Source organism: Oncorhynchus clarkii, chromosome 5, assembly GCF_045791955.1.
Source record: "Oncorhynchus clarkii lewisi isolate Uvic-CL-2024 chromosome 5, UVic_Ocla_1.0, whole genome shotgun sequence".
Classification (NCBI taxonomy): domain Eukaryota; kingdom Metazoa; phylum Chordata; class Actinopteri; order Salmoniformes; family Salmonidae; genus Oncorhynchus; species Oncorhynchus clarkii.
In genome coordinates this window covers 41046656-41118744 of record NC_092151.1, presented here as the reverse complement: position 1 = coordinate 41118744, position 72089 = coordinate 41046656, and the positions used below count along the sequence as shown (strand labels likewise).

At 44.9% G+C, this 72089-nt stretch overlaps 1 protein-coding gene across 1 annotated transcript; it reads left to right on the top strand.

The window, feature by feature from the left end:
- Nucleotides 1–23934: 23934 nt before the first annotated feature.
- Nucleotides 23935–66378, top strand: LOC139408850 (zinc finger, SWIM-type containing 6). The gene is made up of 14 exons (XM_071153235.1): nucleotides 23935–24786; nucleotides 53041–53397; nucleotides 53778–53926; nucleotides 54299–54449; nucleotides 59264–59434; nucleotides 60449–60640; nucleotides 60777–60923; nucleotides 61009–61155; nucleotides 63142–63402; nucleotides 63790–63925; nucleotides 64500–64657; nucleotides 64808–64971; nucleotides 65052–65133; nucleotides 65252–66378. The coding sequence occupies exons 1-14, from the start codon at nucleotides 24360–24362 to the stop codon at nucleotides 66112–66114; spliced, it is 3405 nt and encodes a 1134-aa protein (XP_071009336.1). The 5' UTR covers nucleotides 23935–24359; the 3' UTR covers nucleotides 66115–66378.
- The last annotated feature ends 5711 nt before the right edge of the window (nucleotides 66379–72089 follow it).

Sequence of the window (72089 nt, the reverse complement as noted above, 5' to 3'; positions counted from 1 at the left end):
GTTTTTATTCAGAACTATCAACACTATTTTAATTCAACTATCACAAAATAGTTGCCCTGCGTATCGGTAGCCCTGCGTTTTTATTATTATTAGCAGCTCGTCGTCTCTATTTTAATATCGAGGAATATTTCACTTTCTCTGGTCAGGAACAACATGAATTTGTGCATGAGGCGGATGCGGTGCAACTCGAGTTTCGCCATCAGGTGGAAGACCTCTGGCCAGTCTCACCTTAGGAAAGGAGGAGAGAGCAGGGACCATGAGAGGCGGACCCTCTGTCTGGCCAGTCTCACCTTAGGAAAGGAGGAGAGAGCAGGGACCATGAGAGGTGGACCCTCTGTCTGGCCAGTCTCACCAGAGGAAAGGAGGAGGGAGCAGGGACCATGAGAGGCGGACCCTCTGTCTGGCCAGTCTCACCAGAGGAAAGGAGGAGGGAGCAGGGACCATGAGAGATGGACCCTCTGCTGCTCTCTCCCTCTGAGACTAATGCCATGTTCAAAACAACTGGGAACTCGGACATCTCCGAGTTCCGACTTCAGTGGGTTCAAGACAACTGGGAACTCAGCCAAAAAAAACGGTCATCCAACTCGGAATTCCAAGTCTGAAACCTCAGGCAACTTTCTAGAGTTCCGACCTGAAGATCACCTGACATCATAATTGTATTTTTCTTCTTCTTCCGAGTTCCCAGTTGTCTTGAAAGCACCATGCCCATGAGCTGCAGGTACCATCAGTCCAGTAAAATAAAAAAGCAATTTATTTCAGTTTATGCTCAGCTCTGCCTCGCAAGTGCTACACCAACTGATCTGTTTTGTTATCAAAGCTCGAGTTTTGAAATAAAATAAAGAAGAAGAACAACATTGTCAGGCCAGGCATATAGCCAATATTCTGTGATAATGTATTATGCCTACTTCACAAGCCTCATTCCTACAGAACAGAATCAAGTTAATGTTCCATTGTTTAAGTCATGTTTAAAACAACTCTGAGCGGTAGATCTCTGCTTGTTTAAAACAACTCTGAGCGGTAGATCTCTGCTTGTTTAAAACAACTCTGAGCGGTAGATCTCTGCTTGTTTAAATCAACTCTGAGCGGTAGATCTCTGCTTGTTTAAAACAACTCTGAGCGGTAGATCTCTGCTTGTTTAAAACAACTCTGAGCGGTAGATCTCTGCTTGTTTAAAACAACTCTGAGCGGTAGATCTCTGCTTGTTTAAAACAACTCTGAGCGGTAGATCTCTGCTTGTTTAAAACAACTCTGAGCGGTAGATCTCTGCTTGTTTAAAACAACTCTGAGCGGTAGATCTCGGCTTGTTTAAAACAACTCTGAGCGGTAGATCTCTGCTTGTTTAAAACAACTCTGAGCGGTAGATCTCTGCTTGTTTAAAACAACTCTGAGCGGTAGATCTCTTGTTTAAAACAACTCTGAGCGGTAGATCTCTGCTTGTTTAAAACAACTCTGAGCGGTAGATCTCTGCTTGTTTAAAACAACTCTGTTTAAAACAACTCTGAGCGGTAGATCTCTGCTTGTTTAAAACAACTCTGAGCGGTAGATCTCTGCTTGTTTAAAACAACTCTGAGCGGTAGATCTCTTGTTTAAAACAACTCTGTTTAAAACAACTCTGAGCGGTAGATCTCTGCTTGTTTAAAACAACTCTGAGCGGTAGATCTCTTGCAACTCTGTAGATTAAAACAACTCTGAGCGGTAGATCTCGGCTTGTTTAAAACAACTCTGAGCGGTAGATCTCTGCTTGTTTAAAACAACTCTGAGCGGTAGATCTCTGCTTGTTTAAAACAACTCTGAGCGGTAGATCTCGGCTTGTTTAAAACAACTCTGAGCGGTAGATCTCTGGTTTAAAACTTGTTTAAAACAACTCTGAGCGGTAGATCTCTGGCTTGTTTAAAACAACTCTGAGCGGTAGATCTCTGCTTGTTTAAAACAACTCTGAGCGGTAGATCTCTGCTTGTTTAAAACAACTCTGAGCGGTAGATCTCTGCTTGTTTAAAACAACTCTGAGCGGTAGATCTCTGCTTGTTTAAAACAACTCTGAGCGGTAGATCTCTGCTTGTTTAAAACAACTCTGAGCGGTAGATCTCTGCTTGTTTAAAACAACTCTGAGCGGTAGATCTCTGCTTGTTTAAAACAACTCTGAGCGGTAGATCTCTGCTTGTTTAAAACAACTCTGAGCGGTAGATCTCTGCTTGTTTAAAACAACTCTGAGCGGTAGATCTCTGCTTGTTTAAAACAACTCTGAGCGGTAGATCTCTGCTTGTTTAAAACAACTCTGAGCGGTAGATCTCTGCTTGTTTAAAACAACTCTGAGCGGTAGATCTCTGCTTGTTTAAAACAACTCTGAGCGGTAGATCTCTGCTTGTTTAAAACAACTCTGAGCGGTAGATCTCTGCTTGTTTAAAACAACTCTGAGCGGTAGATCTCTGCTTGTTTAAAACAACTCTGAAAACAACTCTGCGGTAGATCTCTGCTTGTTTAAAACAACTCTGAGCGGTAGATCTCTGCTTGTTTAAAACAACTCTGAGCGGTAGATCTCTGCTTGTTTAAAACAACTCTGAGCGGTAGATCTCTGCTTGTTTAAAACAACTCTGAGCGGTAGATCTCTGCTTGTTTAAAACAACTCTGAGCGGTAGATCTCTGCTTGTTTAAAACAACTCTGAGCGGTAGATCTCTGCTTGTTTAAAACAACTCTGAGCGGTAGATCTCTTGTTTAAAACAACTCTGTAGATTCTGCTTGTTTAAAACAACTCTGAGCGGTAGATCTCTGCTTGTTTAAAACAACTCTGAGCGGTAGATCTCTGCTTGTTTAAAACAACTCTGAGCGGTAGATCTCTGCTTGTTTAAAACAACTCTGAGCGGTAGATCTCTGCTTGTTTAAAACAACTCTGAGCGGTAGATCTCTGCTTGTTTAAAACAACTCTGAGCGGTAGATCTCTGCTTGTTTAAAACAACTCTGAGCGGTAGATCTCTGCTTGTTTAAAACAACTCTGAGCGGTAGATCTCTGCTTGTTTAAAACAACTCTGAGCGGTAGATCTCGGCTTGTTTAAAACAACTCTGAGCGGTAGATCTCTGCTTGTTTAAAACAACTCTGAGCGGTAGATCTCTTGTTTAAAACAACTCTGTTTAAAACAACTCTGAGCGGTAGATCTCTGCTTGTTTAAAACAACTCTGAGCGGTAGATCTCTGCTTGTTTAAAACAACTCTGAGCGGTAGATCTCTGCTTGTTTAAAACAACTCTGAGCGGTAGATCTCTGCTTGTTTAAAACAACTCTGAGCGGTAGATCTCTGCTTGTTTAAAACAACTCTGAGCGGTAGATCTCTGCTTGTTTAAAACAACTCTGAGCGGTAGATCTCTGCTTGTTTAAAACAACTCTGAGCGGTAGATCTCTGCTTGTTTAAAACAACTCTGAGCGGTAGATCTCTGCTTGTTTAAAACAACTCTGAGCGGTAGATCTCTGCTTGTTTAAAACAACTCTGAGCGGTAGATCTCTGCTTGTTTAAAACAACTCTGAGCGGTAGATCTCTGCTTGTTTAAAACAACTCTGAGCGGTAGATCTCTGCTTGTTTAAAACAACTCTGAGCGGTAGATCTCTGCTTGTTTAAAACAACTCTGAGCGGTAGATCTCTGCTTGTTTAAAACAACTCTGAGCGGTAGATCTCTGCTTGTTTAAAACAACTCTGAGCGGTAGATCTCTGCTTGTTTAAAACAACTCTGAGCGGTAGATCTCTGCTTGTTTAAAACAACTCTGAGCGGTAGATCTCTGCTTGTTTAAAACAACTCTGAGCGGTAGATCTCTGCTTGTTTAAAACAACTCTGAGCGGTAGATCTCTGCTTGTTTAAAACAACTCTGAGCGGTAGATCTCTGCTTGTTTAAAACAACTCTGAGCGGTAGATCTCTGCTTGTTTAAAACAACTCTGAGCGGTAGATCTCTGCTTGTTTAAAACAACTCTGAGCGGTAGATCTCTGCTTGTTTAAAACAACTCTGAGCGGTAGATCTCAACTCTGGCAACTCTGAGCGGTAGATCTCTGCTTGTTTAAAACAACTCTGAGCGGTAGATCTCTGCTTGTTTAAAACAACTCTGAGCGGTAGATCTCTGCTTGTTTAAAACAACTCTGAGCGGTAGATCTCTGCTTGTTTAAAACAACTCTGAGCGGTAGATCTCTGCTTGTTTAAAACAACTCTGAGCGGTAGATCTCTGCTTGTTTAAAACAACTCTGAGCGGTAGATCTCGGCTTGTTTAAAACAACTCTGAGCGGTAGATCTCTGCTTGTTTAAAACAACTCTGAGCGGTAGATCTCTGCTTGTTTAAAACAACTCTGAGCGGTAGATCTCTGCTTGTTTAAAACAACTCTGAGCGGTAGATCTCTGCTTGTTTAAAACAACTCTGAGCGGTAGATCTCTGCTTGTTTAAAACAACTCTGAGCGGTAGATCTCTGCTTGTTTAAAACAACTCTGAGCGGTAGATCTCTGCTTGTTTAAAACAACTCTGAGCGGTAGATCTCGGCTTGTTTAAAACAACTCTGAGCGGTAGATCTCTGCTTGTTTAAAACAACTCTGAGCGGTAGATCTCTGCTTGTTTAAAACAACTCTGAGCGGTAGATCTCGGCTTGTTTAAAACAACTCTGAGCGGTAGATCTCTGCTTGTTTAAAACAACTCTGAGCGGTAGATCTCTGCTTGTTTAAAACAACTCTGAGCGGTAGATCTCTGCTTGTTTAAAACAACTCTGAGCGGTAGATCTCTGCTTGTTTAAAACAACTCTGAGCGGTAGATCTCGGCTTGTTTAAAACAACTCTGAGCGGTAGATCTCTGCTTGTTTAAAACAACTCTGAGCGGTAGATCTCTGCTTGTTTAAAACAACTCTGAGCGGTAGATCTCTGCTTGTTTAAAACAACTCTGAGCGGTAGATCTCTGCTTGTTTAAAACAACTCTGAGCGGTAGATCTCTGCTTGTTTAAAACAACTCTGAGCGGTAGATCTCGGCTTATTTAAAACAACTCTGAGCGGTAGATCTCGGCTTGTTTAAAACAACTCTGAGCGGTAGATCTCTGCTTGTTTAAAACAACTCTGAGCGGTAGATCTCTGCTTGTTTAAAACAACTCTGAGCGGTAGATCTCTGCTTGTTTAAAACAACTCTGAGCGGTAGATCTCTGCTTGTTTAAAACAACTCTGAGCGGTAGATCTCTGCTTGTTTAAAACAACTCTGAGCGGTAGATCTCTGCTTGTTTAAAACAACTCTGAGCGGTAGATCTCTGCTTGTTTAAAACAACTCTGAGCGGTAGATCTCTGCTTGTTTAAAACAACTCTGAGCGGTAGATCTCTGCTTGTTTAAAACAACTCTGAGCGGTAGATCTCTGCTTGTTTAAAACAACTCTGAGCGGTAGATCTCTGCTTGTTTAAAACAACTCTGAGCGGTAGATCTCTGCTTGTTTAAAACAACTCTGAGCAGTAGATCTCGGCTTGTTTAAAACAACTCTGAGCGGTAGATCTCTGCTTGTTTAAAACAACTCTGAGCGGTAGATCTCTGCTTGTTTAAAACAACTCTGAGCGGTAGATCTCGGCTTGTTTAAAACAACTCTGAGCGGTAGATCTCTGCTTGTTTAAAACAACTCTGAGCGGTAGATCTCGGCTTGTTTAAAACAACTCTGAGCGGTAGATCTCTGCTTGTTTAAAACAACTCTGAGCGGTAGATCTCTGCTTGTTTAAAACAACTCTGAGCGGTAGATCTCTGCTTGTTTAAAACAACTCTGAGCGGTAGATCTCTACTTGTTTAAAACAACTCTGAGCGGTAGATCTCGGCTTGTTTAAAACAACTCTGAGCGGTAGATCTCTGCTTGTTTAAAACAACTCTGAGCGGTAGATCTCGGCTTGCTTTTTGACTGTGAAAGTCGTCTGGACTCTTGAGAAAAGGTTGGTGACCACTGCTGTAGTAGAATATGGGTTGCACATTTAATGTATGAAAAGCCAAAACATTATCTATTGTTATGCTATGCCCAAAAATAAGATAACAGCTATGGATACAAGGATATGTATATATTTTTTTATAATAGATATGAGCCGGTTTGACAGAATATTTTTTCCTGATTTTAATTGTTACCTCAGTTCTCAGTCTTCTGCCAGATAATAGTACTGAAGGTTTGTTTTCCACATAACAACAGATGACTGACTGTCACCAAACACACACACACACACACACACACACACACACACACACACACACACACACACACACACACGCACACACACACACACACACACAGCTCCTCGCTCCTCTGCTCTGCCCCTGGTCATGTCTGAGAGGCCCCCTGTGATCTCCCTCTGCCTCTCCTTCTCCTGTGACCTTCCTCTCCTCTCCCACCCCCCCTTTGACCTTCCTCTCCCCCTCTTCCTTTCCCTCTCCCCCGTGACGTCCCTCTTCCTCTCCTCTCCCTCTCCCCCTGTGCCCTCCTACCTCTCCCCCTGGAACACTAGGGATCTTCCTCTCCCCCTGTGACCTCCTTCTGCCTCTCCCCCTGTGACCTCCCTCTGCCTCTCCTCTCCTCCTCCTGTGACCTTCCTCTCCTCTCCCACCCCCCCTTTGACCTTCCTCTCCCCCTCTTCCTTTCCCTCTCCCCCGTGACTTCCCTCTTCCTCTACCTCCCCCCTTTTGACATCCCTCTTTCTCTCCCTCTCCCCCGTGACATCCCTCTTCCTCCTCTCCCTCTCCCCCTGTGCCTTCTACCTCTTCCTCCCCCCTTTTGACCTTCCTCTCCTCTCCCCCTGTGACCTCCCTCTTCATCTCCTCTCCCCCTGTGACCTCCCTCTTCCTCTCCTCTCCCCCTGTGACCTCCCTCTTCCTCTCCTCTCCCCCTGTGACCTCCCTCTTCCTCTCCCTCTCCCTCTCCCTCTCCCTCTCACTCTACCTCTCCCCCTGTGACCTCCCTCTTCCTCTTCCTCTCCTCTCCCTCTCCCTCTCCCCGTGACCTCTTTCTACCTTTCCCTCTCCCCCTGTGACCTTCCTCTCCCTCTCCCCCTGTGACCTCCTTCTACCTTTCCCTCTCCCCCTGTGATCTCCCTCTTCCTTTCCCTCTCCCCCTGTGATCTTCCTCTCCCTCTCCCCCTGTGTCCTCCATCTACCCCTCCTTCTCCTCTTGTGACCTCCTTCTACCTCTTCCTTCCCCCCTTTTGACCTCCCTCTTCCTCTTCTCTCTCCCTATGATCTCCCTCTTCCTTTCCTCTCCCTCTCCCTGTGACCTCCCTCTTCCTTTCCCCCGCTCTCCCCCTTCGACCTCCTTCTACCTTGCCCTCTGCCTTTGTGACCTCCCTCTTTCTCCCCCTGTGTTTTCCCTCTTACTCTCCCTCCCCCCGTGACCTCCCTCTTCCTCTCCACTCTCCATGTGACCTCCCTCTTTCTCTCCCCTTGTGACCTCCTTCTACCTCTCCCTCTGCCCCTGTGACCTCCCTCGTTCTCTCCCCTCTGGTGTATCTTCCCCAAACTACTCCACTGTCATCACATCAGTGTGACAACTGAGAGAATACATAGTTATTCCACAGGTAAAGGCCACTGATATAGAGAATGAACTCACCATAGAGTGACGTTTTTAGAGTTTACCTCTGTAGTCATCAGACCTGGGTTCAAATACATGTGTTTTTGATGGTGTTTTATTTAAATACTGATTTTCTGTATATTTAAGTATTTTCAAATAATGTGGCCCAAATCAACTACTTCTATTGGAACTACTTGAAAGTATTTTTTCCCATAATATCCTATAAATAGCCTACTAAATACTACAAAAGAAACGTGCAAGCAGACCTGGGTTAAAATGCATGGCAGTATTTTAACACGATCTGTGTATTTGAGTACTATTGGAGGGGATTTCTCTATTTTACAAATACATTCCAAAACTCAACTACTTGTGCTTTCAAATCAAAATATCCAAATACTTACTTGTAAATGTCTTCATTCTTCTGCACCTGAAATCACGAGACTATTAGGTGAAAATGCATATAAAAGCTATAATTAGAATGTACTCATTTGTAATGATGTCTTTCTGCTTTCTTATTTCTTCTTAGAAATGCAGACCGGTGAGTACACTGGGTAGTAGGGAGGTTAGTAGGGAGGGTAGTAGGGAGGTTAGTAGGGAGGGTAGTAGGGAGGGTAGTAGGGAGGGTAGTTAGTAGGGAGGTTAGTAGGGAGGGTAGTAGGGAGGGTAGTAGGGAGGGTAGTAGGGAGGTTAGTAGGGAGGTTAGTAGGGAGGGTAGTAGGGAGGGTAGTAGGGAGGTTAGTAGGGAGGGTAGTAGGGAGGGTAGTAGGGAGGGTAGTAGGGAGGTTAGTAGGGAGGGTAGTAGGGAGGGTAGTAGGGAGGTTAGTAGGGAGGGTAGTAGGGAGGTTAGTAGGGAGGGTAGTAGGGAGGGTAGTAGGGAGGTTAGTAGGGAGGTTAGTAGGGAGGGTAGTAGGGAGGGTAGTAGGGAGGTTAGTAGGGAGGGTAGTAGGGAGGGTAGTAGGGAGGGTAGTAGGGAGGTTAGTAGGGAGGGTAGTAGGGAGGTTAATAGGGAGGGTAGTAGGGAGGTTAGTAGGGAGGGTAGTAGGGAGGTTAGTAGGGAGGTTAGTAGGGAGGGTAGTAGGGAGGGTAGTAGGGAGGTTAGTAGGGAGGGTAGTAGGGAGGGTAGTAGGGAGGTTAGTAGGGAGGGTAGTAGGGAGGGTAGTTAGTAGGGAGGGTAGTAGGGAGGTTAGTAGGGAGGGTAGTAGGGAGGTTAGTAGGGAGGTTAGTAGGGAGGTTGGTAGGGAGGGTAGTAGGGAGGTTAGTAGGGAGGGTAGTAGGGAGGGTAGTTAGTAGGGAGGGTAGTAGGGAGGGTAGTAGGGAGGTTAGTAGGGAAGGTAGTAGGGAAGGTAGTAGGGAGGGTAGTAGGGAGGGTAGTTAGTAGGGAGGGTAGTAGGGAGGGTAGTAGGGAGGGTAGTAGGGAGGTTAGTAGGGAAGGTAGTAGGGAAGGTAGTAGGGAGGGTAGTAGGGAGGGTAGTAGGGAGGTTAGTAGGGAGGTTAGTAGGGAGGGTAGTAGGGAGGGTAGTAGGGAGGTTAGTAGGGAAGGTAGTAGGGAGGGTAGTAGGGAGGGTAGTAGGGAGGTTAGTAGGGAGGTTAGTAGGGAGGGTAGTAGGGAGGTTTGTAGGGAGGGTAGTAGGGAGGTTAGTAGGGAGGGTAGTAGGGAATGTAGTAGGGAGGTTAGTAGGGAGGGTAGTAGGGAGGTTAGTAGGGAGGGTAGTAGGGAGGTTAGTAGGGAGGTTAGTAGGGAGGTTAGTAGGGAGGTTAGTAGGGAGGGTAGTAGGGAGGTTAGTAGGGAGGTTAGTAGGGAGGGTAGTAGGGAGGTTAGTAGGGAGGGTAGTAGGGAGGGTAGTAGGGAGGGTAGTAGGGAGGGTAGTTAGTAGGGAGGGTAGTAGGGAGGGTAGTAGGGAGGGTAGTAGGGAGGTTAGTAGGGAGGTTAGTAGGGAGGGTAGTAGGGAGGTTAGTAGGGAGGGTAGTAGGGAGGGTAGTAGGGAGGGTAGTAGGGAGGTTAGTAGGGAGGTTAGTAGGGAGGGTAGTAGGGAGGGTAGTAGGGAGGTTAGTAGGGAGGGTAGTAGGGAGGTTAGTAGGGAGGGTAGTAGGGAGGGTAGTAGGGAGGTTAGTAGGGAGGTTAGTAGGGAGGGTAGTAGGGAGGGTAGTAGGGAGGTTAGTAGGGAGGTAGGGAGGTTAGTAGTAGGGAGGGTAGTAGGGAGGTTAGTAGGGAGGATAGTAGGGAGGGTAGTAGGGAGGTTAGTAGGGAGGGTAGGGGAGGTTAGTTAGTAGGGAGGGTAGTAGGGAGGTTAGTAGGGAGGGTAGTAGGGAGGATAGTAGGGAGGGTAGTAGGGAGGTTAGTAGGGAGGGTAGTAGGGAGGTTAGTAGGGAGGGTAGTAGGTAGGGTAGTAGGGAGGGTAGTAGGGAGGTTAGTAGGGAGGGTAGTAGGGAGGGTAGTTAGTGGGGAGGGTAGTAGGGAGGTTAGTAGGGAGGGTAGTAGGGAGGTTAGTAGGGAGGTTAGTAGGGAGGTTAGTAGGGAGGGTAGTAGGGAGGTTAGTAGGGAGGGTAGTAGGGAGGGTAGTTAGTAGGGAGGGTAGTAGGGAGGGTAGTAGGGAGGTTAGTAGGGAAGGTAGTAGGGAAGGTAGTAGGGAGGGTAGTAGGGAGGGTAGTTAGTAGGGAGGGTAGTAGGGAGGGTAGTAGGGAGGGTAGTAGGGAGGTTAGTAGGGAAGGTAGTAGGGAAGGTAGTAGGGAGGGTAGTAGGGAGGGTAGTAGGGAGGTTAGTAGGGAGGTTAGTAGGGAGGGTAGTAGGGAGGGTAGTAGGGAGGTTAGTAGGGAGGGTAGTAGGGAGGGTAGTAGGGAGGGTAGTAGGGAGGTTAGTAGGGAGGTTAGTAGGGAGGGTAGTAGGGAGGTTTGTAGGGAGGGTAGTAGGGAGGTTAGTAGGGAGGGTAGTAGGGAATGTAGTAGGGAGGTTAGTAGGGAGGGTAGTAGGGAGGTTAGTAGGGAGGGTAGTAGGGAGGTTAGTAGGGAGGTTAGTAGGGAGGTTAGTAGGGAGGTTAGTAGGGAGGGTAGTAGGGAGGTTAGTAGGGAGGTTAGTAGGGAGGTTAGTAGGGAGGGTAGTAGGGAGGTTAGTAGGGAGGGTAGTAGGGAGGTTAGTAGGGAGGTTAGTAGGGAATGTAGTAGGGAGGTTAGTAGGGAGGGTAGTAGGGAGGGTAGTAGGGAGGGTAGTAGGGAGGTTAGTAGGGAGGTTAGTAGGGAGGGTAGTAGGGAGGTTAGTAGGGAGGTTAGTAGGGAGGTTAGTAGGGAGGGTAGTAGGGAGGGTAGTAGGGAGGTTGGTTCCTTTACAGAAAATAAAGATTTTGAACATTAATTGGGTACTTTCATCTAAATGTTTGAAAATCCTTTCTTTTGTTAACTGTCTGTGTCTGCCACTCAGTCCCACTTAAGAGCTGCGTTTTCATTTCTCTCAGAGACATTGTCAATGTAATGATTCACCTATTTTCAATCAGCGTTTAACGGTAATTGCATTTTGATTTAGGGCAATTAATCCCTATTTAAGGCTATTTGCATAAATGTGAAATATTAATGGGTTCTTTTGGAAGAGTGGAGAGATGAGGATTTGGCCACCGAGCACCCTCTGCTGCCCTCCAGGCATATCCAGTCCCATTAGCATGGGTGCCCTGCAAGCGAAGGAAGGGCGTACATTTAAAAAATGAGTTCTCTCTGTTGGATTCTCTATTGAATATAGAAATTGAATCATAGAAAAGGAGGTAGTGATAACGGACCTGTATTGGGCAGACACAGTGGGCCGTCTGAACAGAACCGTACCAACGTGGCTACAAAATAGAGGGCTGAGAGGGGATGAGGGGTGAGGGGTGTGTAGGGATGAGGATGTGAGGGGGGGAAGGGGATGAGGGGGTGTCCGATAAGCATGAGAGAGGGGCAATACATACGAGTGAGGTGGAAAGGGTTTCAGGTCAGGCCTTGGCCGGTTCTCGTTGTCCTCTGATTCAGTGCCTGCCACGGTGTGTCAGACGTCACAGAAGAGATTGTTTTGACACCCCGTTCAGAAATTCAGTAGTGAGACGTCTGGTTCATGAAATTTGCAGCCCCTGATTGAATTTATCATATTTTCATAGAGACCATGAACTCTGTCTGCCTGCCAGGCTAGAGTGGCTGACAGAGACGGGAGAGAGGGGGGGGGGGGGGGGGGGGCTATGAGCCCCTATGAGTCTGATTCCTCTGGAGGTTGTTTTGCTTGCCACTGAGCTGCTGCTTCTGCTACTACAAGTCGTGCTTTCTATCTTTCTGCCGGTTTGAACTTAAAACAGAGTGAAGTGTCATTTCTGACCCGTGTGTCTGCAGGACTCTCTCTCCCTCCCTTCTCTCTTTCCATCCCTCCTTCTCTCCACCTTACTCTCTGTCTCACCTCCGTCCCTACCTCTCGCCCCAGAGAGCCTTTGCCTATGAATCCTAATGGGTGCTCTCTATGTAAATAATATATTGTATAATACATTTCTAATGTCCCTCTCAGACCTGCCTCTCTCCCTGCCCTAGCATCTTATATTAGTTTGCCAGCTAGGGCTTTGCCTCGCCGCCTCAAACACTCGGACGTAAATATTTAACCAGCGGGAAAACTCATATCACGTCCCTTTTTTTTCCGGGGTGCAAACATTCACACCGTGAATCTTAGGGACGAACAGGAGGAGGAGGAGGAGGAGGAAGGGGAGGAAATGAAATATTTAGAGATGCACAATCCTTTCAATTATGTTCCTGAGGCTTTAATGAAAAGAAGACGAAAAAAAAAACAGAACAACAATGAAATGAGCAGCAGCGTTTTGAAGTAGCGTAGCTGAGGAGTTTCCAACTGCAATGCAATATAACGCTGTCAATTATTCACACTACACCCCGGTTTCCCCTAGTCAGATGCATTATACATTTATGTTTCCATATATTCTGGGAATTTAAATACAATCTTTTTCTGCGTGTCATTTGTTTTCCCCTTGCAATTAAAGAGTTTAAAAAAAGTTTACATAAACATTTCAAAAGGAGGAAAAAAGGTTCAATAGGATTGTGCGGATCAGTTATTGCCCATTTTGGAGCATTGCCCGGTGCGAGAGGAGTTTTCACACACACATACACACACAAACACACCACACCACACACCAAGCCTCCAGTTGCTGTACCCTGGCTGGCTCTTGGGTGGTGAAACAGTGAGCCAGGTCTTTGTAGCTCCCCCTCACATTGTCTGCTTCCCCAGTAGATTGGTTATCATCAATGTTTAACAGACACTTAAAAGATGTTTCCTTACTCATCTGTAATTTAAGCAGCTTTCTGAAGCGCTGCATCCCTGTATCAGCCACCAGCACAATCACTTTTTGTTGCTGCCTTTCGTCATGCTTTATTATTTAGTGAGAGAACAAACAGAGCCCTCTCTTTCTCTCTTCTTCTCTTATTCTGTTCTTCTTGTTCTCTTTTATCTCTGGCTCCTTTGGGTCTGTCGGTGTAACCAACAAAAGGGCTCGGTTTCACCGCGGTAAATCAACCACGTCAGGTGAGGTGGTTGTCTCTCTCTCTCTCTCTCTCTCTGCCTTTATCTATCTCTGCCTTTATCTCTCTCTCTCTCTGCCTTTATCTCTCTATTTTATGTGTCTTTCTCTCTCTTTCACTGTCTTCTTTGGTGTCCAGTTGTCCCCCATGCTGAAGTTGTATGGACAGTGTGTGCCAGTGATTTTTTTTGGTTTGGTGTGGGACTGGTTTGCCACCAACCTGTTATCAGTCATAAGATGGGGCCAGCAGGCAGGCCAGGTCACCATAGCAACCAACTCCTCTATCACTTATCACAGAGGGAAAGTGGGATGAGAGTGAAAGAAGAGAGATAGCATAAGCTGGGGACAGCAAGAGAGAAATGAGAGAAGTTAAGAGAAAGACAAGAGAGAATGTGTAGGCATGGCTGCATGTGTTCATATTGTGTGTGCTGTCTATGTTTCTGTCTGTGGGAGTGCAGGGGGTACGGGGCAGGGGCAGGGGTAAGGGCAGGGGTAGGGGCAAGGGCAGGGGTAGAGGGGAAGTCAGAGGCAGGGAGGGGTGAAGGGATGGAAGGAAGAGGGGCTAGAGAAAATATGTTTAAAACATAAACTGCATGCAGAATTGATGATGACGCGTGGCTGTTGTGACAATGGCTTATGAGGCCATAACAGGTCCAAACACACACACACACACGCACACACACACACACACACACACACACGCACACACTAGGCCTGGGGCCTTGCTCTTGGGCCCCTTTGCTGGAAAGGACAAATCTGCCCTCTGATTTATGGAAATGCAGATGTGGCTTTTATTATGCCCCAACCCCTCCCTTCACACACACACACACACACACACACACACACACACACACACACACACACACACACACACACACACACACACACACACCAGACACACCCAGACACACCCAGACACACACACACACCCAGACACACACACACACACACCCAGACACACACCCAGACACACACACTTCGATGCATTGACAGATCTGCAGTGAGGAGAGAGAAGGACAAAGGAGGGTCAAATACTGTATAAAATGTGTCGACTCTGCAGGGGAAATGGTAATTAAGTTATGAAGTGTGTGTGTGTGTGTGTGTGTCTGTGTGTGTGTCTGGGTGTCGAGGCCTATTGCGGAGAGAAGAAAAAGAGAGTTGGTAATGCCTCTGTCTTGACGGACACATGCTGGAATTGTATAATGAGGCGTTAGCAACACACACATCATGAAGACAATGGTAACAAAGGGATTCCTTGTGTGTGTGTGTGTGTGTGTGTGTGTGTGTGTGTGTGTGTGTGTGTGTGTGTGTGTGTGTGTGTGTGTGTGTGTGTGTGTGTGTGTGTGTGTGTGTGTGTGTGTGTGTGTGTGTGTGTACAATGAGTAAGTGTGTTTTTATGCTTTGCTGGCTGCACTGCATATTTTGGCACAAATCTCAAAATGCAAATGTGTGAACGCATCCAACAAGACCAGAGTGGAAAATGAAATGAAAGATTCAGCCAAGTGAGCTCCTCGACGCAGATAACAGCGGTGTGTGGGGATGTGTGTGTGGGGATGTGTGTGTGAGGTGTGAGAATGATGAAATGTGTTCAGCATTAATATATATTTACATATTATGGTAAATCCTCTAGGTAGGAAAACTAATTCTCCTCAGAAGTCACAGTGAAACAGCTCATATCTGAAGTAAATCCTCTTTGCCAAGAAGACCCTCTCGCCTCTGTTTGTAAGTACAGAATGCCCTTTCATGAAGAAGTGTTTTCCCAACACTCAAACACCAGTATTCAGATTGTTTATCACCCATATTTTTTTCACCAACACAAATATTCAGATCGTTTTTCGGATTGATTTCACAACACTCAAGCACCAAGTCAGATTGAGGAACCATTTAGGATGTTTCAGAGTACTTCATAAACACGGGGTGGAACTGCGTTAGAGCTGTTAAATCCACAAGCGGCTCCTGGCGTTAACTTATCGCGGACACTGCCACTGGAAACAACGAAACCCCCAGACTCTACTCTGACAAAACCAATGCAGCCCACAAGTTCAAACAATGCGTGATGTTCTGTTGTCTGCACCTGACTTAGACTGATGTAGGCTTGAAATCCCACCGTCCAAATGAACAGGAAGACACGCGTTAGCCTCCACTTTCCAACTTCTGACACGGTAGGGATGATGAGGAAAGGAGTGGTTTATCAAATCAAATCAAATCAAATTGATTTATATAGCCCTTCGTACATCAGCTGATATCTCAAAGTGCTGTACAGAAATCACGCACAAGAGCAGCCGCGCACAGATATGTCAGCTTATAGCGCGTTTACACCTACAACACGGCAACACGTCTGCTGTGCAGATGTCTGCCAACGCTGGATCAAAGCTCCATCTGATTGAATCAAGGCCTAACATTGGGCTTACGTTCAAACCCCCCTTCAAACCTCAGTTTAGACGCACAGCTTTTCATGGTTTCATTAGGAAATGGTGGCGTTTTCGAGTCTCTATTTTACCCGTGCGGGACGGGGAAAGATAGCTTGAGGGAGAGAGAGGAGGAGAGCATGATAGAAGCATCCTGAGAGATTCACGCAGTGTTCAGTAATCGAGGAAAAGAGCGGAGGTTGAGAAGAGGAGAGAGTATGCTGTATAAGCTATGCTTGAATGGAGTCTTTCTCTCAACTCGGCTGACTGGTCTCTGCTTCGGAGGCACAAACAAACACACACACACACACACACACACACACACACACACACACACACACACACACACACACACACACACACACACACACTCACACACACACACAGCCCGCTTTTCCCGTGGCGACCACTCTGTCAGCCCCTAAACACACTTTGCTGCTTAACTGTAACTCTCAGCATCCCTTCTTTAATCTTCCTCCCCTTCTCCTCCTCCTCCTCCATAGCACTGGCCTGTCTTTATTCTTCTATTACTCTCTCTCTCTTACCAAACTTCTTCTCTCTCCCTCCCTTCTTTCCATATCTCTTTTCCTCTCCTTCCGTCTCCTCTCCAGAGAGCGTTCTATCCCCTATCCCCAGCATCCTCCCTTGCCTCCATCCTTCTATCTCTCTACCTCTCTCCTATCTCCCTCTCTCCCGCCCTCTACTGCTCCTCTGCTATCCCCCTCCCTCCCCCTCTCTCTCTCTCGCCCTTCTTCCTTGAGAGTAGCGTTTAGTGATTAATGTGAGTTTTAATTGTCATGCTCACTTTTATGCTCATTAGAGTGTATTATGCATCAGTTAGGGTATTAAAGTTCAGCCCGAGATTTCATGCATACTGATGAGGATGCAAATGAGCCCGGCATGAAAGGAAGGATCTCTGGATGTGTGTGTGTGTGCGTGTGCGTGTGCGTGCGTGTGTGTGTGTGTGTGTGATCCCCTGGAGCCAGCAGCAGTGTCGTCTGTTATTTCCCTCAGTAGCCGTCTCAGCCGCAGTGTAAGAGGGGTCTGGCTATAGAAATCATGTAACAGTTTTTTTCAATCGCTTTGGTGCAATTTCCACAAGCACTGTATGTGGTACATTTTCACAACTCTTAGTACAAAACTCAAAACCAATCATCAACTAGGCAGTTGCAGCAAAACAACACACAACATCATACAGTCACTTCTTCGTCTAGAAATACATATTTTACATTGCAGTACATATTCATATGAAGTCATTGCCTTTCACAATGCAATGCTCACATTACTTTTGATATGATTTTCTTGCCATTTGTTAAAAATCAATTTTACCATTACTTAATCTGACTCCTCTTAATTGATCATCACTAAACCATTTATTAAACCTATAGATTTTAATCTGGTTTGTCTAATAAAGATTTTGAGACCTACATAATGAAAATGTACAGTTGAAGTCGGAAGTTTACATACACACATACACAACTTGTTTTTCAACCACTCCACAAATTTCTTGTTAACAAACTATAGTTTTGTCAAGTCGGTTAGGACATCTACTTTGCGCATGACACAAATAATTTTTCCAACAATTGTTTACAGACAGATTATTTCACTTATAATTCACTGTATCACAATTCCAGTGGGTCAAAAATGTACAAACACTAAAGTTGACTGTGCCTTTAAACAGCTTGGAAAATTCCAGAAAACCATGTTCATCTTTACAAACAATAGTACACAAGTATAAACACCATGGGACCACACAGCGGTGATACCGCTCAAGAAAAAGACGCGTTCTGTCTCCTAGAGATGAACATACTTTGGAGCGAATAATGCAAATCAATCCCAGAACAACAGCAAAGGATCTTGTGAAGATGCTGGAGGAAACAGGTTCAAAAGTATCTATATCCACAGTAAAATGAGTCCAATATTGACATAACCTGAAAGGCTGCTCTTCAAGGAAGAAGCCACTGCTCCAAAACCGCCATAAAAAAGCCAGACTACGGTTTGCAACTGCACATGGGGACAAAGATGGTACTTTTTGGAGAAATGTTCTCTGGTCTGATGAAACAAAAATAGAACTGTTTGGCCATAATGACCATCGTTATGTTTGGAGGAAAAAGGGGGAGGCTTGCAAGCCGAAGAACACCATCCCAACTGTGAAGCAAGGGGATGGCAGCATCATGTTGTGGGGTGCTTTGCTGCAGGAGGGACTAGTGCACTTCACAAAATAGATGGCATCAATACAGTAAAATGTCCATTGCTCGTGTTTCTTGGCCTACAATACAATACAGTAAAATACAATACATGATCATTACAATACAGGTGGAAAGTTTCACGATTGCCATCCCCATGAGCATACCACCCTCCTTCAGGCCATTGATGAGACATGCAATGGCATCAGTCCAGACCTGCAGTATGTCCGGCTTGATGCGTCATGCACAAAGGTTTTTCACCAGGTGCATGAACGATGAGGACATTTACTGTGCTGTTGGTGGTGAACCTATGGCCAAATGCTCAAGACAGGCTTGATGCAAACTACTGTCTGCTGAACGTTGTTTCTTTCATTCATTCATTTAATTTGATTACAGTGCACCTATGTTGTAATTATATCTGAACAATACATTTATTTTTTGCATCAATTATCAAACCTTTGATCGCAATGCCATAGAATGATGGACATTTGATGTTCAGTCAATTTGAATGGTTAGTGCAAGTGTATTGCCTAATGTCAAAGCAGTATAATGTACTGTAATTTACAATACCGTAGCATGTTACATTCAAAGGGCAATTTTCAATCATCGAGCGCTCGGGACTATAAGGTTCTATCTGAAAAAAGATGATTCTGAAATAATTGGCGTTAAGTTCCAAACCCTTGTTGATTTGTATGGTGTCAGAATTGTTTTCCTTGTATTCTTTTGAACTTAACATGAATTTGGATAATTTGGAGTACTATGTATGTAGAGAACGTTGAACAGAACAGGGCTATGTCAATAACACAAAATATGCTGGTAGAACCTTGTATCTTGTATTTTTTTGCAATTGGGTGAACTGGTTGTTAAAATAACTCAATTGAAAATATTTGGTTATTAAATCAATGATCTCATGACATTTCACTCTAAACTTATATTTTTAATCTATGGTTGTGGGGTGAAAGATGTCTTCAAACTAAATAAATGCACAATAATACGCTTTGAATATGAGACTTGCTGGGTTGAAGTTTTTGAAATTCACCACATACTTGAGAATAGCATAGTGATTGAAAAAATCTCTAATGTAGCTTTGAGAGGAGCATTGATGACTGAATAAGCTTAAAATACTAATATGCTCTTCAGAAAATACTGTATATGTCCTTATTCAATAAGGGGCAACAGTGTCGGGAAGGAATAGGAATCTACCAAATCAAATCCTTTAATGAATTAAGTCAGTCAAAATCATAGGACTAGAACTAAAACCAGTCAAATGTTTGGATACACCTACTCGTTCAAGGCTTTTTCTTTATTTTTTACTATTTTCTACATTGTAGAATAAGAGTGAAGACATCGAAACTATGAAATAACACAAATGGAATCATGTAGTAACCAAAAAAGTTTTAAACAAATCAAAATATATTTTAGATTTTAGATTCTTCAAAGTAGCCACCCTTTGCTTTGATGACAGCATTCTCTCAACCAGCTTCACCTAGAATGCTTTTCCAACAGTCTTGAATGAGATCCCACATATGCTGAGCACTTGTTGGCTGCTCTTCCTCCAATCTGCGGTCCAACTCATCCCAAACCATCTCAATTGGGTTGAGGTCGGGTGATTGTGGAGGCCAGGTCATCTGATGCAGCACTCCATCACTCTCCTTCTTGGTCAAATAGCCCTTCCAGAGCCTGGAGGTGTGTTGGGTCATGATAGTCCCACTAAGCTCAAACCAGATGGGATGGCGTATCGCTGAAGAATGTTGTGGTAGCCATGCTGGTTAAGTGTGCCTTGAATTCTAAGTAAATCACAGATAGTGTCACCAGCAAAGCACCCCCACTGTAACGGTTTTCTTGGTGAGAAGGAGAGTCGGACCAAAATGCAGCGTGTCGATTGCGATTCATGTTTAATGAAAAAACACACTAAACACAAACACTACAAAAACAATAAACGTAACGAAAACCGAAACAGCCTATACTTGTGTAAACTAACACAGAACAAGGACATCAGGACTCTAAGGACAATCACCCACGACAAACTCAAACAATATGGCTGCCTAAATATGGTTCCCAATCAGAGACAACGATAAACACCTGCCTCTGATTGAGAACCACTCCAGACAGCCATAGACTTTGCTAGATAACCCCACTAGCTACAATCCCAATACATGCACACCAACACCCCAAGACAAAACACACCACAATACAAAAACCCCATGCCACACCCTGGCCTGACCCAATACATTAAGAAAAACACAAAATACTTAGACCAGGGCGTGACACCCACACCCCCTCCTCCATGCTTCACGGTGGGAACCACACATGCAGAGGTCATCCGTTCACCTACTCTGCATCTCACAAAGACACGGCGGATCAGACCAAAAGACAGATTTCCCCTGGTCTAATGTCCATTGCTCGTGTTTCTTGGCCCAAGCAAGTCTCTTCTTCTTATTGGTGTCCTTTAGTAGTGGTTTCTTTGCAGCGATTCAACCAGGAAGGCTTGATTCACTCAGTCTCCTCTGAACAATTGATGTGGAGATGTGTCTGTTACTTGAACTCAGTGAAGCATTTATTTGGGCTACAATTTGAGGTGCAGTTAACTCTAATGAACTTTACCTCTGCAGCAGAGTGATGTCTTCACTATTATTCTACAATGTAGAAAATAGTAAAAAATAAAGAAAAAGCCTTGAATGAGTAGGTGTGTCTAAACTTTAGACTAGTACTGAAAAATATATGTATATATATTTTATGCAGAATTTCCAGATTCATATCAGCCATGTTCTCATTGCATGTGAGATTCTTGGAGGGAGAAAGAGAGGACAGGGCATGGTTTATTCAATGGGATTTCAGCCTGATGAAAAGATACAGGGTGGAAAAAAGATTGTAAGGACCACATTACCATAATTAGTTATTAAAATTTAAATTGAGAGTCTGTACAATGACATGAATATACAGAATCATATTTAAAACATGAACGGCTGTATTTCTGATAAAAGATATCCGTAATATGTGTATTTGTGCATTTATTATAAAGTGTGTCTGTGTGTGCTTGCATGTGTCTGCGCGCACATGCATTTATCTGTATGTGTGGATCACTGTATATTTCTCCCCAGCCCCCCACTGCTCCTCCCATGCTGAGAGAACAGGCTCAGTCATCCCAGAGCCTGCCTGGCTGTGTCTGCCTGTCACTGCAGGGTGAGATGAGACAATGGGAAAATATTCAGACACCAGGCTCATATCACTCCCCCAGCGTGGAGAAACTGCCGTGTGCAAGCATTGGTAATGTAACTGTAAGTGGATGTTAACATATACGAGAGGAAAATCATTAGATGGAACATAAGAATTTTGAAGGGTTTTTATTGTAGCTGATGGTAGACTTATGAGAAAAAAACGAAGCTGATAAGAGAAGAAACATACAGAGGTATACCAGAGGTATGCCAACACCAACACAGCACTAGGCTAGCTCTGTGGGCATTGATGATGATAATAACTACTGTATAAACATCACTATGCACCATTTTGTGCCAGGTATACTCAATTATTTGAAGGAAGTACCAGCAGAGCTGAAATAAAACAGTAAAGTCAAAACAGAGAATCAAAATGGCCGATGACACAGAAAAGCCAGAGTAGGGTCTGTAAACAAACATAGGCAGCCATTAACTGGACTGTCTCACAATGAAGAAATCAAACAATACTAAGCTGATCAGAGGCATAGCCACGGGAAGTAGGGGTGCTGCAGCCCTGCCTGAAAAATCTGAATAAAAACAAAAAATGTATTAAATAACACAAAAGTAGTGCACCTTTCATTCAGAACCTAAATTGAACCTAACTTCAACGTCTGAAGTCGTTTTGCTTACTAAGATTTTTGCAGGGGCATATTTAATTTGGTCTGGCCTATGGCGGGAAAAACGCCAAGGATGGCCCTGCCTGTCCATTTCTCTGTTATTGTCATTCTAATGGAATCCAGAAAGAACAAAACCCTGTCCTCAAACATTTAAAGATGCAAAGTTATGGGCAGACACAAAACATCCACATCAAATTAAATATTTTTCTTGATCAAATAACATGGAAAACAACCACTTTTTGTGCAGTAGTAATTTACCATCCTTAAAACAACACTTCATGAAAATGTGCATTACTGCACTGTACATAGGCTGGTCATCTATGGTTGTACCTGTAGACTTTCCATCACCATGAAGAAAAACAATGACCAATACAGTAATTGAATACATTGAGACATCAAGTGGTTTGTGATGATATGATGTGGCTCATTTGGTAGAGCATGGTGCTTGCAATGCTAGGGTTGTGGGTTTGATTCCCATAGGGTACCAGTATGAAAATGTATGCACTCCCTACTGGAAGTAGCTCTGTATAAGAGTGTCTACTAAAATGGAAGAAGAATAAACTTTTCAGTTTTCACATAGAAATACGTTGCACTAGCAAAGTATGTCAAGAAACTGGAAAACATATCAAGCACATATTTATGTATTATCATATTAACTCTTTTGTTCAGATAATTATCAGACTCAAGTAAAAAAAATTGGTAAACACCCAAATATATTTAGTTGACAATTTTTCACAAAAATAGTGCACTGGGCCATTACTAGTCCTGCATTAGAAGACCAATATAGACGTCTTCAGTGCGGGCATTATTTTTCTGCAGTTTTTTTGCAGCACCCCCACCCCCAAACTACTTCCCGCGACTATGATCAGAGGTTTGCCAACACATCAGTGGCCAGCTCGGAGGAAGTTCCCTGTTGCTTCATTTAAATGCTTTCAGGACTTGTCAGATCAGATGAGTTTGTTTTGGCTGGAAATACTCAGATCAATTATCCTGATTAGGGCAGCAGTTACCCGCATGGTGGTGTTTATGAGGCCCGAGTTGGACCCAAGCACACACACACTTTTCTAAATATCCAAAACCACACAAACATGCATGCGCTGTCCCCCTTGTTAAAAAATTATTTTATTTTCTGTATGGCTTTCACTTGGCTGACCCGTGTCACCAACACACAAACAATTCAGTACAACACAACTTTATTTCACCCCTGGGGACAAAACAGAAGGACACTTCTGGGTTCCCCCTGGCTCTCTCCACACTCTATCGAGCTGTGAATCACACTGGGAGATGCCTTGGCATTTCTGCAGGTTAACCATGAGAAATGACCTCTTTTGCACCGTCGATTCCTGCCTGCCTTCAGGGGAGTAGAGAGGCAGGGCAGGGCTGTCCATTAAGGCCCAGTGACAGCAGCTGGGGGACTTGGTCTGTCTTGTTCCTGTGTAATTACTCATCTCAGTAAGGGGAGAAATGGTAACATGGGGATCTGTCCTTGTGTAACATTGCTGTTGATTGGAATAAGACTATTAAAATAATAAAACATTTGAAGATAAACCATTGAAAATAAAATAAGATCTAAGATAGAGCTGAATTCTCCTGCCCTGATATGCAGATGGGTCAATATTCATTGTGAAACATACAGTAAATAACCTACAGATAACCGTAAATAAACCTGAAAAATAGACTTGTCTGAATCTGATGCACCAAATGACATTGCATTGATTGTCCAAAGATTACAACACTCCCTATTTCAGTTGCAATTAGTTACATCACATTTTCTAATCAATTAAGCCTGGCTCCTGGTTGCAGGGTTTTACTGAACACCACTGAGACTCCCACACCAGATTAGATTAACCCCGCTCTGCATCTCTCTCTCTCTCACTCTACCCTTCCCTCTTTTCATGCTTCTTTCTCTCTCTCTCTACCTTTCCATCTTTCCATGCCCCCCCCCCCCCTCTGCACAAACTCCTCCCTTTCCCTCTTTTTCATTTCTCTCATTTTCCCTCTCTCCCCCTCTTCACCTTTTCTTAATTTCCATACACTGATAACAGGCCAAAAACATGTTCCAAAATCAATTTGTGATATATTGTAGCCTAAGCAAATGGCTAGGACTACTTCACAGGGTAATTATATAGGTGTATCCACTAATAATTAAGCTGTTATAAACCTTGTCAAGGGCCAAGTTCCAATCTTTTCCCCCCCAGAAACATGCATTATGGTTAAAGGAGGCGAGAGACCCCATCAGCTGTGCCATGATCCAAATACACAGCTTTTGTTTCCCAACAAGGAACGTCTCCTTCCAGCCTTCAGGCCTGATAACCACATTCCTTTGGAACTGTAGCCTACGTCACAGAGGGCGTCTCTGTGTTCCAAGCACGCCCGCCCCCTCTCCACGAGGCCTGGCCAACTGACAGTTACAATCACTGTCTTCACCCAACGGCTTCACCCGCTTTAATCCCCCCCTTCACCTCCGTTTTGTCGTGTTTTGCGGCCACGAATGCCTTCTCCGTACGTCAATCACGAGGGAAATATCCATGGGCGCCGAACAATTTCACTACACCGCCTTTAAATCCTGAACGAAAATGCTACGTTTTCCCGGCCCCCTCTCAGCTCCTGTCCGAGCCGTCCGCCTCACAAAGGATTTGCCGACGTTCGGGAATTCCGCGTTTCATTCCTTTTTTTAGAGCAGGATAGGCCCGCCCCTTTCTTCATTTGTCAACACAAAGAGGATTTGACAACACTGCTAAAGGACCGCCCATCATGCCCAAATAAGGTTCATTTGCCCATACACGGCAAACAATCGATTCGAGTGTAACATTTTCCCTTCCTTATCCCGTTTATATGGTAGGTTCACTTCCGCCGTTGATGTTAAAGCAGTGCTATCATGGCGGAGCGCGTTCAGCAGCCCCCAGCCAAACGGCTCTGCTGTAGACCGGGTTATAATACGAATTGTAGACAGGGACAACGGGCCGGGGGTACGTTATGTGGCGGTTCGGGTGCGGCCCAAGGTGGGTCGAGCAAAACCCTGAGTCCGGAGTCTCTATTGGATATCTCGGCCCGGAAAGTGGCCGAGAAGTGGCCGTTTCAACGGGTAGAGGAGCGTTTTGAACGGATCCCGGAGCCTGTACAGAGAAGGATCGTTTACTGGTCGTTCCCCAGGAGTGAACGGGAGATCTGCATGTATTCTTCGTTCAATACGGGGGGAGAGGACAGTGGAACTAGCGGGGAAAATAGTGATGAGACGCGGCTGCCTTTCAGACGAGGTATCGCTCTGTTGGAGAGCGGCTGTGTGGACAACGTATTGCAAGTCGGTGAGTGGATGGACCCAAGCGTATGAAAAATAACATTTTTATATTTATTGAGTTTTCATGGCAAACAACCAGAGTTTGAAATATTTTTCAAAAGCACCAAGAAATGAAAAAGGAAGTGTGTTGAATTAGGTTTCAACAAAGGATTGAATGAGGCGACAAAGGGAGCTTTTACATCGCGGATACGTTGGCGAGGCTCCTTTTTTTTTTTTTTTTACTAAAACCAAAATGCATTCCTCTAACAATAGAAATAGCTATTATTAGCCTATGCACAGTTGTCTATGTTCTATGCCGATACATTTAGCCCAAATGTCTATATAGCATAATACATGTGTTTGCTTATGCATGACGGGATTTTTTTGTTGTTGTTGCTTGGGTGAAAAATAACCATTACGGAAGTAAACGGTGGGATTTAATAAATGTGCCCGTATACTTGGCTCGCATTCGAACATTTGGTTCATATACGCATTTAGCCAGCCTCAAGTAGTTTTTTTAAATATACTTTCAACTGAAAGGGGCGATGCTTTTCTGGGCACTGTGTGTCGATAGACATTCAGGGCTGAGCCTTGTCGACTGTGTTTATTTTCCGAAGTGAAAGGCATGGGGGAGGTTTTCTGGCTAAGCCAGCTAGAACATAGAGCTCTCAGCTGAATTGACAGTTCTTTCTACATATATGCCAAACTATTTCATAACTAGAAATATGTTTAGTGAAACAATAACACAGCAACCTGTCGTGCATTCAAAGCATTTTCTATTTGAGTAGCTGCGAAATAGCAGTATTTCATGTTGTTTTCGTAACACAGCCTTGACTGGGTGTCGTATTTACCCAGTGCGCATATCAAACAGCCGTGAGGCATTCCGAATGAAAGCATTGGTACTTTGTTCCCATTTTCATGTTCATTTGTGTCTTTTCAGCTTCCTGTCATCCTCCAAAGGGAAGGCAAACAACAAACGCGTCTTTTAATTTATTTTTACTGCTATTTGGGAAAAGGGTGGGAGGAATGGCGATTTAAAGCCACATAGACTATTTTTAAATGGACATTGATATGCACCAATTTGCAGCTAATTGGGTCAAGTGTGTTTCTTTCTTTCACTGTTGTTTTACTAAATGTTCTGACACCAGGAAAACACTGACACGTAATTATAATAATCACCAGCAGGCCCTACCTACCAAAACGTAGCATATATACTCAAATGAACGCATGGCCATGTATTTTACCCCCTGACTGACGGTAAGCTACCTGCTGGGCTCCCTCTGTATTCCAACTCATATGCCACTTTAGTTAGTTCATTAGGGCTCTCCGCCCCCGCCCTGGGAAAGCGTTCAGCGTTCTAATCCCATTACTCTATGTGGTTAATCTGAATTGTAATGCAATCTGCAAACGTTCTTTTCTGCATGGCCATCCATCCCTCTCTGTCCCCTCCTCCCTCTGAACGTGTCGCAGTGGCTTGGCTGGGCTTTGTGCCCTAGCCACAGTGCCAACAGGGCGCCAGGCTGCTGACTATATAACACATACTATAGGCCCAGGCAGGCCTGTGTCTTTGTCTAGTATATATGCTAAATAAAATACAAATGAATAAATAGGCAAAGCACAGCTACAGTATCTACTCTAGTCTCTCTACTCTTTATTGGGGAAGAAATATATACACATTAGAATGCAGTGTCATTTTTTGTGTCATTTTTTTTCACCCAAAACCAGGTTAAGGAATATGATTTTGCCTGCCAATAATGTAATAATAATATGGTGTTTAAGCAGGCAGTTAACCTAAACATATTCTCTGTGTGTGTGAGCTTGCACACGATAGCACAGAGTGCTCAATCTGCATGCTAGCAATGGAGAATGACAGCAGAAATTGTGCCAGGAAGTGATAAATAAAAGATGCAATCTTCCCTCGCGGGCTGCAGCTAGGGAAGGGAGAAGAGAGCGAAGGAGAGAAGAAAAGACTGGGTCGCTGTGATCAGACCTGGGAGAGAAGATCAGTTACACATCTGTTTGGCACACATCCATATGTACAGTATAGTATACAGTACACAACCTCTCTACACAGGAAACACACACACACAAGCATTTCGCTACACTCGCATTAACATCTGCTAACCATGTGTATGTGACAAATAACATTTGATTTGATTTTGATTATATGTTAAGGTTAACTGCCTGCTTAACAACCATATTATTATTACATTATTCCTTAACATGGTTTTTGATGAAAAAGGACATACTGCATTCTATGGTATATATGACTCCGCTAAACACCCTGACGTTCACTGTCAGGTGTCCCAAGCAGTATGGTTCATCCCAAGGCCATAGGAGAGGCTCTACCTATCTGGCCTGCTCAGGTCCTGCTGATTGGAAAGCTGCTTATCTGATAGCCAACCCATAGTAAACATGTCATGAACACGATTGCCTCGACGCACGCGCGCACACACACCACCACACACACCCGACAGGATATGGCTGCCCGGCGCTTCTCTCTCTCAGAGATCTATCACTGCTGTTAGAAGTCTATGAACACCGACACGTTGCAGTGTGTGTCTGTGTGAATAAATACACGTGTGTCTGTGTGTTCGCTATGCAAGCACGTGCAGGCCAACCAGAGTCCTTTTCCATATGGGCATGTGACACACAGTACAGTGATAAGACGGATCTAGAAAATGAAAAGGAAAGTGGATGGAAAAGAAAGAATATGAAGAGAGAACTATTAGCCTATTGATAACCAATGAATTCATACAGGCCTACAAGGTTATTATTATGCATGATCTTGTCATCCTCCAATAACGGGCTAGAAATATTATAAACGTGTAATACACCATTGTCTTTCTATTCACAAATACATTATTAATGTCTGTGGTGTAGATCATTGATCAAACATTTATAACCTCATTATTAGAAGTTGATATTCATTATCCCCTTTTATAAATACATTATCCTGGCCTCCTCTCTGAGCATATGTCTCGGCAACATTTATTCAGCTTGTAGAGCAGCTCTGACGCCCCTCCCACAACACCCCACAGGGCCGCGTTAAACCCCTCCCCCTCTCCTTTACCTCCATTACCCCGTCTTGCTCTCCGTCTCCCGCACTCTTTCTCTCTCTGTCTGTTTCCATCTGTTCTAGGAGGCCAGGTTTTGTCAACACTGATCCTATTAGCTGCGAGTGTCTGTCTTATTGATGGGAAATATGGCCTCTAGCTCCTCCCCCCTACTCCGTACTCATCTACTGCTGAGTCAGAACATTGGGGGATTCGAGTGAGATGTTGTGGTTTGGGGGGGGGGGGGGGGGATGATGTCGTCTTCTGGTTGTGATTATCACATTCTAGAGAGGTTTTATAGGGAAGTTTTACTCTTAGTGAAGTCGGTGTGAATTTTTTGTCGACAGATTGCAAGCTAGTGGGAAGTGCGTGTACCTGTGACTCGCTCTCAGTTCTTCATTGACCAGTATCTATAGTGTTGTTTGGAGATTTAACATGACCTGACATTACAGGTGAATATGTTGCTAGATAAAGATACAAGCATTACATGACGACGTGCGTGCGACAACGTTGCCTCTGACGATATGACACAGGGCCAGAAAGAGGAACGTTGGGGTTGCAACTTCATCCAGAAATGATTGGCATTAAGGCTGTCCGACATAAGATATGCGAGTGATGTAGACCCAGCCTATCATCAGACAGGGAGCCGGGCCTGTTTTTTTAGTTGTTGTGTAAACCCCAGCAGCATTTACACTTTTCTCTGTCAGTGGGCTGAGCTCTTTATAACCATGCAGGCCCTACGCACCGCTAGTCATGCATGGCAGCATAGCACACTGCCATTTTAAGCCCAGAAATGCCAGAATCCACATATCAGGGCCAAGGTCTACAGGCTTGAACCTAACTGCCTGGCTGTTTCTCTGTCCTCTGAAGTGACTTCATTTCTGTCTCCCGCCCTTCTTCTGTGCTGATCTGAGAGAGATGAGCCGGTGAAAGGCATGATGGGCCTCCGCCGTGCCGCTTTGACCCGTCAACTCTTTTCAGGTCCGTACAGTTGGAGAGGACGCAGAGGGTGTGTGTGTGTGAGATAAATGAGTCAGCTGTGCCGCTCCTACTGTCCCTCCCTGCCTCACCAAGCTAAGAATAGTGCGTTTGGCGACTCATAATAAAACCACTCTGTCTTGTGTGTTTCTGTTAGATACTTCTTTATTTAGAGCTTCTATTCTGTACATCTCACTTATTCAGGCCTACAGCTACTTTCTGTTCTGTTCACCCCAGGCTAACGTCATGAGAACATCACTGAGATTACTGAGGTTATCATCACTCATTCAATATTATATTACAGCGCTTCACTGTGAGGAAGACGTGGCTTCATTTAAAAGGAGTGTGTGTGCCGGCTCTACCCCGTCTCTACCCTGACTCTACCCCGACTAACCCAGTGCGCTACCCCTCCAGAAGGCCCTGGATAGGCATGCGTGGACATTTCTGACATTTCGTACACAGAAGTGCAGAATTTAATACTTGGCACTTAAATCTGGCATGGGCCTGTTGAGGTAGAGGCTGTAGGGGCACTGGGCTGATGGGGTTGAGGGGAGGAGACGACAGGCAAGGTATGAAGGGCATACTTAGGGGGAACTCAGTATCAAAGCCGGAGCTGTTATAGCTGGTAGTCCTCTGATGTTTCATAGACATGGGAAAGAGGAAGGCACACTGGTGCAGATATAGATAGACCCAGCCTTCCTCATGGTTCCGTTTCATCCTGACATGTGAGGCTTCAGTGCATCGTGTTGGTCAGTGTTTCGAGCTGGGAGCTGTGGTCGGGTCCTGGCGTGGAGGATGGCGGAGTGTCACCCCACAGTGAAATCTCACCTCGCGTCTTCAGACCACAGACTCTCACACGGGGCATCGATGTCCCCTTGCTACATCTAGCTAAAACCAGACTACAGTGCGGTACACTCACACTCGTTTAGATTGGAGCTCCTACAGCTACCTTCCTTGTTCCTCTTGAAAGGACCTCTGACGACTCCTTCTGGACCTAAGACTCGTAGCCTGACCTAAAGGATGCCTTTTTTTTGTGCACAGATCAGCCTTTATTTATCCCATGCGTTTATTTAGAATGCCATTTTGCTACTGGCACACAGAACCCTATGTTCATTGTAGTGTTAGCCAGAAGGCCAATGTTCAGTGTGCCAGAAGGCTAACGTTTTGATCCAGACAAGGTTTAGTAGTAAAGGAAGACCAGGATGGCAGAACAGGCTTGATATGATCTCCAGCTACCAGACCAGTGTTCAGAGTAATAATGCTATAATGGTAGAACAATGTCACATTGTTTAATAATGACACATTCATATCCTCCATCGTGTCTCAGTCAGACCAGTGTTGACCTTTCCCTTCCTATCATTATGGCTGCTCCTGTTCACACTCATTAGCAGCTAAGTACCTCAGTTAAGAGGTCTGCACACACACACACACACACACACACACACACACGCACGCACGCTCCCTGACCCCCAACCCAAGTGCTTTGAAGTGTGTGTCATATGGAATCTATATAACACACACCTGTGTGGCAGAGTTCTATACAGCCGGTTATGGCTCACACACCAGACAATGCCTTATGGGGATATGTACGGTATGAGTGGGGGAGGCTGGCTAGGCTTTAGTAGTGTGTGTCTGATTGTTATGTGAGAGATGTGGCCCAGCCTGTTGGTGAATTCCACTGTGGTAGAGGGGGGAGTTTGATTTTGAAATGATGGTGTTGAACACACAATAGAATACACTGAATAGAATGTACATAACAGAATGGAGACTAGAGAATAGTGTACACTCAATACAATGTACATAACAGAATGGAGACTAGAGAATAGTGTACACTCAATACAATGTACATAACAGAATGGAGACTAGAGAATAGTGTACACTCAATAGAATGTACATAACAGAATGGAGACTAGAGAATAGTGTACACTCAATAGAATGTACATAACAGAATGGAGACTAGAGAATAGTGTACACTCAATACAATGTACATAACAGAATGGAGACTAGAGAATAGTGTACACTCAATAGAATGTACATAACAGAATGGAGACTAGAGAATAGTGTACACTCAAAATAATGTACATAACAGAATGGAGACTAGAGAATAGTGTACACTCAATAGAATGTACATAACAGAATGGAGACTAGAGAATAGTGTACACTCATAAGAATGTACATAACAGAATGGAGACTAGAGAATAGTGTACACTCAAAATAATGTGCATAACAGAATGGAGACTAGAGAATAGTGGACACTCAATATAATGTACATAACAGAATGGAGACTAGATAATAGTGTACACTCAAAATAATGTACATAACAGAATGGAGACTAGATAATAGTGTACACTCAAAATAATGTACATAACAGAATGGAGACTAGAGAATAGTGTACACTCAATAGAATGTACATAACAGAATGGAGACTAGAGAATAGTGTACACTCAAAATAATGTACATAACAGAATGGAGACTAGAGAATAGTGTACACTCAATAGAATGTACATAATAGAATGGAGACTAGAGAATAGTGTACACTCAAAATAATGTACATAACAGAATGGAGACTAGAGAATAGTGTACACTCAATAGAATGTACATAACAGAATGGAGACTAGATCATAATAGTGTACACTCAAAATAATGTACATAACAGAATGGAGACTAGAGAATAGTGTACACTCAATAGAATGTACATAACAGAATGGAGACTAGATAATAGTGTACACTCAATAGAATGTACATAACAGAATGGAGACTAGAGAATAGTGTACACTCAAAATAATGTACATAACAGAATGGAGACTAGAGAATAGTGTACACTCAATAGAATGTACATAACAGAATGGAGACTAGAGAATAGTGTACACTCAAAATAATGTACATAACAGAATGGAGACTAGATAATAGTGTACACTGAATAGAAGGTACATAACAGAATGGAGACTAGAGAATAGTGTACACTGAACAGAATGTAGATAGGATAATGAAGATCGTCTAGACAGACTTGTTTAATGAGGCTATTGTTTGGATAGGGTTTCAGAAGACCAGAATGGTAGTAGTGATATACACACATTTCCCCTCTCTCTCTCTCACGCACACACCTACATTCACACACTGCAGTGCACGTGAACCCCGCGGCCCTACCAGATACAGTATATGCACCGATTTAATGCTGGCTATAATTATCTGCCCAATCAATGTTCTGGAGTGCATCCTCCGAACGAACACACACACACACACACACACACAGACACAGACACAGACACAGACACAGACACAGACACAGAGAGAGCAAATGGAGACTCTTTTGTTTGTGCCTCATATGATCAATTTGTATTGAAGCTGCAGTAGGAATAGGCAGTGAACCGAGGCATAACTGCACCACACAGAAAGGGGCATCACTCACATTATAGCAGAAAAGTATAGATCTGGACAACCTACATTAATGTGAAGCATTTTAGAGACCTCCAAGTTAGTCTGAAATAAATTACCAACAGGCAGAGGTGGAGATGTAGACCTATTTAGTATTTTCTTAGATAGGTAAATATTTCATAAGATTGTGGCAAAGAAAATACTGTATGTGCTAGTATTGTAGTATTGTAGTGGTTCTGCAGTAGTGCTAGTTGAAGTGGGAGGATGAAAGAGAGAGAGGCCAATGAGAGGGAGGGATTACAGTAAAAGCGAGTGGGAACAGAGGTATGGAAAGGAGAGGGGGAGGAAGAGAGGCTGCCAGGATAGATTTTTATTTAGTCACATGCACAGAGCTGTAGTTGCAGTATACAGTGAAATCTGAGCTCCAACAGTTTAGGTGTGAATTAAACAAAAAATACAAATAATAATAATAATATAATAATAATAATATAATAATAATAATATAATAATAATAATATTAATAATATAATAATAATAATATAATAATAATAATATATACATGTTTACAACTGACAATGATACATGTTAATGTCCATTGGGGTGTGGGCATGTGGTTTGACCATTTCAGCTCCTCAGAGACGTGTCTCCATGGCTGACCCGTTGAGGAGGATGGTTACTAGCCTGGTACCTCCTGAACTCCACAATCAGCTCCTTTTGTTTTGCTGATGTTGTGGGGGAGGTTGTTTACCTGGCACCACACCGTCAGAGTGCCTACCTCCTCCCTGTCGGCCGTCTCGTCGTAGTTGGTAATCAGGCCTACTACTGTCAGCGAACTTGATGATGGAGTTGGAAGAGACCACACAGTCAAGGGTATACAGGAAGTACAGGAGAGCGGATTGGAGAGGGTCGAGTGTGTTGGGGAGGGAGGAAGTGATGTGGTCTTAGACTGGCCTCTCAAAGCACTTCATGATGACAGAAGTGTGTGCTGCGGGTCAGTAGTCATTCAGTTCAGTCCCCTTTGTCCCTGTACTTGTGTCTCGCCATCTCGATCGATCTGCGCAGGTCGTATTTGTACTGTTTAACCATACAATTGTCCCCGGTCATCTTGCTGTGTTTATAAGCAGCATCTCTCTCCTTCAGTTCCCTGACAAGTTTGCCATCAATCCACAGTTTTTGATTCGGGTATGTTTTGAAAGACACTGTCGCTATCACGTCATCTATGCATTTTTTTTATGAATCTGGTAACTGGGTTGGTGTATTCATTGATGTTATCCCCAGAGGCGACCTGGAACATATTCTAGCCCACGTGATCAAAACAGTCTCGGAGCATGGATTCTAATTGGTGAGACCAGCTAGACCATTGTTCCGCCGTCTCCGGGAAGGTCGGGTAGACCGTAGCACCCATTGATGCATATTCCAATAGTTCTACCTGGGTGCATGAAGTAATGCACAACAACAAACTGAGTAAGAACATGTAGATCAACACTAGAAAAAGTAGAAACTCGCAATGTTTTGTGGGAGCTGGAGGGGAGGCGCCATCCGTCAGCGCCATCTTATTCTGTTGAATAGAGGTGGAGGTGAAAAGTTTCCTCTGGTATTGTGTCCCGTGTGTAAATCCTGTCTAGTTTTCCTGTTGTTTCGTTCTGACTTTTGGAGTTCTGCCTAGGTATTTTCCATCCCTGTGTCAGACTCTGTGTGGAATGTGGCTGAAATTCCCAAACAACACAATTTACCCCCTGCGTCCTGGATTCAGGAGGAAAAGTACAGATGAGAGCGAAAGCAAACACACACACACACACACACACACACACACACACACTGCATAATGGTAGGTGAATGTTTGTCTCTGCAGTCAGCAGGTGTGTGTGTGTTTTAGCTGTGTGTGTGTGTGGTAGGGTTTTTTCTCTTTTGTTAAGCTACTGTTTGATCAATCTCAGAGACCTGAAGGTTTGTTTTCCTCTCTATCTCTCCATCCCTCTCATCCTGACCTGTATCCCTCCACCATAACTCTGTCCATCGTTAACCTTCATCAGAGGGGAGGATGGGAGAGGGGAAAGCAGATGTACCCCAGTCTAGACTTTATCTCTCACTTCTTATCAGATGTACAGACCCCATCTATTACCCCATTATTACACACACACACACACACACACACACACACACGGGTGCTGCTACTGACAACTAGTAAACACACGGTCACCCATTGGCCTCCCTTAAAGGGAATGTGTGTCTGTAGAGGATTATTTGTTCCCACAGAGCGCTGAGCAAGTCAAAGCCTGCCGCTCCTAAAGCATCATGGGAATACTGGGCCCCATGGAATGGTCTCCAAAGAACAACAAACGCAACACCCAACCAACTCTGGCAGCATGGAACTCTGGGACTATGGAACTAGAACCCCTATCTGGGCCAACAACTACCTGCCTGCCTGCAACATTCCAAGCACACCATGCATGACACTATTCCGGAACAGGGTCCTCCCTTCCAGCATTGGGGAACATCCCACATGTTTTTTTATGGGCACAAGTACTGTTCATGACACAAACTCTTCACACCCCCCTTGTTGGTGGAGAGAATGTTACATTCTATAAATTTTGCCACGTCTGTGTATTCATTCGATATTTGAGTGACAAAAAAATTACAACAATATCGATGGGCTAAAAAATCTAAATAAAATAAAAATATTAGCTGACTTGGGCTAGTTGATCTGGACATTTCTGACAAATAGCTCTCTAAGGTACAGTGGTAAGAAAAAGTATGTGAACCCTTTGGAAATACCTGGATTTCTGCATAAATTGGTCATACAATTGTATCTGATCTTCATTTAAGTCACAACAAAACACAGTATGTTTAAACTAATAACACACAAACAATTATATGTTTTCATGTCTTTATTGAACACACTGTGTAAACATTCACAATGCAAGGTGGAAAAAGTATGTGAACCCTTGGATTTAATAACTGGTTGACCCTCCTTTGGAAGCAATAACCTCAACCAAACGTTTTCTGTAGTTGCGGATCAGACCTGCACAACGGTCAGGAGGAATTTTGGACCATTCCTCTTTACAAAACTGTTTCAGTTCAGCAATATTCTTGGGATGTCTGGTGTGAACTGTCTCTTGAGGTCATGCCACAGCATCTCAATCGGGTTGAGGTCAGGACAGACTGGGCCACTCCAGAAGTTGTATTTTCTTCTGTTGAAGCCATTCTGTTGTTGATTTACTTCTTTGTTTTGGGTTGTTGTCCTGTTGCATCACCCAACTTCTATTGGTGGACAGATTGGCCTAACATTCCCCTGCAAAATGGCTTGATAAACTTAGGAATTCATTTTTCTGTCGATGATAGCAAGCTGTCCAGGCCCTGAGGCAGCAAAGCAGCCCCAAACCATGATGCTCCCTCCACCATACTTTACAGTTGGTATGAGGTTTTGATGTTGGTGTGCTGTGCCATTTTTCTCTCCACACATAGTATGGTGTGTTTCTTCCAAACAACTCAACTGTAGTTTCAGCTGTCCACACAATATTTTGCCAGTAGCGTTGTGGAACATCCAGGTGCACTTTTACAAACTTCAGACGTGCAACAATGTTTCTTTTGGACAGCAGTGGCTTCTTCTGTGGTGTCCTCCCATGAACACCATTCTTGTTTAGTGTTTTGCGTATCGTAGACTCATCAACAGAGATGTTAGCATGTTCCAGAGATTTCTGTAAGTCTTTAGCTGACACTCTAGGATTCTTCTTAACCTCATTGAGCGTTCTGCACGGTTCTTTGCAGAACAGCCACTCCTAGGGAGAGTAGCAACAGTGCTGAACTTTCTCAATTTATAGACAATTTGTCTTGCTGTGGACTGATTAAAATAAAGGCGTTTAGAGATACTTTTGTAACCCTTTCCAGCTTTATGCAAGTCAACAAATCTTAATTTGAGGTCTTCTGAGATCTCTTTTGTTCGAGGCACGGTTCACATCATAATTGTGAATAGCAAGCTCAAATTTTGTGAGTGTTTTTTATAGGGCAAGGCAGCTCTAACCAACATCTCCATTCTCCTCTCATTGATTGGTCTCCAGGTTAGCTGACTCCTGACTCCAATTAGCTTTTGGACTGACGATGTTTAAATGATGTATTCAATATAGACAAGAAAAATACAATAACTTGTGTGTTATTAGTTTAAGCACACTGTGTTTGTCTATTGTTGTGACTTAGATGAAGATCAGGTCAAATTTGATGACCAATTTATGCAGAAATCCAGGTAATTCCAAAGGGTTCACACACTTTGCCTTGCCACTGTATGTACTGACTAACATGACAAGAGGAACTGATGATGCACTACCTCGTTTCCAAATTGCACCTTGTACATGCTACTATTACGACGTTCCAGAGTTCGTTTAAAGCCGGACTGAGTCCCTTACCCCTCGCCCCACAGTTTGGGATGCAGAATACCTCCTATACCTGTGCAGATGAGAGCTTCTATGAGCAATGCTTACCTTTTTAATGAGATGCGTTGCACTCTCTCTCTCTCTGATTGTTAATCAGAAGGTGCTTATGAGCAATACTTACCTGTTAATGGGAGCTTAGCAGAGTGATCCATCACAGGCATGTTACCGCTGCTGCTCTTCCTAATGAAGACTGATGGCCTTATCACTATTGCAGGGAGGGAGGGGGAGAGAGGGGTGTGTGTCGAGGAGGGAGCGGAATGAGTAAATACCACCCTCAAACAACTACTCCCTCTTTCCGTCCCCCTCTCTCCTCTCACCTCTATCCGCCCAACACCTATTTTAGAATGTCACCCTGGGTTTTCCATCCTCTCGTTTCGCACACATCCCTAGCTCTCCTCTCCTCTCTCGGAATAGAAACAGTGCTGGCATGTTTAGGTGCCAGATCTCTACCCCACTGTGTCCCTTCTCTGTCTGTGTGTGTGGGACACTTTGTGCGTCACACACGTCAGGATGTCAGCCGTATGACCGGTGTGTTTAGCCAGCATCCTGGGGGAAGGACAGGGGATGGCCATAGAGGATGGTAGGTACCAGGTGCCTCGGGTGGCACCCTGTGTTTGGACCGTACTTTGACTCTGGTGTTGGCTGTGTATGACTTTGTCTGTTCCTGCTCTTTATTTATAGAACACTTCTACTGAGCCTATGGAGAGACCTGATGGCCGACTTTACCTTGTCAAACACACCAGTGTGTGTGTGCTCACTGACCCCCTGAACCCCCAGTTACCTATTAGCAATCATATCCTGCTTTAACGCATCACTTCCGCCTGGGACCTCTCTCTCTCTCTCTCTCTCTCTCTCTCTCTCTCTCTCTCTCTCTCTCTCTCTCTCTCTCTCTCTCTCTCTCTCTCTCTCTCTCTCTCTCTCTCTCTCTCTCTCTCTCTCTCTCTCTCTCTCTCTCTCTCTATGGTTTAGGGGTTAGTACAATTGAGAAACCATGTGACCCACTTTAATGGTGACAGATTGTACCCCTCCCACCTGTGTATTTGTAGGGGTGGGCATGATGATGGTTTAGGAAGGTGTTATCTTTGGGTGTGTCATTGGACGTTCTGATGTCACACACACACACACACAGTTGAAACGGTTATTCTTAGTCATACTCAAAAGCCATAATGTTTCCACGCCTGCTTTCTGTTACATTATAATGGCATCTGGCTGACAGGCAGTTATTGTTCCACTGAACACTACTGTATAAACTGCCTGAGTTATCACTAACGAATACACACACACCCACGCTCGCACTGTTAGAACATATACACACGCGCGGGCACGCACACACACGGCAGTCAGCATATCTGAGTCACGGAATGACACGACAGAGACACAGAGGAAGTGTTAGGGTGTTGTCATCACGTGTGGCTTATCGCCTCGCTCTGTTTTCTCTCTGTCGCGTACCGTACGGTTCTGGCCCTCCCTTGTGTGCGTTTGCATTAGATCAACAAAAGCTGATATGCTTGTGGGTAGGGGTTTGTCATTGCCATAAAAATAAGTTACTCATTCATTTCCGGCTTGTTGAGACATGAGACGGTTTAGTTAGGGGTTTCTGCTACAGCAGGATACCAGCGGTAAGTACCAGGATGTTGGTAAATGTCATAGCTTTTCTATTTATTCACGTTGTATCTCATAAACCCGCTGACTGTAATAGCCTGCCGGTTAAACGCAATCTAATGTTGAACGGTTTTTCTGACCAAATGTAATGGCTTCAACCAATCATGTAGTAGCATACCAAAATCAATGTCTTTCTGCACAAAACCACCCGCCACCCACTGCCAGTTACAACACAGCCAAACACATGCACATCGTACAGAAATACTAATTTAGGCACTCACAAGCACATCGTACAGAAATACTCATTTAGGCACTCACAAGCACACCTTGAAATGTGCACACTCCCCGGGGATTGTTCAGGTCTTTCTTTTGTGTGTGCGTGTGCCTGTGTGTGACTGCATATCAATGTGTGCTTGTGACTGTCTAGAGAGAGAGAGAGCAAAGTAATACATAACATTTAAAAAAAAGAAATGTATTGCATGATTTGTTGCCGTTTATTACATTATTCATGAAAACAGTTGTTACTCACCTGTTAATGTAATAACCACTGGTTAATGTATCAACTTGTTACATTTAGCAGAGAAAGATATTACCTTTACCGTCAAGTTATTACATTTACTGGGTTTATTACATAACAAATCTAGAAGTTATTACTCTTGCCAGTGTTATTACATTTACTGGGTTTATTACATAACAAATCTAGAAGTTATTACTCTTGCCAGTGTTATTACATTTACTGGGTTTATTACATAACAAATCTAGAAGTTATTACTCTTGCCAGTGTTATTACATTTGCTGTTGTTACGGCTAGACCCTAACACTGAAGGATGCATGTGGAAGCTTGCATGGTGGCAGGAACAAACGGGGGGGGGGGGGGGGAAATGACGTGACACCGTTGCTCTGTGTCAACTGACTGGTGGGATCGTGGTATCATGGAAAGAGGCCACAGGTGCTACCCTCGTCTCACACACACAGACCAACACATGCACACACACCCCTCCACTGGGATGGATTCGCCATTATCTGTTTATGAGCACCTGTTGAAGTTGAAAAGGTTAAAGTTAATGTGGGCGACCCCTCCCCCCCTCTCAAATGCAGTGCAGCAGATGTGTGTGTGTGCGTGTGTGTTTGGTGGTGTGTGTGTGTTCCTAACTTTTCTCAACTTTAGGACAGAACTCAAGGTTATGGACAGTAACATATGCACACTCAGACACACATTGACCCCTCTCTGCAGTTGGCCATTATAACAGCTGATCAAACATGGCTCCCTGGGAGGCTGCTCTGCTGTGCTCTGAGAGGCTGTGGGAGCTCCATGTCCCAGAGCTCAACACTGGAGTGGTTTAGCAAACACATCTCTGTTATAGAGCCCAGACCTGCAGCCTTTCCCCATCTCTCTCTTTCTATTTCTCTCTCACACTCTCTCACACCAATTCAAGGGCCGTTTTGGCCTGGGAAACATATATTTACATTGCCAAAGCAAGTGAAATGGATAATGAACAAAAGTGAAATAAACCATTTAAAAAAATGAACAGTAAACATTGCACTCACAAAAGTTTCAAAGGAATAGAGACATTTCTAATGTCATATTATGGCTCTCTCTCTCCCTACCCACTCTCCCTACCCTCTCTCTCTCTACCCTCTATCTCTCCCTATTCTCTCTCTCTACCCTATATCTCTCCCTATTCTCTCTCCCTACCCTCTCTCTCCCTACCCTTTCTCTCTCCCCTCTCACTTCTCTCTCCCTCTCTACCCTCTATCTCTCTCTACCCTCTCTCGCTCTACTCTCTCTCGCCCTACCCTCTCCCTACCCTCTATCTCGCCATATTCTCTCTCCCAACCCTCTCCCTCTCCCAACCCTCTCTCTCTCCCCAACCCTCTGTCTCTCCCAACCCTCTCCCTCTCCCAACCCTCTCTCTCTCCCCCAACCCTCTCTCTCTCCCAACCCTCTCCTTCTCCCAACCCTCTCTCTCTCCCCAACCCTCTCTCTCTCCCAACCCTCTCTCTCTCCCAACCCTCTCCCTCTCCCAACCCTCTCTCTCTCCCCCAACCCTCTCTCTCTCCCAACCCTCTCTCTCTCCCAACCCTCTCTCTCTCCCTACCCTCTCTCTCTCCCTACCCTCTCTCTCCACCCTCTCCCTACTCTCTCCCTCTATCTCTCCATATCCTCTCTCTCTACCCTCTCTCTCTCCATACCCTCTCCCTACTCTCTCCCCTACCCCCTCTCTCTCCCTACCCTCTCTCTCCACCCTCTCCCTACTCTCTCCCTCTATCTCTCCATATCCTCTCTCTCTACCCTCTCTCTCTCCATACCCTCTCCCTACTCTCTCTCTCTCCCTACCCCCTCTCTCTCCCTACCCTCTCTCTCTCTCTCTACCCTCCCTATCTTCTCTCTCCCTCTCCCTACTCTCTCTCTCTCTCTACTCTCTGTCTCCCTACTCTCTCTACACTCTCTCTACCTTCTCTCTCTTGCTCTTTCTGTCACACCTTCGTGTAATTAATTCAGATTCCGGAATATAATATGTTTCCCAGCCTCATTAAAACTTCTTGGCTGCGTAGTTACTGTTTGGTCGCTGTATGGTTCTGTGTGGTTCTGTGGTGCCATTCATCTGTTATTGTGTCAAAACGCTTTAGCTAGTTTAGATTCTTTAACATGCTCCCCCTGCCAACACCACCAGAAAGGATCTATTGACTGTTTTTTTTTAGGTGAGTGGTGGGAATGAGACATTTTGGGGAAGAGACGCATTTGTGCTCCCTGCACAGTGTGTGTGTGTGTGTGTTGCCTTGCCTGGTGAAGGTCCTCGAAGGCTGAACAAATTACTTGGACAGCGTAGGTCAGGGAACGGAGGCGGTACTGAATAAAAAGAGAAGGAAAAATGAATGGCAGCCTTTTTTTTGTTCCCCTCTTCCACCTGATCCACTGACTGTTGAATGGTTCAGCAGTTGGTTGTTTCCGGGAATTGGACTGGTAATCAGTGCAGTCCGTGTGTATGTGTGTGACAGATCTGATTTACATGTCGTTGTGCTGTTCTCAGGTGGTTACCTGAAGCTCTCGTTCATCAATTCTTCATCTGTCCCTCCTTTCCCCCTCTGTCATTTTCTGTCTGTTTTCCTTGATTTCCTTCTCCTCTCTCGCTCTCTATCCCGGCTGCTCTCTATCCCGGCTGCACACTGTCCCGGCTGCTCTCTGTCCCGGCTGCTCTCTGTCCCGGCTGCTCTCTGTCCCGGCTGCTCTCTGTCCCGGCTGCTCTCTGTCCCGGCTGCTCTCTATCCCGGCTGCTCTCTATCCCGGCTGCTCTCTGTCCCGGCTGCTCTCTGTCCCGGCTGCTCTCTGTCCCGGCTGCTCTCTGTCCCGGCTGCTCTCTATCCCGGCTGCTCTCTATCCCGGCTGCTCTCTATCCCGACTGCTCTCTATCCCGGCTGCTCTCTATCCCGGCTGCTTTCTGTCCTGCTAGCACTCTATTGAGATGCAGTCTTGAGTGTCTGTTGTCCTCGGCTCTTTAGGACCATTGTCCTTGTCTAGTGAAACTTGGAGAGAGAAGTGCACTGTTTGTTAACTTGTGTGTGTGTGTGTGTGTGTGTGTGTGTGTCAGGGTTGGGCAACAGTCCGAGTGGGACGTGGGAAGCACTGTTTAAGTGAGCTGTGTGTGTGCTTCTTCATCAAAGTGTGTGTGTGTGTGTGTGTGGGTGTGTGTGTGTGTGTGTGTGAGAGAGAGACCTGGCAGGGTTCACTAGAGCCCCAATGGCCTCTCTCAATTAGACACAAAATGTCACCCGTAGGTCCCTTTTCTGGCCAGTGAAATGGACGCCATAAAAACACAGCTACACTTGTGTCCATTCTGAGCTGCCAAACGCTTTACACCTCCTCCACTGTTGTTGAGGACCTTTCTCTCTCTTTCTCTCTTTTCTCCACGGTGTCTCTCATTTTCTGAGTTTGTTTTAAACCAGCGCTGTGTGGGGTTTGAGTCGAGCTTGTTGAATAGGCTGTCTCTCCTCCTTTTTCCTGAGGTCATTTTCAGGTGTCTATCTCCACTTTCACCTGTTTGTTTCTGAGGTTTTCAGATGGAGCTGCAGGATTTCTGTCCGGTTGGTTGTGAAGAATCTCTTCTTCTCTGAGGTCTATCAAACGGTGGGGTTTGCAGACTAGTCCACTCGCGACTAGCAGTGTAAAGGAAAACAAATAACTCAAGAGAAAATGCTCGGTGGAGTGGTTGAATATGACACACTTAGCGATTGCAGAAGCTCTGTCAGAGATTACTTTCTGTTAATTGGTGTGTGTGTGTGTGTGTGTGTGTGTGTGTGTGTGTGTGTGTGTGTGTGTGTGTGTGTGTGTGTGTGTGTGTGTGTGTGTGTGTGTGTGTGTGTGTGTGTGTGTGTGTGTGTGTGTGTGTGTGTGTGTGTGTGTGTGTGTGTGTGTGTGTGTGTGTGTGTGTGTTGATTGGTTGGCACAGTGAGGAGCACCAGGAGATGTCTTCAGGGGGACACGGATTGGCCTACTCTACTCCAGTCCTTATTGACCCAATTTGAAGCTTGGCACTGTTTCCCGCTAGTGCACTCCCACACACACCCTCCCCTGTCCTCCACACACCTCTCAATGTTTCTGTCTACAGAGCATGCTCTACTCCTATTGGCTGTGTGGCAGAAGTAAGGAATGGAAGGGTAGCTGGCCATTGTCTAATAAATACACAGTTAAAGGCGGTCTTTGTTACAATGCTGTGAGAACCAGAATGACTCTAGCCAGCCGTCTCGACGGGCAACCAACTGGACAACCTCTGGCATGACACGGTCCTTACAGACCGCCCCATAGGGTGCCACTGACTTCTCACAGGCCACGGGGTGACCCTTATTATGCCAGAATAAAAACCCTTCTCAGTTTTCCATTTACTGGAGCTATAGTTAACCATCCGTTGACTTGCATTGTATGTGGAGTTATAATGTGGATGATTCTCCAATCATAACTAAACGATTCAGATATAGCATCGGAAACTGAACAAAAATCTAAACGCAACATGTAAAGAGTTGGTTTCATGAGCTGAAATAAAAGATCCCAAAAATGTTCCACACGCACAAAAAGCTTATTTCTCTCAAATGTTGTGCCCAAATTTGTCTATATCCCCGTTAGTGAGCATTTCTCCTTTGCCAAGATAATCCATCCAGCTGACAGGTGTGGCATATCAAGAAGCTGATTAAAGGGTATGATCATTACACAGGTGCACCTTGTGCTGAGGACAATAAAAGGCCATCTCTAAAGTGTGGTTTTGTCACACAACACAATGCTTCAGGTGTCTCAAGTTGAGGGAGAGTGCAATTGGCATGCTGACTGCAGGAATGTCCACCAGAGCTGTTGCCAGAGAATTGAATGTTAATTTTTCTACCCATAAGCAGTCAACGTTGTTTTAGACGTCCAACCGGCCTCACCGTAGACCACGTGTATGGCATCGTGTGGGCGAGGCGTTTGCTGATGTCAACGTTGTGAACAGAGTGCCCCGTGATGGCAGTGGGGTTATGGTAAGGGCAGGCATAAGCTACAGACAACGAACACAATTGCATTTTATCCATGGCAATTTGAATGCACAGAGATACCGTGACAAGATCTTGAGGCCCATTGTCATGCCATTCATCACCGCCATCACCTCATGTTTCAGCATGATAATGCACTGCCCCATTTCTCAAAGGATCTGTACACAATTCCCATGGCCTGCATACTCACCAGATGCTCTGTATCAACGTTCCAGTTCTCCCCCAATATCCAGCAACTTCGGACACAGCCAATGAAAAGGAGGGGAACAGCTTTCCACAGGTCACAATCAACAGCCTGATCAACTCTATGCAAAGGAGATCTGTCACACCAAATACAGACTGGTTTTCTGATCCACGCCCCTACTTAAAATAAAAAATAAACAAAGGTATCTGTGGTAGGCAGTTACGGGTTAATGCAGTGCTAGATAGAGGGTTAAGTCTGGTTTCCGTGCAGCACTAGGCAGTATTATGGTCTGTAGTGGTAGCTGAGGGTTAAGTCTGGTCTCCGTGGTTGATAGCGAAAGGTTAAGTCTGGTTGTCGTACAGCACTAGGCAGTATTATGGTCTGTAGTGGTAGCTAAGGGTTAAGTCTGGTTTCCGTGGTAGGTAGCTATGGGTTAAGTCTGGTTGCCGTGCAGTGTTAGGCAGTATTATGGTCTGTAGTGGTAGTTAAGGGTTAAGTCTGGTTTCCATGGTAGGTAGTTAAGGGTTAAGTCTGGTTGGCAGTATTATGCAAGCTGCAGAGAGAGAGAGGAAGAGTGGAAGTGCATTACAGAATGCTGAGCTCAGGGCTCTGGCACTCCGCCAGGCCTCTCCACACACACACACACACACACACACACACACACACACACACACTCAGCTGAGGGCTTTCCAAGCTTCCCACCAGCCCAGCGGTCTCCTCCCCTGTTTAGGAATTATCTCTGCCTCTCCCTCTTTCTCTTTCTCCCTCTTCCATCTCCCTCCCTATGTATTTCCCTTCCTCTCCCTCTTCTCTCTCTGATGTCAGTAGTTCAGCTGTGGGCCATGTAGGACTCGGGTTGGGCCATACAGTACAGGAGACTACCGTGTGTGTGTGTGTGTGTGTGCTTGCGCGTGCGCGCAAACTGTTACATGGTGGAGCAACTGCCAACCGGGGATGTACAGTATGTGCCTGTGTGGGTGTGTGTTACACAAGCAGATGTGATGTGGTGTAGTGTGTGAGAGAGCGGGTGGATTTGTTTGTGTGTGAAATGTGATCCCCTGTGGTGTTGTGTCAGCTGACTGCAGGAAATGGAGGAGTTAAAGAAGGCGGGTTCTCTTTCGCTCTAAACCTCTCTCTGGCTGCAGTCCAAACTCAAAGTAGACAGCCCTCGGCCCTCAACCCTCAGCCCTCGAATGACGTTTTACATCGTCATATCCGAGTGTACCTTAAATGTCCCTTGCCCAAGCGAGGGAGAGTGATGATCGGAGAGGCAACATCCTTGGTGGAAGTCTTGAAGTTGAACTTAAAAACAACCAACTATTATTGGTTACTATTAAGCTATTATTGTACCTAGCAAGCTAACGTAGCTAGCTAGCACTCCTGTCAGGTAGCTAGCTAGCTACAGTTATGCATAGCTGGCTAGCTAGTTTTATAGTTTTGGTAATTTATTCCAATACATTTCAGAATTCCCCAAAATATATTTACGAAGCTAGCTACGTTTTATAGGCTTGCATTGAATTATAGGTCATATCAACCCCACAAGTGATCAAAGTTCTTCACTCGCTCCCTCAAACTAAATTGAGGGCCGAGGGGACAAAGTTTGTGAATTGGACCTCCACTTAAGATAGCAATCAAACTGCATCCGGTTTCGACGGGGATTCCCCCAAGGGAAAGGGGCTAGTGCGAGGGGGTAAAAAATAACATGTTTGGACTGCAGCCACTGTCTCTCTTTGCTCTCTGCTCTTTTTGAAACTGTCACATGATTTTCTATCTCTCTTCTCCCCCCCCCCCCGTCTTCTGTTAGTCAGTTCTTCCAGTTTGTCAGTGTGACTTTCCAGCATTCTGATTGAGCAAAAGCCTGTTGAGAGAACCGAAACCTATGTGTGTGTTGTTTTCTTCTGCGTGTGTATTTTCATTGCACACACATGTAGTGCAACGCTCAATCTATCTCAGACCATTAGGACTATTTGTTTCCCATTGGGCTGTAGTTGAAGTATCTGGCTAACCATCTTAACATTGCTCCAGACTCAAGACCCCTGCTTAAGGACAGATTTAGGATCAGCTTAGCCAGATCAAGGCTTAACCTGAACCCTTAAGAGATTTAAGGCAAAGTTGACCTTAGATCCACGCTGTAGGACCATCTGAGGCTTTTCACACTAAGCTATGGACGGTCGGTCGTATAGAGGTAGCATTTCGGCAATATGAGGCTCGTCAAGGATTTTCGGTAGAGAGTCATGAAAGTAGCAATGTGATACTGTAGCATTTTAGACTGCCACAATATCATAGGGGGCCAGGGGAGCCCCACTACACAGAAGAACCTGAGATAGACCCTCTAACACTGGGAAGCAGACCCGCTCTCCTCCTGGTGTACAGTATGTGTGTGTTCTTTGAGAAAGCCCAAAATACAACGAAAGAGTTAATTCGGTGTTCTCCTTTCTCTTCTTCACCTCAGGGAATAATGGTGTTGGAAGGAATAGCAACCGTTTTACAGTTGCCTGTCTGATTGTGCTATTTTGCGGGGTTTTTTGGTGCCGATCTTAACTTTTTTTGTGCATAATGTTTCCACCATCATTTCCTATGACTGAAAAGAGCTTCTGGACATCAGAACAGCTAACATCGATTTGGATGAGGATTTTTACTTCAATAAGTCAGAGGCGAATGACATACTGGACCCGGACCAGGCCCGAATCCCTGACACCCGAAGAAGGAAGAGGCGCCGTTATTGAGGTCGGCGGGGCAGGATACCTGACGAGACTACATCAACCGCCTCTACCCTCTCTTCTATTGGCGAACATGCAATCACTGGAGAATAAACTGGAGACCAGCCTATCAACTTGATCTGAAGAACTCTAATATCCTATATTTCTCAGAGTCGTGGCTGAACAAGGACAAATCTATCATTTTTTTCTGTACATCGGCAGGACAGAATGGCAGCGTTAAGCAAATTCTGGGAGGGGGGGGTTCCAACAGCTGGTGTGTGATCTCTAATATTAAGTAAGTATTGAGGTTCTGCTCACCTGAGTTACAATACCTCATGATAAGCTGTAGACCACCCAGAGTGCCACCCACGACTGCGTGGCCGCATGGTGGACTATAGAAAACGGAGGGCCGAGCACTCCCCCATTCACATCGACGGAGCTGTAGTTGAGTGTGTGGCAAGCGGTACCGGAGCGCCAAGTCTGGGACCAAAAGGCTCCTGAACGGCTTCTACCCACAAGCCGTAAGACTGCTGAACAGTTAATCATTGATCCCCTTATTATTTGCACTGACTCTATGCACACTCACTGGACTCCACCCACCCACATACTGCACTGACACTCCAAAACACACACCACATACGCTTACACACACAAAACACTCACACTCACACTCACAAACACAACATTTTATTTTTTACTCTGCATTGCTGGGAAAGGGCTCATAAGTAAGCATTTCACGGTAAAGTCTACACCTGTTATATTCGGCGCATGTGACAAATAAAAATGTATTTGAAACCTGAATACAGTGGAGGGAAAACACATGGATTGGTACAATATATGGATTGGTTGTTTTACTGTTGTGTGTGTGTGTGTGTGTGTGCGGTGTGTGTGAGAGAGTGTCAGAGAGAGAGAGATGTGACGTAGTAAGCCATTTTCGGGGACCACTTTTGGCTCCTGAGCGCTACTTTCAGAACTACTGGCTAAAAGGTATCCAAAAGTACCGGTGAATCTTTTTCAATCCTCTATATCTATGGCTATCTAGATCCTATTGGTCTCCTGTCCTCTCTACATTTTACATTTGTCATTTAGTAGATGCTCTTATCCAGAACGACTTACAGTTAGTGCATTCATCTTAAGATTGCTAGGTAGGACAACCACATATCACAGGCATAGAAAAGTAAATTTTTCCTCAATTTTGTAGCTATCAGCAAAGTCCGAGGTAGTGGGGGGGGGGGGGGGGGGGGGGGGGGGGGGGGGCTGCGTATCAGGTTTTTTTTGGGGGGGGGGGCTCAATCAGGGTCTTAACTTACTGTTGAGAGTTAGAATACTAGAATACACAAGGTGCAAGTTCGAAATCCAGTTGTGCATCAGCAGTCACTTAATTAACCCATGTAAGCTATTTTTTTTTCAGATTGATAAGTTAGTCTAGTGGCTTGCTATCTAAACCTGTTGTAAGCATGGTTGAATTACCAACCGGGGTGGGGCCCATTGATTATCAGTTATCATATAAAAAACTGCAAACATTTGCCTCCACCTTATGGCAAAATGTGTAAAATTACAGGGAATTTGCTGTAAAACTGCACATTTTTCTCTCTGCCCCATGGCAAACTGTGTATAATTGCAGGAAATGAGTATGCAGGCCATGGGAATTGTATACAATTTATTATATATTTTTTAAAATCTTCACAGTCACCACTTGAACTCCCAAACAATCCCAAATACTACACTGACACTTTCACACTACACATACGCTGCTGCCGCTCTGTTTATTATCTATCCTGATTGCCTAGCCGCTGTAAAACTGCTAATGGTTGGGGGGTATGCAGACCCAGGAGCCACTGCAGCCCCTCATGAGGAGTTCCTTCTTTTTTTTGGCCCCCACCCCCTTCAAAGTTGCCCCTCCCTGATCTAGAGCCCATTGGTCTCATGTTCTCTCTAACATGGCCATTTTATATCCAGTTTGTCTTCTGTCCTCTCTGGAGTTAACTGATCTGATCCCGGGCCCAACCAGACAGGATTTGTGGTGGCCATTTTGAGGGTTTCTCAGTGATGTCCATATCCCATAAGTTTTGGCTCTCAGTGTGGTTTTCAGAGGCATGCTGCATTATCAGCAGGAAAAGACTTCCTCCCGGACATTTTTCTTCATTTTCCATGTGTGTCTGGTCAAGAGGAATTTTGGACCGTTCCTCTTTACAAAACTGTTTCAGTTCAGCAATATTCTTGAGATGTCTGGTGTGAACTGCTCTCTTGAGGTCATGCCACAGCATCTCAATAGGGTTGAGGTCAGGACAGACTGGGCCACTCCAGAAGTTGTATTTTCTTCTGTTGAAGCCATTCTGTTGTTGATTTACTTCTGTGTTTTGGGTCTTTGTCCTGTTGCATCACCCAACTTCTGTTGAGCTTCAATTGGCAGACAGATAGCCTAACATTCTCCTGCAAAATGTCTTGATAAACTTGGGAATTAATTTTTCCGTTGATGATAGCAAGCTGTCCAGGCCCTGAGGCAACAAAACAGCCCCAAACCATGATGCTCCCTCCACCATACTTTATAGTTAGTATGAGGTTTTGATGTTGGTGTGCTGTGCCTTTTTTTCTCCACACATAGTGTTGTGTGTTCCTTCCAAACAACTCAACTGTAGTTTCAGCTGTCCACACAATATTTTGCCAGTAGCGCTGTGGAACATCCAGGTGCACTTTTGCAAGCTTCAGACGTGCAACAATGTTTATTTTGGACAGCAGTGGCTTCTTCTGTGGTGTCCTCCCATGAACACCATTCTTGTTTAGTGTTTTGCGTATCGTAGACTCATCAACAATGATGTTAGCATGTTCCAGAGATTTCTGTAAGTCTTTAGCAGACACTCTAGGATTCTTCTTAACCTCATTGAGCGTTCTGCATGGTGCTCTTGCAGTCATCTTTGCAGGACAGCCACTCCTAGGGAGAGTAGCAACAGTGCTGAACTTTCTCAATTTATAGACAATTTGTTTTATCGTGGACTGATGAACATCAAGGCTTTTAGAGATACTTTTGTAACCCTTTCCAGCTTTATATGCAAGTCAACAATTCTTAATTGTAGGTCTTCTGAGGCACGGTTCACATCAGGCAATGCTTCTTGTGAATTGCAAATTTTGTGAGTGTTTTTATAGGGCAAGGTAGCTCTAACCAACATCTCCAATCTCCTCTCATTGATTGGACTCCAGGTTAGCTGACTCCTGACTCCAATTAGCTTTTGGAGAAGTCATTAGCCAAGGGTTCACATACTTTTTCCAACCTACGCTGTGAATGTTTAAATTATGTATTCAATATATACAAGAAAAATACAATCATTTGTGTGTTATTAGTTTAAGCGCACTATGTTTGTCTGTTGTTGTGACTTAGATGAAGATCAGATCAAATTTGATGACCAATTTATGCAGAAATCCAGGTAATTCCAAAGGGTTCACACACTTTTTCTTGCCACTGTATGTGTGGTGGTGTGTGTTTGTGAGGAGGTTTAATGACCCAGGCATTACCAGGTAAGCATTGGGACGTGTTGTGGAAAGGAAATGAGAATGTTTCACTCTTCCATCTCGCTGGCTCTCCTGCCTGACTGAAAGTGTCTGCGTGTGTGTGACCAGTGAGTGACCAGAGAATTTCATGTTTCATGTTTTTAGAAAATAGAAGACTGGTGCAAACTAGTGGAGAACAGGGTGTGTGTGCGCGTGCAGTGTGTGTGCGCAGGGCTGTGTGGGGGCCGTGTGTGTGCGCAGGGCTGCGTGGGGGCCGTGTGTGTGTGTGTGTGTGTGTGAAGGCTGAGCTCTATTGCATTAGGAGGTCGATACACTGAGGGCCTCTAGAGATCAGCATTTTGCCCTTTTCCCCAGGGAGAGAAAGGAGAGACATCTTCAGGGACTGCTCCTTCTCTTCCTCTCACTCTTGCTGTTATAGTCTGACTAGTAGCTAGCTGGTACCATGGGTCTTCTTCACACTTAAGGTTACAACAAGCATAACTCTGTCGATCTACGTGCACGTGGGTGAAGTGGGATTGTTGGAGTAGCAGACATCTTTTGATGACATGATATCCTCGCCGGTCCCACTCCCATTCACTAGGGGGCGATAGCAAAGTTTTTTTTTAATTGTCTTAGTTTTGTGAAAGTAAGGAAGAGTCACCTTCCCTTGCTTGAAGTACCTTGGTGGCAGCCTAGCTAAAAACATAGCAAGCTAACTAGCCTTTTTAACTTCCCACATCTCCATGTGAAATAATCAGATTTATTCTAAAAAACATGCCCTGACAAATATTCTTATACTTGCGGGTGTAACCTAAAACATTATCCCAGTTTGATATGCTGCTTGTGTATTCATTCCCATATCAGCTAAAATAATGTTTTGGTCATGGAGGAAAAAAAGTACATGGCTAGCTAGTTGGCTACAACAGGTTCTACCATTTCAGAATAGCCTGTAATCACTAGGGATGGGGGGGGGAAATAGATAGTTACATATCCAGATGTTCTTTTTGATTATGTATTTTTTTGGGGAGAATTTCGCAATATCATTTTTGCACTAGTTGGCTGTACCTGTGTAACAGTATAACTTTAGACCATCCCCTCACCCGAACCAGGGACCCTCTGCACACATCAACAACAGTCACCCACGAAGCATCGTTACCCATCGCTCCACAAAAAACACTACTTCAAGGTCTCAGAGCAAGTGACGTCACCGATTGAAACGCTATTTGGCGCGCACCACCGCTAACTAGCTAGCAGTTTCACATCCGTTACACCTGCACCAAAACTCGTGTTTTTCCATCATAGTTAACTCTATGAGGAGCACATTTGTTTTCAACACTTTTATTTCCATGATGACTGATCAAAACAACGAATCGCAATACATATTGATAGATTGCATGTTTCGTCACTATTGTTTTGAACGTTCGTTTTGGACTGATGCCCAACTGAGAATTCTACTCAATGCATTGTCAATGAGCGCATCAGTGGCTTGGAAATACAATGCCATTCAAAAACAGGCAAATAATTCGAAGGAAAAGCTTTTGTCACCATTTTGATGTTGCCTTATTGACTTTAGGTGCAGTATATAACCAAAGATTTGTATAACTAAGATAGACCACAGCCTGTCGTTTCCAATGGGAACAAACGAGTCATAGTGGGCAGAACAAGAAAGGAGGTGGGCAGAGCCAAGCACGAGCTAGCTAGATCCTATTGGTGAGTTCTAGCATACATTTGCATATTTCCGTTAGTCAACGCCTACTGTGAAGTGCCTGTGTGCAATGACTCAATTCGCCTTTGCACTCCTAAACAATGCAATTTTTAAAAACTTTGACAGAGGGTAAAGTCTACAAAACTTTGTCCACTCTGCTCGAAACAGATTTTAGTTTTGTGAACAGAACTGTATTGAGATCAAATGTTTCATTAATGAGAACATTTGCAGAAGGTCGGCCAAAATCCATCTCGTTCCATCTTCTCCCGCTGCCGGCCACTGGGCTTCTTCTCACTACCATATTTCGTAGTGAGTGGAAACGCCTAGCGGATGCTTCACCTTTTATATGTCCAGTGAAATATCTGTCTCGTTGTTCTATCTGTGGTATATCGTTAGCTAGTTAGTTAAGATTGAGGGGAGGAAACCGGATTTGAATTAGCTAAAGTTAGCATTGCTAGCGTTTTTTTTTTTTTACAAACTTTGCTAGCTAATGACATTGCCATCTGTCTAAAAAATGTTCCTACTAAACATTTGACTATTTTAGCAATTTAATCATATTTTCAGGCACTATAGTGTAATTTAGACGAAACAGTCGTTAGCCTCCATCCAGAATTTCTGGGTTTATCAAGACTTTAATGCACCATTATTGCGTCGCGGGTAGAGCGCAGCTTGGAGAACATTCATGACGCGACCGAGTGACGGAGGTGCTACCGAGTGACGGAGGTGCGACCAAATCGTAAGAATCTCGTATCTGCATCTAAGTATCGTGATAATATAGTATCGTGAGGTCCCTGGCAATTCACAGCCCTAGTAATCACTAGTTATTACATATCAACCAAATGTATTTCTGAGTGGATTCTTGATGTTTGGTTTACTGTTTGAACAGTCATTGAGATTATATTTGGTTATCAATGCAAAATAGGCTACTTTGATGAATAGCGACAACACTGCCCCCACGGCTGCGGAAGAACGATACCCGCGTCAAAAAAGTACATCAAATGCTCGATTGCAATTACAGGGAGTCGCCCCTTTTGTGACGAAAATCGAAATTGCAAAACAGAATCTTGCGTCTGCAAAGAGCTTGAAGTAAGCTATAGGCTAGTGAGCCACACACTCACAGAGTTGTTATGACAAGAACATTAATGCCATTGTACTGTTCAAATATTTCGAACGTAAGCTTCTGTCAAGTACTTTTGTGTAAAACTGTTACAATTTGATTGATTGCCTAATGGTTCTTGTTTTTCTCCTTGCAGGGTTCCACCTCAGTGGAACGGTAACAGAACCGGCCATAGCGTCGGAACCCGAGCTCGTCTGCAGTGTGAGCGTCAGCTTCGACCGCTGCAAGATCACCGCGGTAACGTGCGGCTGCGGCAACAAGGACATCTTCTACTGCGCCCACGTTGTAGCGCTGGCCCTGTACCGTGTACGGAAGCCCGAGCAGGTCAAACTACACCTGCCCATCTCAGAGACTCTGTTCCAGATGAATAGAGACCAGCTGCAGAAGTTTGTCCAGTACCTGATAACAGTACACCACACCGAGGTGTTGCCCACGGCTCAGAAACTAGCTGATGAGATTCTGTCTACCAACTCTGAGATCAACCAGGTCCACGGTGAGTGGGGTGGATGATGTGTAGACGAGAGAAAGATTGTGTGAGGAGGAAAAAGTGTGTGTGTGTGTGTTTTTGCGTGAATGGTTGTGCCTGGAAATGATTTCCCCGTCTGGCTCCAGTAAAGCAGATCACTAGAGAGGGAAACACTTTGATCAAGTCACGTCCGTGTGACAGCTCACGGTAATGTAGGATGTGGGGAAGAGTGTGTGATGATACTTTAGACCCACTTTACTTAAGCCGATATCATTGTGTTCATCTTGTTCTGTTTTTGTTTGTGACATAGAGCCCAGTGCCTTCATTGAACCATTTTCCATTTCTCAGCCTAAACGATGAGCACTGCGTGTGTCTCAACTAACCTGTGTGTGTGTGTGTGTGCGCAGGGGCCCCGGACCCCACGGCAGGGGCCAGTGTAGATGATGAGAACTGTTGGCACCTGGATGAGGAGCAGGTTCAGGAGCAGGTGAAACTCTTCCTCTCACAGGGAGGTTACCACGGCTCTGGGAAACAACTCAACCTTCTCTTCAGCAAGGTAACGCATACGCACACCAGGGTTGGGGTCAATTTTAGTTGAAGTGAGTCAATTCAGGAAGCAGAGTAAACTGACATTCCAATTCAATAATTGAAAAAAATGGATTTTTTCCCCCAATGACTTCTTAATACATTGAAAAGTAGAAGATATATGTATTTCAAAATGTGTTTAATTTTTTGTATTTTAAATTCAAATCCTTTCCTGAATTGACTGCCCTCAATTTGAATTGACCCCTACCCTGTCACACACACACACACACACACACACACACACACACACACACACACACACACACACACACACACACACACACACACACACACATCTTTGATGACCTCTCTCCCTCCCTCCCCCTCTCTCTTTCTCCTCTAGGTGAGAGAGATGTTGAAGATGCGTGACTCCAATGGTGCCAGAATGTTAACGCTGATCACAGAACAGTTTATGGGCGACCCTCGCCTGGCTCTGTGGAGACAACAGGGAACCACCATGACTGACAAATACAGACAGCTGTGGGATGAGCTAGGTAAGAGACAACACACACAAAGTCACACAAGCGTGTGCACAAGGACAGACACCACTTGGACGGACTAGCCGTTCAAGAGAGAGTAAACACGCACACATATGACGGTCACTCAAGTGCTGCTATGATGACTGTTTGATTTGTGTGTTGGTCAGCTGTGTTAGACCTGTGTCTCCCTATGCTTTATGATATGATGGCTGCTTGTATGTCGGTGTGTGTATGTGTGTATGTATCAGGAGTGTATTGTATCAAATCAAATCAAATTTATTTGTCACATACACATGGTTAGCAGATGTTAATGCGAGTGTAGCGAAATGCTTGTGCTTCTAGTTCCGACAATGCAGTAATAACCAACGAGTGAACTAACCTAACAATTCCAAAACTACTACCTTATACACACAAGTGTAAAGGGATAAAGAATATGTACATAAAGATATATGAATGAGTGATGGTACAGAACGGCATAGGCAAGATGCAGTAGATGGTATCGAGTACAGTATATACATATGAGATGAGTAATGTAGGGTATGTAAACAAAGTGGCATAGTTTAAAGTGGCTAGTGATACATGTATTTCATAAAGATGCAGTAGATGATATAGGGTACAGTATATACATATACATATGAGATGAGTAATGTAGGGTATTTCAACATTATATAAAGTGGCTAGTGATATATTTTTACATCAATTTCCATTATTAAAGTGGCTGGAGTTGAGTCAGTGTGTTGGCAGCAGCCACTCAATGTTAGTGTTGGCTGTTTAACAGACTGATGGCCTTGAGATAGAAGCTGTTTTTCAGTCTCTCTGTCCCTGCTTTGATGCACCTGTACTGACATCGCCTTCTGGATGATAACGGGGTGAACAGGCAGTGGCTCGGGTGATTGTTGTCCTTGATGATCTTTATGGCCTTCCTGTGACATCGGGTGGTGTAGGTGTCCTGGAGGGCAGGTAGTTTGTCCTGGAGGGCAGGTAGTTTGCATTGTGCAGACCTCAGTACCCTCTGGAAAGCCTTACGGTTGTGGGCGGAGCAGTTGCCGTACCAGGCGGTGATACAGCCCGACAGGATGCTCTCGATTGTGCATCTGTAGAAGTTTGTGAGGTGCTTTTGGTGACAAGCCGAGTTTCTTCAGCCTCCTGAGGTTGAAGAGGCGCTGCTGTGCCTTCTTCACGACGCTGTCTGTGTGGGTGGACCAATTCAGTTTGTCCATGATGTGTACGCCGAGAAACTTAAAACTTACTACCCTCTCCACTATTGTCCCGTCGATGTGGATAGGGGGGTGCTCCCTCTGCTGTTTCCTGAAGTCCACAATCATCTCCTTTGTTTTGTTGACGTTGAGTATAAGGTTATTTTCCTGACACCACACTCCGAGGGCCCGCACCTCCTCCCTGTAGGCCGTCTCATCATTGTTGGTAATCAAGCCTACCACTGTAGTGTCGTCCGCAAACTTGATGATTGAGTTGGAGGCATGCATGGCCACGCAGTCGTGGGTGAACAGGGAGTACAGGAGAGGGCTCAGAACGCACCCTTGTGGGGCCCCAGTGTTGAGGATCAGCGGGGTGGAGATGTTGTTACCTACCCTCACCACCTGGGGGCGGCCCGTCAGGAAGTCCAGGACCCAGCTGCACAGGGCGGGGTTGAGACCCAGCGTCTCAAGCTTGGTGACGAGTTTGGAGGGTACTATGATGTTAAATGCTGAGCTGTAGTCGATGAACAGCATTCTCACATAGGTATTCCTCTTGTCCAGATGGGTTAGGGCAGTGTGCAGTGTGGTTGCGATTGCGTCATCTGTGGACCTATTTGGGCGGTAAGCACATTGGAGTGGGTCTAGGGTGTCAGGTAGGGTGGAGGTGATATGGTCCTTGACTAGTCTCTCAAAGCACTTCATGATGACGGAAGTGAGTGCTACGGGTCGCTAGTTGTTTAGCTCAGTTACCTTAGCTTTCTTGGGAACAGGGACAATGGTGGCCCTCTTGAAGCATGTGGGAACAGCAGACTGGGATAAGGATTGATTGAATATGTCCGTAAACACACCAGCCAGCTGGTCTGCGCATGCTCTGAGGACGCGGCTGGGGATGCCGTCTGGGCCTGCAGCCTTGCGAGGGTTAACACGTTTAAATGTTTTACTCACGTCGGCTGCAGTGAAGGAGAGTCTGCAGATTTTGGTTGCGGGCCGTGTCAGTGGCACTGTATTGTCCTCAAAGCGGGCAAAAAAGTTATTTAGTCTGTCTGGGAGCAAGACATCCTGGTCCGCGACGGGGCTGGTTTTCTTTTTGTAATCCGTGATTGACCGTAGACCCTGCCACATACCTCTTGTGTCTGAGCCGTTGAATTGCGACTCTACTTTGTCTCTATACTGACGCTTAGCTTGTTTGATTACCTTACGGAGGGAATAGCTACACTGTTTGTATTCGGTCATGTTTCCGGTCACCTTGCCCTGGTTAAAAGCAGTGGTTCGCGCTTTCAGTTTTACGCGAAGGCTGTCATCAATCCACGGTTTCTGGTTTGGGAATGTTTTAATCGTTGCTATGGGTACGACATCGTCAATGCACTTTCTAATGAACTCGCTCACCGAATCAGCGTATTCCTAAATGTTGTTGTCGGACGCAATGCATATCCCAATCCACGTGATCGAAGCAGTCTTGAAGCGTGGAATCAGATTGGTCGGACCAGCGTTGAACAGACCTAGTCAGTCTGTTATGTTTTGGGCATTATCTGTAGGGTGTGAGCTGGATGGTTTGTGAAATATATGCTTTTTACAGCCTAAAATGGATTCGGAGATTGTGAGCTGGGTATTTCTCTCTCTCTCTCTCTCTCTCTCTCTCTTTCTCTCTCTCAGAACAGATTAGATGTGGACTGAAGGCTCAGAGTAGGCCCATCAAAGGAAATAAAGGGAGGGATCGGGTGAAGTGTGTGTGTGTGTGTGTGTGTGTGTGTGTGTGTGTGTGTGTGTGTGTGTGTGTGTGTGTGTGTGTGTGTGTGTGTGTGTGTGTGTGTGTGTGTGTGTGTGTGTGTGTGTGTGTGTGTGTGTGTGTGTGTGTGTGTGTGTGTGTGTGTGTGTCAGGAGCTAAATCCATCTTGATGAGCCCAATATTGTTTTAATGAATGTGTGTGTTTGATCCTTTGTAGTCTGAGACAGCGGTTCCCATCTGGCTTAGGTTGGAGAGGGAGAAATATAGGCCACGCTTTCTCACTACTGACGGGTGTGTGCATGTGTGTAAGCTCACAAGGCCATAATTTGCTCACTCACACACATGCTCATTCATTTATACTGACTCTTCACACCCCCACTCACATACAAGATGCTGCTACTCTGTTTATCTTATATGCTGTTGCCTAGTCCCCTTACCCCTATAGATATCTACCTCCATAACTGCACACTGTAAACACTGTATTGGAACTGACCCTGTATATTGTATGCTTACTTACTTACTTATTGTGTGTTTCTTATTTCTCGTCTGTTTTTCCCCAGAGTATTACATTGTTATTGATGATTGCATTGTTGGGTTTTGAGGCAAGGCATTAAAACTTGAAACTTCCATCTTCAAATGGCGTCAGCCAGCTAGCAAGTGATGAACAGTAGAACATGCTTGTCGTTTATTTGTGTTGAATGTGTTTGTTCTGTGATCTCTGTCCTCTCCTCCTTTCCTTATCTATATCCTGTCATAATTGAACCACCACTGTGTGTGTGTGTGTGTGTGTGTGTGTGTGTGTGTGTGTGTGTGTGTGTGTGTGTGTGTGTGTGTGTGTGTGTGTGTGTGTGTGTGTGTGTGTGTGTGTGTGTGTGTGTGTGTGTGTGTGTGTGTGTGTGTGTGTGTGAGAACAGCAGGAAAGCGAAACTGCAGCTTTCGGGATTATTCCATGTAATTGTGTAATTGGGGGAGACTCTAGACCCTAGCCTAGCAACGACATCCAATAGTAACCTACCCTAGCAACAACATTCAATAGTAACCTACCCTAGCAACAAAATCCCATAACCACAACCCTGTTGTCATGGTAGTTGATTGTTGGAACTGTATTATATATCCCCCCCAGTCTCTTTGTCTGTTTTGCTGGTTGTTTCTCTCTCTTTCTGTTTTAAGGGAAGTACATCTCTTATTTCTGTATAATTTGAATGCATTTTCACATTTTGAACGTTTTCCACGTATTGCCCTGCTTGCTGGATGCACCTTCTCCTCTCCTTTCTAAAATCTCCCCTTATTTATTATTTCTCTTTTTTTTTCTCTACTCCCCACCATTCTCTTCCCATCTCATCGCCAGTCTGTTGCTCCCTTCTCCTCTCTCTTCCCTCTCTTCTCTCGTCCCTCTTTTGTCCTTGAGGCCGTCCAAACAAAGACAGAGGATAAAACGACTCCTATCCCCACCCCCGTCTTCCTTCCCTCCTCCTGTTCTCATCCCCCTCTCCTCCTCCTCCTGTTCTCTCGCTTCACCTCTCTCTGCCTCCTCCTGTCTCGTTCTGTCATCTGTCCCCCTTTTCTGTTCTGTGTTCATTTTCCATCATTTTTCTCTTTACCCCTGTTTTTCGAGGCATATTTATTTTCACGCCTTCCGTCCCCCACTCTCCAGCTCTCTCTCCTTCCCTCACTCCCTTCATCCATACCCCATCTCCCTTTCAGCTCAGGCTTCAGGTAATCACAGTGTGTCACTAGAGTATCTGTGAGCGTGAGTGCGGCAGGCATGTGTTTATTGAATAGATAACAGTCAGAATGTTGATGCTCCGGAACATTTTAATGGCATCTATTTTTCCCTTTTTACAGAATCAAATTATATGATTCAAGGATGAACAACAATAACAGAAACATTGTGTGTGTGTGTGTAGGTGCCCTGTGGATGTGTATTGTGCTCAACCCCCACTGTAAGTCGGAGCAGAAGTGTGTGTGGCTGAGACAGCTGAGACGGTGGAACGGTGTTGACGTGTGTCCCTGGGAGGACGGAAACCACGGCAACGAACTGCCCAACCTCACACACGCACTGCCGCACGGCAACCCAGGTGAGAAAACACAGACACACACACACACACACACACACCTGACCAACACAGTGCCTCAGGGCCAACCCAAGTGGGAAAACACAGACACACACACACACCTGACCAACACAGTGCCTCAGGGCCAACCCAAGTGGGAAAACACAGACACAGAGACACACACACCTGACCAACACAGAGCCTTAGGGTCAACCCAAGTGGGAAAACACAGACACAGAGACACACACACCTGACCAACACAGTGCCTCAGGGCCAACCCAAGTGGGAAAACACAGACACAGAGACACACACACCTGACCAACACAGTGCCTCAGGGCCAACCCGAGTGGGAAAACACAGACACACACACCTGACCAACTCAGGGCCAACCCAAGTGGGAAAACACAGACACACACACCTGACCAACACAGTGCCTCAGGGCCAACCCAAGTGGGAAAACACAGACACAGAGACACACACACCTGACCAACACAGTGCCTCAGGGTCAACCCAAGTGGGAAAACACAGACACAGAGACACACACACCTGACCAACACAGTGCCTCAGGGCCAACCCAAGTGGAACCACCACACTAAGTTTGTGCGAGAAAAGCCACTTTCTTTTCATCAACTATTTCTCTATTTTCTCTCTGTTGATCTCTTTTTCTGTTTCTCCATCTGTCTACATGCCTTTTAATCAACTTTCTCTCGCTCCATGTCTCTGCCCTGCGAGCTGTTCTTATTACTTTCTGTGTGACTGATGGAATCAGCCCAATAACCCATGAGGGTTCCTCCAGCTACAGCTGCCCTCTGCTCCCCTTGTCTGTGCCTGAGCTAAATTAGAAAATATAAGCCCTTAAAAAAAATGTCTATCAGGCTTCTGAATAGGAACAGTGCAGTGAATGAGCATTTCATCCAGGTAGGTTTAGGTGGCCGATCAGAGACATGTTTTCAACGGAACATTGTCCTCTTCTTTCCCTCCCTCCCTCCCTCCCTCACCACCTCCCCTCCATAATCCCTCTTTCTCCCTCTCTCCCAGACTCGTCGTCTCGTCCTCACAGGACAGTGTTTACGAGGGCCATCGAGGCCTGCGACCTGCACTGGCAGGACACGCACCTGCAGCGCATCATCACACATGACCTCTACACGCACTCACACGCACACTGTCACCACGACAACCATGGCAGTGCAGGGGCACTGTTCGACGCCCGTGGCTGGCCCCTCTGGCACGGTGAGTGTGTGTGTTTGTGTTGGCAGTGACAAATGCAAAGGAGGGCTAGATTTCTAAGACCCGTTTTTAGAAGAAGAAAAAAAGATTTAGAGTAGCGTTGGAAGTAACAGCCTCCCGCCCCGCCTCCCTCTCGCAGAGCACATCCCTACAGCGTGTGCGAGGGTGGATGCGCTGCGGTCACATGGTTATCCCAGGGAGGCCTTGCTGTTGGCCATCGCTATCGTCAACACTCTCATACGGCAGCAACAGAAACATCTTGAGCTCTTCCGCAGCCACAAAAAAGGTCTGTTTGAATTTGCATCTGTCTTAATTGGGTATTAAGTGTGTAAATGCAGAGTAATACCAGCGTGTGGTTTTGTCCTTTCCAGAGCTGCTCCATAAAGGCATGACATCTGTCACCAACATGGAGGGCTGGGTGGGACACCCCCTGGACCCTATAGGCACTCTGTTCAGCACCTTACTGGACACGGGACGGGGAGACGAGGAGGGGCGCAACGCCTTCCTAGACTTCTCAGGTAAATGCATGCACACTCTCGCTCTCTCTCTCTCTCTCTCTCTCTCACTTTTCTGCATATTTTATGCATTTTAATTGGATCATTTTTTCCCCCTGCGCCATCTTTTATTCATGAGCTGTGATTGGAGGATGGCTGAGGAACAATTAGTGATGTCATCAGTGATGATTGGGTGTGATTGGTTCTGTCAGATAGATACTTGCGTTCCATGGCCTTGGAAACTGCTTGTGTGTGTGTGTGTGTGTGTGTGTGTGTGTGGGGGGGGAAGTGATAATCCTCCTGGGGTTATGTCTGTGGGCCCATAGAGACATCATTAAGCTATTAGAATAAATGATGACCTCTCCCTGGAGAACACACACCCAGAAAGACCGCAGAGAGACGGAACATGCTAATAGATCAACACATAAGTCAATAAAGGAAATAGCGCATCTATACATTGATTGTGAAACCTTAAGATACACTACATGACCAAAATAATTGATCCCCCTTTGCTGCTATAACAGCCTCCACTCTTCTGGGAAGGCTTTCTACTAGATGTTGGGAAATTGTTGCGGGGACTTGCTTCCACTAGGCCACAATAGCATTTAGTGAGGTTGGGCACTAATGTTGGGCGATTAGGCCTGGCTCGCAGTCGCCATTCCAATTAATCCCAAATGTGTTCTATGGGGTTGAGGTCAGGGCTCTGTGCAGGCCGGTCAAGTTCTTCCACACCGATCTCGACAAACCATTTCTGTATGGACCTCGCTTTGTGCATGTAGGCATTGCATTGCTGAAACAAGAAAGGGCCTTCCCCAAACTGTTGCCACAAAGTTGGAAGCTCAGAATCGTCTGGAATGTCATTGTATGCTGTAGCTTTAAGATTTCCCTTCACTGGAACTAAGGGGCCTAGCCCGAACCATGAAAAACAGCCCAAGACCATTATTCCTCATCCACCAAACTTTACAGTTTGCACTGTGCATTGGGGGAGGTAGCGTTCTCCTGGCATCCGCCAAACCCATATTCGTCTGTCGGACTGCCAGATGGTGAAACGTGATTCATCATTCCAGGGAAGGCATTTCCACTGCTCCAGAGTCCAATGGCGCCAAGCTTTACACCACTCCAGCTGACGCTTGGCATTGCGCATGGTTATGGTGGGCTTGTGTGCGGCTGCTCTGCCATGGAAACCCATTTCATGAAGCTCCCGACAAACAGTTCTTGTGCTGACGTTGCTTCCAGAGGCAGTTTGGAACTCGGTTAGTGAGTGTTGCAACCGAGGACAGACGGTTTTTATGCGGTTCAGCACTCGGTGGTCCCGTTCTGTGAGCTTGTGTGGCCTACCACTTCGCGGCTGAGCCGTTATTGCTCCTAGACATTTCCACTTCACAATAACAGCACTTACAGTTGACCGGGGCAGCTCTAGCAGGGCAGAAATTTGATGAACTGACTTGTTAGAAACATGGCATCCTATGATGGTGCCACATTGAATGTCACTGTGCTCTTCAGTACGGGCCATTCTACTGCCAATGTTTGTCTATGGAGATTGCATGGCTGTGTGCTCGATTTTATACACCTGTCAGCAACGGGTGTGGCTGAAATAGCTGAATCCACTAATTTGAGGGGGGGGTCCACTTACTTTTGTATAAATAGCCTACTTTGAAGGCCTTGGTTGAAATTGCAGTAATTTTGGTCCGGACTGTGGACCATAATCCATTGACTATTTGAGTCAAGTGGGTTAGTGCTGGGGTGGAACTAACACCTGGACACACAGTAGCTCTGCATGACTGAATTGAATGCTGTAGTTTCTTGGGGCAGCACAGAGCTATTGTCATGATAATGAGGGTTGAGTGACCGTATTGGTTCTGACACAGATTGAGCCACAGCCTTGCTGTTTCACTCGCTATTAGATTTGGTGACAACATTTCAAAGACATGCTGTTTTTAATGTGATCTCTCTTATTTTCTTCCTCTCTCTCTCTCTCCCGCTCTCTCTGTTTCCCCGTTCTCTCTCCAGGCTCTGTGAGTTCAGCCAAAAGGTCGGAGCCCCACCTCTTCCCAGCACAACGCTTACTGGACGATGGCCAATCGTTCGTAGCACTAGCCGTAGAGACGGCTCTGATCGGCTTAGGGCAACAGAGGGTGATGCCCGACGGCCTATATGCCCAGGAGAAGGTGTGTCGCAACGAAGAGCAGCTATTGGCCAAGCTCCAGGAAGTGGAACTGGACGACGCACTGGTCAAGATCTTCCGCAAGCAAGCAATCTTCCTGCTAGAGGGTGAGGGGTAGATGCACACACACACACACAGTCTTGTTTAACTAACTTTGTGGGGACACACAATTGATTCCCTTTCAAAGTCCTATTTTCCCTAAACCCTAACCGTAACACCAAAACCAAACCCTAACTCCTAAACCTAACCTTGAACCATAATTCTAACCTTAACCCTAAACCCATTAGAAATAGCTTTTTTCGCTGTTGGTCTAATTACTATTTACTAATGATTTAGAAATATAACGTTTTAATGCCAGTATATTCTGGTCCCCACAAGTATAGTTAAACATATCTACACACACATCCGTCGCTCTCGCTAATCTCTATCTTTCTAATCTCTCTTTAGTCTAATCTATCTAATATATCTAAGCCTGTATTCTCTGTCTCCCGTAGCTGGTCCATACAGTGGTCTAGGAGAGTTGCTCTACAGAGAGAGTGTTCCCATGCATACCTTTGCCAAGTATCTCTTCACCTCCCTACTACCTCACGACACAGAACTGGCGTACAAAATTGCACTGAGAGCCATGAGGTAAGTACACACACAAACAAATCTCACATAACTTATTTTCTTTGCACTTCAGTAAATAGTTTATGCCCAGAAAGAACATCAGGTAAGATCAGATAAAAAGGGAGGTCAGCCTCCTTTTGAGGCTCAAGTGATGTATGTATGTGTGTGTGAGGCGTGGAGTTGTCCTGGGTGCTGTTTAATCACAACGCTGCCTTTTGCTGGAATCCTTGTTAAATAATTCAACAGCATTGAAAATTAGTTTTGGAGAGTGTTTGAATAATAAATATACAGTAATATATATGACGTTGAGTTTCTTTCTGACTTGCTGAGAGGCTTATGAAACCTTTGGAACTTCATTTCATTCTGCCCAAATTAAACTCCTTAGATTTTTAATATATTGAAATCTTTTTTTTTTGTGTGTGTGTTTTTTTCGGTCTTCAACCAGCCTCATATATACTGGCATTACAATGTTCTATTCTAAATCGTTTTTACTCATCTCCGCTTTAACAGAAGCACGGAATATTTCCATAAGCCTTAGAAGACATCTTAAAGGCCCATACATCCTTATCAGTATATTAAATATGTGTGTCTTTAGGTTACCGGTCCTGGAATCCATGGCTCCATCAGGTGATCTGTCCAGACCTCACCATATAGTGTCAATGGTCCCTAATCGCTACCCTCGCTGGTTCACTCTGTCTCACATAGAGTCACAACAATGTGAACTGGCCTCCACCATGCTCACCGCAGCCAAAGGTAAACACACATACACACACACACTATATGTGTACGAGCACACACACACTACAAACGCACACTCACATACACTTACATGCTCAAACAATTAATGTTTCTGATATTTTTTGCAAATAGGTTGTTTTAAATGTTTTTTTTTTGTCTTCTCAGGCGACGGGCGTAAGTTAGAAACGGTGTTAGAGTCCATCCAGAAGAACATCCACTCCTCGTCTCACATCTTCAAACTGGCTCAGGACGCCTTCAAGATCGCTACTCTGATGGACAGTCTACCGGACATCACACTGCTCAAGGTCTCACTGGAGCTGGGTCTTCAGGTAACACACACGTCCACAGTAAACACACACACACTCACACACACCTCCCTAACCTGAACCTGCTCCCCTCTCCCCTGAAGGTGATGAGAATGACTCTGTCCACGTTGAACTGGAGGAGGAGAGAGATGGTACGGTGGCTTGTCACCTGTGCCACAGAAGTTGGTGAGTTACTCCTCAAAGGATGTTTTGCGTAATGTGTGTCGGGGTGTATGAGTGATGTACTGCATGTGTGTGTCGAATATATATTTCCACAAACTAACCACCCTCTCCCCTGCTGTAGGCGTGTATGCGTTGGATAGCATCATGCAGAGTTGGTTCACCCTGTTCACCCCGACCGAGGCCACAAGCATCGTTGCCACCACCGTCATGTCCAACACCACCATCGTCCGCCTGCACCTGGACTGTCACCAGCAGGAGAACCTGGCCTCCTCCGCCCGGACCCTGGCCCTGCAGTGTACCATGAAGGACCCCCAGAACTGTGCCCTCTCCGCCCTCACGCTCTGCGAGAAGGACCACATCGCCTTCGAGACGGCCTACCAGATCGTCCTGGACGCGGCCGTCACAGGGATGAGCTACACACAGCTGTTCACGATAGCCAGGTACATGGAGCACAGAGGATATCCCATGAGGGCTTACAAGCTGGCCACGCTAGCCATGGCCCACCTTAACCTCAGCTACAACCAGGACACCCACCCGGCTATCAACGACGTGCTGTGGGCCTGCGCTCTGAGCCACTCTCTGGGGAAGAACGAGCTGACTGCCGTCATCCCCCTGGTGGTGAAGAGCGTGAAGTGCGCCACTGTACTGTCAGACATTTTGAGACGGTGCACGTTGACCACGCCGGGCATGGTGGCGCTGCACAGCCGCAGGAACTCTGGGAAGCTGATGTCGCTGGACAAGGCGCCGCTCAGGCAGCTTCTGGACGCCACTATCGGGGCCTACATCAACACCACGCACTCTCGCCTCACGCACATCAGCCCACGCCACTACAGCGAGTTCATAGAGTTCCTCAGTAAGGCCAGAGAGACGTTCCTCATGGCCCAGGACGGACACATCCAGTTTACCCAGTTCATAGACAACCTTAAACAGATCTACAAGGGCAAGAAGAAACTCATGATGCTCGTACGGGAGAGGTTCGGTTGACGAAAGACTAAACGTAAAAAAAAACTATTGTGATTGGTCGACGACGGATCTATTGAGGTGAAGAGATGGAGAAAGATCACGCCCCCTTTTACTTGATCCCGCCTTTGTATCCTTTTGTAACTTAAAAAGTGACGGAAAAAACGGAAAACGGAAAGAAAAAACAGAAAACAAGAAAAACGAAACGACTAAAAACAAACAATAAAAAAGCCACATCGGTATTAATGTGTATATAGACCCTATTTAGTTCACAAACAAACAAAAAAAGAACATTTGTTGAGGAAGTGTGTGTGTGTGTGTGTGTGTGTGTGTGTGTGTGTGTGTGTGTGTGTGTGTGTGTGTGTGTGTGTGTGTGTGTGTGTGTGTGTGTCCCTTTATATGTATGAAGGAGAGTGTGAGAGAGAGAGAGAACTAAAAATACAATCTTTTGGTTTCCACTGAGTATATGTTGTCCAGTGGCGAGATGTCCTCATAGCACTCCTGTTCCCCTTCTGTTGAAAGCTCACAGAGACAAACACGGCTTAAACCAAACGGAGCAACTCCATCAGACGTGACAAGTACCTCGTACGGACCCAGCTTTACCCCCCCCTTGTCCTCACCCCTCCCTCCCCACTCAGTGTAGTCAAAGTGTGAAAACGGTAGAAGTAAAAGAACAACACAAACAAACAGTTCACATTTCTTGTTTTTCCTTTTATTTACTGTTTTTGTTTCTTGAGTAACAGTGATCACCAACTCCAGTCTGACTGTCTGCCATGGCTTTGCAGTGTTGTTCACCCTGATGCTACACACACACACACACACACACACACACACACACACACACACACACACACACACACACACACACACACACACTAAACAAGCAAATAAACACAGAAAAACACACCCACACTCAGAAACACTGTAAACACACCCTTGCAGAAAACACACACTTATACTGTCATAGTGCTTGCGCTTGTGGAAACTTAGCAACTGTCAACATACATTCTCAGGGATTTCTCTAAAAAAAAAAGGAAAGTGAAAAAAGAGTGAGAGCATTTTATTGTACTGTGTATATATAATAGTATATGTCTGAATAGTGAAAAACAAATGTATACGTTAACTAATTTATAAATAATATTCTATGTAATGCAAAATACTTGAAGCTGCAGTACCTTGGTTTTTATAGCAAAAACATATCAGAAGGACAATTAAAATGTGTCGCCTTGCGTTGCATCATCAGGGGCCAGGACAAAGGTCAAGGGGGTCACTTCAGTAGGACTGTTAGCTGGGTGACCCCTGCCGAGACAGACAGACTGACACCCACTGGACTGCTTGACAGGAACTGGCTGTTTGCAAAACAGGACATGGATGTTGTATTTTGTATGGACCAGCAAAATATATATATCCTCCAGTTGTAGACACAGTTTCATTGGGCACCGCAGAAGAAGAGGAAAGAGAGAGACTTCCCAGGAGCCAGATCAGTGAGCCTTAGCGTTACAGATGTAGAACAAGGGCCCAGTGCCTATGAAGCCGTCAAATGTAGATCTGACAAAACCCCTGACTCTTTACTAATAATCAGCGTAGAAATTTGGCCTGACCACGCCTCGTGTCTCCTTCCGCAGTGATCAAGTTACAAAAAAGAAGCTCCATTATATGCACAACAACCAACCAACAACATGTACATGCCTCCACAACCAACCAACATGTACAACATGCCTCTTCTGCTGACTCCCTGACTTTGTGCAGGACAGAAAGTTGCTATGTAGGTCTTGACTGTTCCAACTTTTTTTAACGCTTTTTGTTATTTATGTTTCTCTCTTTTTGAATTTTTCAAATTTCTCTCTAGAATTCCTCAACGAGAACAGCCTTCTTTCTTGCCTTGTCTTAATGCTTTAAAACAACCAAACGGGAGTTCTAACTACCAAACTTCGTTCATTAAATTTAAAGCCAACCAACTTTGGTTACAACTTTTAGTGTCTTTAATTTTTAGCTGAATGGTTTTGTGTTCAGTGCTTTGAAAATCCCTTCTCCTCTGTTTGTTTTTGGGGTGCAGAAACGTTGTCTAGTGTCTCATGTCCCCTCCTCCCCTAGAGGTTTGTCCGTAGTTCCTTTGTCCAGAGGCGCAAATATAATTCATATTCCATTTTATTTATAATGATAGGTAAACGATTGTACTTCTTCAACAGTGTCAGCATTGCTCATGAAGTTGAAATTCAGATTTGATACACCGATATCAATTTATTTATGTAACTAAATCACTGTTTTATAAACTTGTTAATGATTCAACTTTTTTTTTTGTTTTAATTAAAATTAGTTTTTTGAGAGGAGACCTTGTGTGGTGTTTGTTTTTTCTAGTTCTGCTATTTTTATGCTGCGTCATCAGTTGAGAAACGTTATGTTTGGGTTTTACTTTCTTTTATCCAAGAATGTAAACCCTGGAACGCGTCTGGAAAATAATGAATCCACTGAGAGTAGTAGTAAAAAGGAAGTCAAGTTTTTTTCCCCCCCTGCTCGTCTGTTTCCCAGAAACAGTCTTATAGTCGTTGTGTTTGGTGTATTTAGGCGGTATTCCAAGTGTTCTGTTCTTTATCATTCCTGGTATTCTCGAGATGTTTATAATACTCAAGAGTCGATATTCAGGCCATCCATACGAAGGAATTCCCCTCGACCAAACCCACAAATTCGGGAAAACAAACAGCAACTTTGCTTTGACCCCAATTGTAAAAGAGCCAACTTCATCATCAGTGTTTAGTTATACAAAAATATGCCAAAAAGCTGTTGTGCTGTTCAATCTACATGTAACCAGGTCAAAAATCTGAATATACAGTTCACAGTGTTCCACGTAGGGAAATAGATTCTGTGAAAAGAGCCATGTGGCTTCAGGCTATTCCGTGTGGGACGTGGGGACCCGGTGTCCAAGTAGCTATGTGTGTGGAAAACATTTCTTCACAGGTAATGCATTTTACTTGTGTGAGTATAGTCCGTTTGTAACTCCACTCACTACTTATAGCTGTATAGTCCGTTTGTGTCGTTGGTCTTGGCTAGCTCAATGTTCCGGTCGGTATCTAACTAGCTAGCACACTACTCGTGTGGCTGTTAGCGATGCTATGAAAGGGCATGAGGGAAGCCCCACAATATTATGTTTTTCAAACTATTGAGAATACTCGGGAGCAGGCAATGTTTAAAAGTCATCTTTAAACATGTTGTACATGTTGTACAGAATCATCTGGACTGTAACGTTTACATCCCTCTACAGTCCCGGTCGGTTTTAGGAGAAAACAACCTGCGCTACCCAATTGTCTCGCAGCAACAACTTTAACTTTTTCAAACACAATTTTCTTGTTGTCTGCTTGTTTCATTAAATTACAAAAGCAGTATTTCCCCTAGATCTTTATTTTTTTTTTTACAGGCAGACGCAAAGTCCCCCTTTTAGTTTCCTTGGTTAGATGACTATAGGAAGTGGGGTATTCCTTCCTCTTCCTATCTCTTATCGTCAACGGCAACCAGGGTGACTGTAGACTGGACAGGAAATTCTAGTTGGAACCACAGAAGGAGGGGGGTGGAGGAACAGGAACAGCCCTAGAGGATTCCAAACATTACTTTTGACAATGTTTTGGCCCCCCGATAGCCGTTCCATAACAAGTCAACCTGAGCTGTTTGAATTTAATACATGTGAAGTGTTTTTAACAGAACAGACCGCAGTAAATCCCCAAGCTAACAATGAACCATACTCAACAGGAACCAGGTAAAATAGTCAGATTTAAGGGGTTGAGATTAAGCCTGTATATCTCTGCCTTCTTTTGTATTTGGGAAGCAAGATAAGACTCCCTAACACGCAATATTATATAGATTTATTCCAAGAGATGGTGTTCCCTGAAGTCTATTTGGGGTTGTTACTTGTACACTGCATGATCGCCCCAACACTTAGCTTCTAGAAGAATGTTAGAGAAACTGAGACTGGGTGTTCTCATGCCAACATCTGAAAATTGCCTGCACACACACACACACACACACACACACACTCTCTCTCTCTCTGCTCTCTCATGTACACACATACACACCTTGAATGGTATAGTATCTCCTGTATAAATAGCCTGGCAGTGGGGAGTTTCTGTAACCCCATCGGTGTACCTGGCTCCAAAGATAAACTGGATCACACAGCTGGGACACACACACACACACACACAAACACATCCTGGCTGAACCAGACCACTATCCTGTTCTCGTTCCCAGATTCCCAGTCCATCTGGGACGGGAATGTTCTCTCTACTTCTCTGTCTTCTCCAGTCTGTCTTTCTTTATCTCTCTCGTCTCGCCCTCTCTCCTCTTATTTTGCTCTCTCTCTCCTCTTTCTCGTTTTCTTTCCAGATTTCTGTTCTCTCATTACCTCTGGAAGAACAAACTGTTACAGCCTCGACCAGAGAGAAGTCTGTGTTTTACAGCTGAGGTAATATCACCACCCACCTCCTCAGTACTGAGAACTAATCTGTTTCACAATCTATTTCTGGGGGATCCTGAAGGAGCCCACATTTTTGTTCCAGCCCAGCATTAACTCATCTCATCCAATTGGTTAATATCCTGTGTTTGCCATCACACCCATCAATCACTCCCCATCCTGTCTCTCATAGCGACGCGTCTCCTTCCTGCTCCAGCAACAGCTGGTCAGAGAGATCAGTCTGTCAAGGGACAACTTTATACTACACCTTTACCACACCACAGAGACTGTCCAGACGCCAGAGGAAAGAGACTCGGTATCCATTTCAGTCCAACGGCCACAGCACTGGTGGATGTCTGCATTCCACTTCCTGTCTTGTAAAAGCCCTGTGTGGATAGACATCTCTTGCTCTGTGATTTGTTGCACGGGTGGTAGACTTTGATCCTTTATCAGGAGACAGGCAGCAGGCCCTTAAACACACAACATTCTAGAAGGAGGTCAAAGAGCATATTAGCAAAGGTGAAATGGAGCCTCGACTGCTAGACTGGTACCTCCGTTAGTGGAGCTGTGCTGCTTGTTCTGACAGTTGTTTGTTTGTACAACGTGGCTGTTGGTATGTTACCTTCTTTCAATAATCTCTCCCAACAAAGGCATTATCTGACCTTGACCGTTCTTATGGGATACTGCAGGTAGAAAAGAGAAGCTGTTCTAATCTTGCATGTACCACTAGGAGCTTAGAGCCATTTTACATGCCAGCAACAAAAAACAACATTAAAAGCAGCATATTCGATGATTGTTCAAAAGTGTGATCTTTTGTCATTTAATATGGATTTTTATTTTTTTATTATCAATGGGCTTAGTTTGCTTGACCCAAATGCTTTAAATCTACCTATGTTATTCCCACAATTCTCACCTCCATATTCTAAAGTGGTATTGTCCGATTGACGCACTCGCTTTAGAGCGTGGCTACTGCTTGTGATTCCTGTCTGTGTGTATAAAAGGATCTGCATTGTGTTTGGTCTATGTTCACTCAAATCAATCTTGTGAACTCTTCACATTCGTGAATGCTTGGGTAGAGCTCCTTCTCTGCTCCTGTAGTTTAAACCTTCATAGTTCTCCTGGTACAACGACAACACGGCTTACTCTCTAATCAATGTCTCGCTCCTTCTAAGGATGGATTTGAGCTTCCTTTATTCCTTCATTTCTAAGAGTGTTCTTGTCATGGTACAGGAGAATGGTCACAAGGTCAATCAATTGCTGGTTAGGTGTGGAAGACCTGTGTCCTGGATGTCACATTTTCCCACTTAGTTACACAAAAGTTTTAAGTAGTTTAGTTTAGGTACATAACTGAGGTTAGGATTCAACCCTGAAAAAAGTACTTAAACCCACAAACCCCTGAAGTAATGAGTTGAGTTGTACTTCCCTTCCTCCCATCCCTCTCTCCCAGAAGGGAGGGAAGAAATATGACGCTGGACAAAGCACCTTGGTGGAGATTAGACTGCACCAGCCATCCATCACACTCCGGGCCGGTCCTTGGAATATATTATGTCCTGATAATCTG

Excerpts from the sequence above, each read along its gene's own strand:
- LOC139408850 (XM_071153235.1), top strand. The coding sequence starts at position 24,360 with ATGGCGGAGCGCGTTCAGCAGCCCCCAGCCAAACGGCTCTGCTGTAGA. Across the intron at positions 24,787-53,040 it reads GGACAACGTATTGCAAGTCG|GGTTCCACCTCAGTGGAACG; the intron begins GTGAGTGGATGG and ends TTCTCCTTGCAG. Across the intron at positions 60,641-60,776 it reads TGGCTGGCCCCTCTGGCACG|AGCACATCCCTACAGCGTGT; the intron begins GTGAGTGTGTGT and ends TCCCTCTCGCAG.